This window comes from Triturus cristatus, chromosome 3_1 (genome assembly GCF_964204655.1).
Source record: "Triturus cristatus chromosome 3_1, aTriCri1.1, whole genome shotgun sequence".
Taxonomy (NCBI): Eukaryota; Metazoa; Chordata; class Amphibia; order Caudata; family Salamandridae; genus Triturus; species Triturus cristatus.
Window position 1 is genome coordinate 1,104,503,228 of NC_140583.1, and position 72,089 is coordinate 1,104,575,316.

A 72,089-nucleotide genomic window follows, 5' to 3' on the forward strand; every position below is an offset into this window, starting at 1 on the left:
AGGAACCTCTTAAATTTCTGAGGTATTACCAACCTCCTGGTGGCTCCAGGGGTTGGATCTCTACCCTCAGAATATAGGAGTCCCTCATCCCAATACACTTTATGGGACCCACTAGCACTCCCAGCAGCCTCAGCAGCAGCCTGCTGTCTGAGGGGTTCAAAAGAGGGGCAGCACTGTTGCTCTTTACTCAGATCTTCCCTAGAAGGGCCCCCTGCCCCCAAGAACAAAACCTGATCAGGCTCAAGTCCCTCTGGGGCAGTTCCTTCTTCAGGTTCTGCTTCTCCGCCCTCAAGAGGTGAATCTGTGATCTGAGACAGAGGGGAAGGCACTGCCTTAAACCTACTGCTCCTCTTCTTGGGAAGCACCTGGTCCATGGTTTCAGGATCCAGAGCTGGTTCAGTGTTATGCATTTTGGCCTTTGACCTGGTCACAGCAAATACCTCTGCAGGGATGCCCAACATCTCAGCATGAGTCCATAACTCCACTTCAGACCAGGCTGACGTCTCTAGATCATTGCCCAATAGACATTCTACAGGGAGGTCTGCACTGACTACTACCTTCTTGAGGCCAGATACCCCTCCCCAGGAGAAATTCACAACTGCCAGACTATGGTTGGTCCAGACATTGCTTGCATTGGTCACCTGGTACATTTCGCCCAGGATGATCTGTCCAGGGTCCACAAGATCCTCTGCTACCATGGTGACACTAGCACCTGTGTCCCTAAATGCCAAAGCCTGTTTGCCATTTATTACAGGCTGCTGTTTGTATTTGCCCAGATTACTGGGGCTCACTAGGAAGGACATATCAATGTCTCCGTCACAAATCACCAATGCCTGAGTGGGTACTCTGATTAGGCCAGAGTCCACTTCAGAACCCAGGGTCAACCCTACTACACCCTTATTCTGAGTACCACCTCCACTAGTAGCTGAACTAGGGGGAACAGTTGCCTTAGGGGCAGTAGTGGTGGTGGTTTGGTCTTTGGACTTGTTACAATCAGAAGTCCAGTGCCCTTTCTGTTTACAGAACTTGCACCATGTCTTATTTTGGCCTTTTCCCTTTTTGGATTGTGAATCCCCACCAGATGCAGATTTTGGGGGCCCTTGTGAAGACTTCTGGTCTTTTGACTTATCCCCACCTTTCTCAGAGCCCTTAGAATCCTGCTTCTTGGTGTCATCCCCTTGGTTCTGGATTTTCTGCCTCACCCTTGTTCTGACCCATTTGTCTGCCTTCTTTCCCAATTCTTGGGGAGAGGTCAGATCAGAGTCCACCAGGTATTGATGCAATAACTGGTTCTGGCAAGTATTAAGGATCTGTTCTCTCATCATTAGATTATACAATCCCTTAAAATCAGTAACCCTACTGCCAACCAGCCAACCCTCCAGCGCCTTGGTTGCACAATCTACAAAGTCAGTCTAGTCCTGAGTCTGTGCCTTCTGGGTATCCCTGAACTTCATCCTGTACTGCTCAGTGGTTAAGTCAAACCCATCCATCAATGCACTCTTCAGGACTTCATAGTCATCAGCATCCTCTTCTCTAACAGTGAGGAGATTGTCTCTACCTTTATCTGAAAAGGAGAGCCACAAGTTTGCTGCCCACTTCTTTTGGGGGACCTGTTCTACTCCACAGGCCCTTTCCATAGCAGTTATCAACTTGTGGATATCATTCCCACTCTGGTAGGGAGGAACTACCTTGCTCAGGTTCCTATGGTCTGGAATATATTCTCCACCTCTTGGGACACTGTTGCTGCCACCAGGGGGTTCTAACCCTTCTCTTCTAGAAGCTCTCTGGAGCTCAAAGGCTTCTCTATCTAATGCCAACTGCTTGGTTTTGAGGGCAACTCTTGCTTCCTCATACTGCAGCAGTTTGTACATTCTGTCAGAGGAGGTCTCCCTTCTAGGAAAGTAGGAGCTCCTCTGGTGGACAGATTCTCTGCCAGAGTGATAGAAGTGGTCAGACTCCCTAGAATGGGACCTAGGCCTTTCCTCCACTCTGTCAGTTCTCTTAGGAAGAATTCCTCTTCCCCTTTCGAACCCTTGTGGATCCGGCCCTTCAACCACAGAGTCCTGGTCATCTTGATTTTCATCATCTGACCCAGACACTGTAATTGACCCACCCCCTGATTCAGACCCATTAGCTCCTAGAGCTAATCTAAGATCATCGGCTGTCAGCAGATCTAGCAGGTGTAGTGTGGAGGGACTCTGTCCTAGCTTCAGGTGCCTTGCAGCACACATCGGTACAAAAGGGGGTGGTGATGGACGGAGCATCAGAACCAATCAAACACTCACACCCAGTCAACAGATCTGGGTTTGATCCATCACCGTTCTTTAGCCCACTCTGCCACCCCAGTTCAGACATGGCCATATGCAAATCAGTCTGACCCTGTGCCTCATGGGAACAGTCCAGCCCGAACTGCCAAGCCATGCCTTCCCTGGACCGGAAACAAGCTTCCTAGGACCGGTTTCTGGCATTTCAGCCGTCTTCAGCCAGGCTTGCTTGAATCCAGTGGCAAAGTGAGCAAGGGACTCACGTCTGAGCATACCCTGCCAACTTATGGCGAACAAAGCGGTACAAAAGGGGGTGGTGATGGACGGAGCATCAGAACCAATCAAACACTCACACCCAGTCAACAGATCTGGGTTTGATCCATCACCGTTCTTAAGCCCACTCTGCCATCCCAGTTCAGACATGGCCATATGCAAATCAGTCTGACCCTGTGCCTCATGGGAACAGTCCAGCCCGAACTGCCAAGCCATGCCTTCCCTGGACCGGAAACAAGCTTCCTAGGACCGGTTTCTGGCATTTCAGCCGTCTTCAGCCAGGCTTGCTTGAATCCAGTGGCAAAGTGAGCAAGGGACTCACGTCTGAGCATACCCTGCCAACTTATGGCGAACAAAGCGGTACAAAAGGGGGTGGTGATGGACGGAGCATCAGAACCAATCAAACACTCACACCCAGTCAACAGATCTGGGTTTGATCCATCACCGTTCTTTAGCCCACTCTGCCACCCCAGTTCAGACATGGCCATATGCAAATCAGTCTGACCCTGTGCCTCATGGGACCAGTCCAGCCCGAACTGCCAAGCCATGCCTTCCCTGGACCGGAAACAAGCTTCCTAGGACCGGTTTCTGGCATTTCAGCCGTCTTCAGCCAGGCTTGCTTGAATCCAGTGGCAAAGTGAGCAAGGGACTCACGTCTGAGCATACCCTGCCAACTTATGGCGAACAAAGCGGTACAAAAGGGGGTGATGATGGACGGAGCATCAGAACCAATCAAACACTCACACCCAGTCAACAGACCCGGGTTTGATCCATCACCATTGCAGCACACATGGCTTTCAAGTCAGAGAAAGTCATGTCCTTATACTGAGGCTGGGTGGACCCACTGGTTCCAACCCTTAAGGACATACTAGTGTTGTGCAGTGTTGCACTACCTACACTAGTTTGTGGCCTACTGATACTAGCTTGAGCTGTAGAAAGGGTGTGCTATCCCTTGACACACAGCTCTAAGTTCAGTAGAACTTATTGATACCAAGCTAGACTTTATATGTACCATGAGTATGTATAGTGGTTTTCAGTTAGTAATTCAAATAGAGATTTTCTGGTAAAGCAATGGCAAGCTGGAATCCCACACGCTGCCCACCAATGTGAGAAGTTTGCCTGGTATAGGCTGTTCACTAGCTAAAGTGGACACCTTGCACCAGTACAATTCAACTCTTATGGTAGTAGGTTTAAGACAACCTTTAAAGAAAGCTATCCTAGTGGTAGATGTGGAGAGCAGCCTTCAGGCTAAGTCTTTAGAGGAATGTAAAGCAGCTTGTTTTACCTTATAATCTCTTGAATCACTAAATGAAAGGACACCACACAGGTATATATATCAAATATATATGTATTTATTACTAACAACTCTCTGCCAATCTCTTTATAAGATTAGAAGTCAGGAACATATGCATAAATCCACGTTTCACAATAAATTAAGCACAAATATTGCTGGCGCCCTAGGGGCGTACCAGACCATATACTAAAAAAGAGACTGAGATAACGACTTGCAAGGGGACAAGGCCTAGGGCCTTCAGAAGCGTTCAGACCTCCGCGCTCGTATTGTCATCATTCCTTTGCTCCGGAAGCATTTCTGAACGCTCCCGCCTGTGCATGTTACCTACCATCTCGCTCGTCGCCCGTACAGGCTGGTCCCGTACCCAGTCCCATCATCACCACTAACTCAGTTCCTACTGCTAATATTCAGCATTGTTTCCTCATTAATGCTAGATCCTTAGTTAAAAATAATATAGCCTTTAATGAGTTTGTGGCTAGTGTGAAGCCCTCTTGGGTTTTTGTCACGGAAACCTGGGCTTCTGACTCCTCCGGTCCCCATCTTATTGATGCCATCCCCGAAGGCTATGCTCTCAGTAGACTAGATCGGGAGGGTCGTAGAGGGGGTGGACTAGGGATTGTATATCAGGTTTCCTATTCCTGTCGCACTACCCCTCTTTCCATTCCTTCTGACTCCTTTCAGGCCCTACATTTTGTGATTACTTCTGCTTCCTCTCTTCCCTTTACTGGCATTTTAATCTATAGACCTCCCGGACCTAGAACTGACTTCAGTCAGAAATTGCTCAATATTTTAGAACCCTATTTTGGGTGCGAATTTATGACGATCCTTGGGGACTTCAATTTTCATTTGGAGAATTGGGATTCCAAGGATTCCCTCGCTCTGCTGGACTCCATGTCCGCGTGTGGACTAAATCAATTGGTTAAATTTCCTACTCATCAGGCTGGTCACACCTTGGACGGGGTCTTTTCCAATGACTCCAGAATCTCGACGGGCCTTCCCTTCCCTTTGGTCTGGTCCGATCACCTGGCCGTTCCTCTGGAGTTTTTGTGTCCCCCTGCTATTTCAAAGTCCCTCAGCCATAGTAGAAGAGAACCCAGGTGTAATCTCAGGGCCATTTCAAAGGAGACCCTGGGGCCGCTGATTCCCAAAATTAACTATTCTAATGTGAGAGACGTTAATTGGGAGGCCTCTAATTTTGACTCTTCTCTGAGCAGGGCAATTGACACTCTGGCCCCTATTACCTTGCGCTATTCAGCCAGAAAGAGTCCTTCGGCTCCCTGGTTTTCTGAATCCCTGAGAAGTCTGAGACAGGACTGTAGGAAACAGGAAAGAGCGTGGAGGGCGAGCTGGGACCAATTGGAAAGGGAAAAACACAAACTCGTGCTCAAAAGATATAAGGCTGAAGTTATTAAACAAAAGCAGGAAAACTTCTCTGAAATAACTGCCTCTCTTACGTCCCCTAGAGACCTCTTTCGGACTGTTGATTCCTTGTGTTCTTTGCAAATTCCCAATCCAATTGTCAGTTCCCAGGATCTTTGTGACAGGATTGCCCAGTTCTTTCATTCCAAGATTGCGGATATTTACTCCGCCTTGGAATCACAAAGGGCTTCTTTGCCCCCCCGTGTACTCCGGCCATTCCAGAGGCTGAAATAGAACATCGGACTGCTAATGCCCGCCTGTCCTGTTTTTCTCCATTGAATTTGGCCAATCTGGATAGGCTGCTTAACAAAACAAAATCGGGCTCTCCCCTAGATCCTTGCCCGCTCAGAATCTTTAAGGATTGCAGGGATGTCTTATTGCCCCCTCTTCTTGAGATTATGAATAGGGCTATACGTGAAGGTGTGTACCCGGACGTGTGGAAGAGGGCGGTAGTTAAGCTCCTCCTAAAAAAGCCATCCCTTGATCCTGAAACCTTGAAGAATTTCCGTCCCATCTCGCTGCTTCCGGCACCTGCTAAAATGCTGGAAACACATTTTAACGAACATCTGATGGCCTTTGTAGATGGGCACGGACTTCTTGATCCAGCCCAACATGGTTTTCGCCGGTCCTATAGTACTGAGTCCGCTCTTACTGTGGTGTTAAACAACATCCGTATGGAGGTGGATCAGGGCCATACTACCTTTCTGGTCCTATTGGACCTCACAGCAGCTTTTGACACGCTATCCCCGGTGACTTTGACAGCTCGCCTGAGGGAGTTCGGGGTTGAGGGATCGGCTCTGAGCCTTCTGGCTTCTTTTTTGGACCAGAGAGAACAGAGGGTCAAACTAGGTGAATTCCTATCTCCATCCCGGCCCGTGCAATGTGGGGTCCCTCAGGGGTCGGCTCTTAGCCCTACCCTTTTTAATATCTATGTGGCCCCACTTGCCAAATTAATAAGATCTTATGGGATGGAGGTGGTCTCCTATGCAGATGACACCCAGATCATGGTGTCCCTCTCCCACCCTGACGAATCCTCTGCACTTGGCTTTAGAAGCTGCATGGAGGCAGTTTCTAAATGGATGATCTGTAACTCCCTTAAGTTGAATGGAGGGAAAACTGAGGTTCTTGTTTTTGGTGGTGGGAGTGACCTTTGGTCTGATAAGTGGTGGCCCCCCTCCTTGGGATTGTGTCCCTCTCCTACTCACTCAGCCCGTAACCTGGGGATCCTGATCTATCCCTCACTCTCTATGAACCTACAAGTAAATAGAACAGTGTCGACCTGCTGGGGCATTATCAAAATTTTAAGAAAAATAAAATACTATCTTTCTCCCTCTGCACGCAGACAAGTAGCTCTAGCCCTGGTGTCCTCACGTCTTGACTACTGTAATGCTCTATACGCGGGTATAGACAAGGGTCTGTTGCAGCAACTGCAAACTGTGCAGAATGCGTCTGCCAAATTTGTCACGGACGCCCCTCGGCTTGCCTCTGCTACTGCTGTTAGGAAGAGCTTACACTGGCTTCCTATCTCGGCCAGGGTCACCTTTAAGATCCTTAGTCTGTCCTATGGGACTATGCTAGGGCATGGAGCGAGAGGAATCAAGGATCTCCTAGTTCCCTATCTCCCCGCCAGAAACCTTCGGTCCTCAGATAAAAATTTGTTATCGGTACCTCGTTTCAGGAGAACCAGATGGGGAGGAAGGGCTTTCTCCTATCTGGCGCCCAAGCTCTGGAATGCTCTCCCTTTGGAAATTAGAGCCCAACCATCACTCCCCCTGTTCAGAAAAGCATTAAAGACCTGGCTTTTTGTTATGGCATATCCGTAAGCTGGCCTATGTGCCTTGATCATATTGGTAGGCGCCTTGATGCCTTCGGGCTTAGATTGCGCGATATAAATTGCCTTTCATTCATTCAGAAGCGCAGGGTCCTCACGAAACCACCCAAGGCAGGTAAGTAAAGGACCCACGGGATACGCATGCAGTGCGAGAACACAGCCGCCAATCCCTATTGACTTCAATGGAGCAAGTAGCGATTTGAAATTAAGAGTTTTAGGATACTTCGGGAGAGTTTACAAACAAGTCACTTACGGGGTAAGTAGTTCTAGAGCCAACACCCACAGGGGCACCGTAGTGCTGGAGTTACCTCACCCAGGGAAGCTGGGTGCATAGGTGTCTTTTGGTGTCGGGTCACGGCGTCTTTTTCAATGGGAGCCAAAGAAGACTTGCTGATTGTGAAGACAGGAGAAGTGTCCGGTGGAATCCAAGGCTGGATTCATATGAAGGAAGACCTAAAAGCAGAGGGGACAGTGTTCAAAGTCACTTGGCATTGACCCGGGGCAAGGAAGATGGATGCCCACAGTCGTCGGGTGATTTCAGGTGATCCACGGGTGTCTTGACTCTTCAGCCACGAGGTCCAGGAGGTGTCGACTACAACCAGGAGCTGGATTCAGTGTGTGCCACAAAGTCTGCAGCTTACGGCAGTGTTGGTGACCAGATTGGAGCCAACAAACCTTGGTAACAGCAAGTCTCGTGGAAAGGACAAAAAGTTAGCGGTGCAGACCAGCAAGGTCTGAGGGACTCACCCAGCAAAGGTAAGTCAGGCCAGCCCTGGAGTAACCAGGGGAGCCCTTCGGAACTGTAGTAAAGTCTTCTGGGGACCCACAAGCCAACCGGCAAGGGATCGCGAAGACGCCTCAGGAGGATTCACTCAACAGGGGCCTACGGTCACTCAGTACGGGGTAGGCCTCTGATCTTCGGACGGATTCCTGCTGGAGGCTTGGACCACACGTGGTCCAATGCACATGTTCGCAGAATATCGTGAAGGGGTTGCACTCGAAAATAGTGCACGGTACCCAGGGATTGCGGTTCCTCGTCACTCGTGGGGTCCACTTGCCTCAGCGTCATTGGGGACTTACGATGGCCTTGGAAAAGTCAGGAAATCCTCTTCCTGGGCAACAGGGACTTCGAGCTCCGGCGGGAGTGGTGGAGTTTGCGACCATTGATTACAAGATTTGGTGTCTGCCAAGCAGGGGAGTCACTCCTTGACTCCAAGGGAGATTCTTCCATCTTCCAGAGATAGTGGAACATCGAAGTTTGAGGATTCATCTTCAGAGCGTGGTCCAGGGGTATCCAGTTTGCAATGCCAAGGGTTCCCTAGCTTATACTAGAAGGAAGGGAGGGACTAGCTCTATGACCCCACCTATGGGAGGGTCAGGGGAGTGGGTGGCTACACCCACTTCCCTTTGTCCAGTTTCGCGTCAGAGCAGGGGCAGGTAGCCCCTGAGCCGGTTTGAACTGGTGTATGCACAGAGAAGCCTACTGCTCCCCCAGTGCAGGACTTCAAAGCACTCTAGGAGTGCACCCACCCAGCCCCAATACACTAAACCCTGTCTGGGAGGTGGTCACTCCTCCCTGTGAGAGGATACCTATTGTTGTGCCTCCTCCACTGCGAGTTTCGGTCATCAGCAGGAGGGCAGCCCTGAACCGTGGGTGTGGAATCTCTTCTCGAGAGGCGTCAATTGCAACGCTGCCAGTATATATACCTCACCAATCTTTGACGTTTATCTTCTTGGATATCTACAAGAGAAAGTTCTCATAAAACGCTTTTTTCTGAATAAATTCTGCCCTGATGAAGTTCCTTTAAAGGGAACAAAACGCGTTGGCTGTTGTTTTTACATGTCATATGAAGAAGAATAAAATACTACAGTGAACTTATTCGTTCTGACGTAATTGTGACTTCATACCTGGTGCCACCTCCAATTTTCCCCACTAATTATGATCTAATAATCAGGAGAATAAGCTCAATCTAAGTGTGGCCTTTAATAATTTAGTAACATCAGCTATGCTCAAAATATTGTCTTATTTGATTGGAAGATAATATGCCTACAACAAGTGCTGGAGATAATCACAAGTAGCTTTGGCCGACAGATGGAGTCAAAGTGCATATGGTACTATGAAGAGAGGATGGGGAACAGGAGCCAGACTGGATTACCTACTAACCTATTAACCCATCGTACGGCACGGTCCTAGCCACACTCACAGGGGAACAGGGCTAGACCAGTTCTAGGCATCTGGTCCTCCAGAGGAAAACACCTACAGGAGAAAGAAACACAGTGTCACAAGAAAGAACAGAAGAGGAACAAACTGGGAAAAGGAACAGAAGAATAGCCCAAGACTCTTATAATAAATTGCTGAATTCTTTGAATAAAGAACTTTATGTTTACTCTCCCAGAAAGCCTTTTGGTCAGAACTTTTTGGTTTCCATCCCCATATCACACATGGGGTATTATTGCAATATCGGTCGGAGTTGCCTCCGACCGACACCGTCATGGTCATGGTGCGATCACATACTCCCATTTCTCAATGGCAAGCTCTCATAGAGAAATAGGAGATTGTGTTCATGCCTGCACTGCGTGGCAGGCACCTCAAGGTGCCTGCCACAGAGTGCAGGGATCAATGGGGCACTCGGCCTCCAACCGGAGGCTGCAAGGAGAAGGGGGCCCTACTAAGGGCCCCCAAACTTGCTTTCCGACAGGCTTTCAATGTCGGAAAGTCAGACATGGAAAGCCTGTTGGAACTGAGCATCGTAATCCCGACGGCGGAAACGCCGTCCATTGAGATTACAGGCCGGTCTCTGACTGGCAGACTGACTGATTGAGCCTATCGGAATACAGCCGGAATGATCAGCTAGTTTCAATTCCCACTGCCTAGATTTTAATTAGGCAGTCAGAAGTGAAACCATCGATGAGTGTCGGAAAGCCCCTGACCCGAGGTCTGAAGTTTTTCGACACTCGTGGCAATTGGCCCCCATGGTGTCAGAAGTCGGAAATTTCATTTCAAACAAGATGGAAAACATTGCACACTACCTCGTAGAAGGGCAACAGAAACTTGAATGGGTACTTGAGTGATATATTAAGTATGCTGATACAGAGAGGGGAGTCCTCCAGGATACCCTCAGAATACAAGCTGACCAGTTACATCAGCTGTCTGAAAATCAACTGCAATTAGCCATGAGGATATCTCAAAGGCAAGGACTTGTTCCCAGCGGATCATCTATTTTCTCACAAAAGTTCACACTTGTGGAAGAATTAACTGCCTTTCTCATAAATTTTGATTAAGCTGCTAAAGCGAGTCGCTGGCCCAAAGATAGGTGGAACTATTATCTCTCTCCCTTCTTAGTCATGGAAGCCCAAGCATACTATTAGGCTGCCAAATCCACAGCAGATACTCCCTATCAAGAAGTCAAGAGGGTAATCCAAGAGTGCCTTGGGATAGACAAAGAGAGTTATGAATCAGCTTTTCGGAGGGAGAAAGGAAATTCATGAGCTACACCTAAGTCTCTTTTTCTTAAACTAAACAATGCCGCAAATTAATGGCTGAAACTACATGACAGAACCAAAGAAGAGATCATGAACAAGATATATTTGGAACAATTCATTAAAGTGCTCCCTGTGTCTACACAAAGGTGGTTAAGACAAAATGGTGGATTGCCTCTGAAGAATCCCAAATGGCCAAGTCTTTTTTCTGTGTGCTAAACACCAGGAGTGCTTCTAAACCAGCGAGAAACATAAAACCCCATTCAGCCAGAGTCCTCCTGGACTCCATGGAAAGTGGATCCATATAGAAATGATCTTCCACCCCTTAGGACAACTTCACAAGGTCTAGGAGGAAATACCAGACCTCATTGTTTCAAATGTGAAGAATGGAGACATATAGCCAGATTTTGCAAAATATAAAGAACAGATGAAGAACCAATGAAAGTCAATTGTTTTAATAGGCCAACATATAACATTCAGGAAACTGGACCCAACTATTACCTGAATCCCCCAGTGAACCATAATTGGCTTATAGCATTATTAGATTCAGGGTGTAAATTCTCTGTCACGGGGAACAGTTGGTTGATCCCCATCATATAATTCCTCAAAGGAAAGTTATTATCAATGGACCAGCAGATATATGATATAGCTAAAGTCCTTGTGGTTGGGTCCCAAAGGGACACACATTTCATAGAAGTAGGAGCACTTCCCAATCTACTGGGGTAACTGATAACCCTCAGTATCTCCACCTCCTAAAGGCCAATTTTACAAATTATTAGAGATGGTTAGAACAGGCAACTTTTTCCTATGACGAATTAAAGCCCATAGAGTCTACTAAAAGATAGAAGACCTGGAAGGAAAGGCGAGTGTTAGACTTGTCATCTTTTGGCGTGTTTCCCCTGAGTTTTTGCTGTCTGGCCTTCCGGTTTTGACTCTGTTTTTGCTGGCGTAGTATTTCTGCGCACTTTTCTCACTGCTGATCAGTGGTAAAGTGCAAGTGCTCCCGTGGTAAATTGTGTTATGGATTGGTGTTTCAATGATTGGCCTATTTGATGTATGCGTCAGTCCCTAGTAAAGTGCACTGCGTGTGCCAGGGCCTGTAAATCACATGCTGTTGGTTGGCTGCAGCACTGGATTGTGCCACCCACACAAGCAGCCTGTAAAGTGTGGCTCAGGCCTGCCATTGCAGAGCCTGTGTGCAGTCTGGGACTGCCATGTCGACTTGGCAGGTGCACCCACTTGCCAGGCCCTAAACCTTCTCTTTTCTACATGTTGGTCACCCCTAAGGTAGGCCCAAGGTACCCCTGTGGGCAGGGTGTAGTGTATGTGAAAGGTAGGACATGCCCTGGTGTGTGTGGCATATCCTGATAGTGAATTACAGCCCATTTCATTTTTCACTGTTGCAAGGCTACCTGTTCCCCATAGGACAGAATGGAAAGTATGTTTATAACATCTTATAAACATAACTGGCCCTGGGAACTTGGTAGGAAAATAAAATTTAGTATGCCTGAACTCAGAACCTAAAGATGCATCTTTTAGTGAAGGTGATTTTTACATTCTGTGTTTGAAAATACCACTTTTAGAAAGTAGGTATTTTCTTGCTCAGTCATCCCGTGTGTCTCTGCTGGAATGTGTATTACCTGTCTGGGTTTGGTATGACAAAAGGCTGGGGAGCAGGAGTGGCTCCAGATAGTCTAGGTGGGCCAGGAAAGGGCTGAATAGACCTGGGCTGCGATGGGGGAAGGGGGAGGAGATTTCCTTGCCCCTCAAAGGGCCTGGTCTGACTCTCACAATACCGTCTCCACCTCCTGCCAGGAAATCACACCAGATAAGGCAGAACTGGTTCTGGCTGGGCACAGACACTCTCTGCCTAAGAGATCAAAGGATTTTGGGATATAAGTATTGGGGCCCAGACCCCTGAACTTTAGAACTCTTTTGGATCAAGAAGACTGCTAAGAAGAAGAGCTGGAGAAGCTGTTAGGGGGAACTACCACTTTGCTGTGTTGGTCTGCAGTGGCTTCTTCTGTCTTGCTCAGTGAAAGGACTGGACTGAACTTTCTGCAATCTACTTTTGTGAGTTTCTCCAAGGGATTAAGGTAGAGCTTGCCCCCTGTTCAAGAAGTGTCAAGAACAGCAAAGACTTCAAGCTCTTCTGCCCTCAGCACTGGAGACTGTGTGTTTTGTGCTGCAACAGAAGAAAAGCAACCAGACTACGTCTACGACGCCGCTGCCGACTCCGTTTCCTGAAGGCACCGCAGAGGGCACTGCTGCAATGCCGCACCGTGACCCTGGTCTCACTGACGACGCCGGCTGATGCAGCCACCTGTCGCATCGACGACGCTATCTGACACCGCCACCGAGCCGCTGCTCACTCCGTGACGTGTGGGCGCCGCAACGCTGCACTTCGCACCGCAGCACACAACGCCAGTGCTCCAACAGAGAGGAGATCGGCCTGCAACGCGTGTGACTTCGAGTGCCCCGATGACTCCTGGCCCGACCCCCGGAATCGATGCCTGCGGACGCCGTGTTTTCGGAAGCTCCACGAGAGGTTGCTGATGCCCTGCATTTCTGAAAGGTAGTGTTTGCTTGTCTTCCCGACACCGTAGCTGGCCCACGACGCCGCGGTCAGCCAAAACTGTTTGGGTTTGTTTGTTCATGACGCCATGAGAGCCCCGGATGGAGCTATCAACATCAAGGAACTGTTTTAAAAGCGTATTTTGATCACTGTGGATTTTTAAGTATTGTATTGTGGATATTTATCGTTTTTGGTCTTGTCTTAAGTATATAAAAATATTGGATAGTTTTCTAAACTGGTGTGGTGTCCTTTTGTAGTGCTTACACGGTAATACTGTTGGTTATGTGCAAATGCTTTACACACTGCCTCTAAGATAAGCCTGACTGCTCGTGCCAAGCTACCAAGGGGGTGAGCAGGGGTTATTTTAGGAGTGTAATGCCCTTATCCTGACTAGGAAGAAGGGTCCCTATTTCGACAAAGGTGCAAGCCCTTGCCAACTAGAGATCCTCATTTCTAACAGCGAGTGAAAAAAAATTAAGTGGCCAATAAAGACATTTTTCTTACCACTGAGCCATGGGAACTGGGCAACACTTTTAAGACCACTCAGTCTAATTACAGATCTCTTCAAAATGCTTGGAGGAAGGCCCAAGAGGAAGATTAATGAGCAAATCAGGCATATACCCTCTTTCATCATACAAGAGGGACTACTATATGGAGTGTGTAAACCTGACTCTTTTCAAGAACAGGTCCTTTTTTTGCCATTCCCACCTACTGGCAGTATATTTTGTACTACAAAAAAACCTCAAAAGCCATCACAGAACAGTTTTACTGGTCGGGAATTCATAATCATATCAAAGCCTATTGTCAAACTGTCCAATTTGTCTGAAAAAAGCTCTTACCGATCTCGAGCGCTGCCTTTGGAAAAGATGACCATCTTAAGAACCTCTTTTGAACGGGTTGATTAGATTACCAAAGCCTTGTAGTCGGAGGTCTTCCGTTTCCCTCCCCATATCACAGGTACTGAGCTATGAATCTTTTTCACAATAGAGAGTGAGAGAAAAGCAGGTCTATTGCAATCTCCCAAGTACAATCGTATCACATGTGATACGACTGAGCTATGAATACCACAGCACTTATAGAAGTGAGTAATTGCCTTGAGAAATAGGCTATAACCAAAGAAAATCGATACATTGAAAAGCGACCTGAGCAATTGGCAGTGACTGAGATTAATTCAAGCATTACATCCATCATCTTGTTGTTGCTGTTGATGCATTAAGTGAGATGAATATGCCCAGATCTGGGTCCCGTGCTCTCTAAGCCACTGGAAACAAGCGATACATTACTGATGAGCCCTAATCAGGACAAACCTGGTCTTGGGTTGCTTGTGTTCCAATTCAGGGAGGACCTGCCCTCAGTAATGGTCTGTTCTTTAGGGCAGAGGGATTCAAACCCCCCCCCCCCCCCCACCTTTTGGCCAATGTAAAGGGTGTCTGTTAGGCTGAGCAAAGGTCAGACTGACCAACACTCTATATTTTCATGCCAGGCAGCCTGCAGCTGGATTTGCGCTAAATGCTCAGGCGCCTGGCTGCCGGAGGTGAACTTTGCCAGGTTGAAGATGTTACAGTCCTGTGGGCGTGAACTCTTCAGCCTGGCAAAGCACCTTGAGGCCCCCCTGCCCCATAACGAGGGGAGCGTTACTGATAGCCTCAGGATTGGACGCTTCAGTTTTAAGCCCTGAAGTACCCAGAGCAGAATGTCTATCATCAATGCCTAGTCACAGTGCGGGGTGAGGTCAGCAGTCTCACTGACCCCATACCACTTTGTGACAAGGTGGGGCTGCTGCTTCACTTTAGGAGGCAGCAGTCCCATCCCTTTTGGAACCACTGAGTCTTCCCTCCCTGTGACACTGCATTAGGTAAGGGTTATGTTTTTTAATGTTTGGTGAGTTCATGCATGTGTGTATGTATGAATACATGTATATTTGGGAGTTAGTGCTGTTATTTGGTGTGTGTGCTTGTGAATGGTGGGTGTATGTGTACACACGGGGTGTATGTGAGTGTGCATGTATAGAGGTGTGTGTATGTGTGTGCATGTTGAGAACCTACTTTAATGACCAGCCTCCACTGCCTGTCCTGGCAGTTCAGGCAGGGCTGTTCCTATTACAACAGGACCAAGAGTGATTTGCATTTGGCTGGGTCTAAACGGAGGTGGCATGGTGGTCACAAAATGATAGATTAGGATGCGGCCCTAGCAATTGCCAGTGACAAAGATTATTTCAAATATTCCATCAATCCCCTTGTTGTTGCAGTTGATGTTCTAAGTGTGACCAGTGTGCCCAGACGTGGCCACCGACACCAAGCTTTACCCACAGAGCGTCTGCCTCCCCCCTTCCGATCCAAAGCCTCCAAGATCATCTGCGGCGTACCACAAGGATCATCCCTCAGCCCGACCCTGTTCAACATCTACATGGCCCCGCTCGCCCGCGTCACCAGACTGCAAGACCTCAACATTATCTCCTACGCCGCTGACACACACCTGATCCTCTCCCTCACCAAAGACCCTTGCACCGCCAAAACCAACCTCCACGAAGGAATGAAAGCTGTTGCCGAATGGATGAAATGCAGCCGTCTGAAACTGAACTCGGAAAAGACGGAGGTCCTCATCCTCAGCTCCACCCCCTCAGCCTGGGACGACTCCTGATGGCCGACTGCCCTTGGCGCAGCACCGACACCCACCGACCGTGCACGCAACCTGGGATTCATCCTCGACTCAATGCTCTCCATGACCAAGCAAGTCAACGCCATCTCATCCTCCTGTTTCACACACTGCGCATGCTCCGAAAGATCTACAGGTGGATCCCCACCGACACAAGAAGAACGGTCACCCAGGCCCTCGTCAGCAGCAGGCTGGTCTATGGAAACGCCCTCTACGTGGGAATCCCGGCCAAACTGCTGAAATTACTGCAATGCATACAGAAAGCCTCCGCACGCCTGGTCCTCGACATTCCTCGCCATAGCCACATCACACCCCACCCGAGAGACCTGCACTGGCTTAACGTCAACAAGAGGATCACCTTCAAGCTCCTCACCCACGCACACAAGGCACTCCACAACACCGAACCAACATACCACAACAGACGAACCCCCAGGTCTGCTCCCCCGACCTCGCCCTCACCACCGTCCCCCGCATCTGAAGAACGACCACCGGCGGCAGATCGTTCTCGTACCTCGCCGCCGAGTCCTGGAACGCCCTCCCCATCCTCCTACGGCAGACCGGAGACCTTCTGACCTTCAGGAGGCTACTCAAGACCTGGCTGTTTGAGCAGTAGCAGCACTCCCCCCGCCCACAGCGCCTTGAGACCCTTACGGGTGAGTGGCGCGCTCTATAAATGCCTTGATTGATTGATTGATTGCTGCATCTAGAGTCTTCAATGCAATTGGTGGACTTGCGCTGTTTTAAAACTGTTCTCCACCCCCTGCTTTCAGTCCCCACCCTACTGGACGTGAGTGACCAAGTCTAGACCCTTTGTCTGCACCATACCCCCACAAGTCTTCCTGGCTGCCCATGCGGTATGGAGGTGACTCTCCCCCCTAGTAGATCAGTTCTCATCCACACCTTATTAATCCTGCAAAGTCCCATGTGGCCTTTCTTGTTGTGCTGGCCAGAACAGGGCTGAACACTGCTACTATTTCCTACTGAAGGATTTGTGTTCCATACGACATCCTAGAGTGTTAAATTGTAACAGGAAAGATGACCAAAGGTTTTGAACTATGACTCATTGATCTGACTGAAATTGTGAAACTTCACATGCCTTCTTCTAGCACTCAGAGCTGTATGTACCAATATATGATTGCAAAATAATGGTGGCAATTTGTAAGAACCAACCTACGTACTACTAGGCCAATTCTTAAAAATCCGAATTGTAGTGGGTCAGAATCTGACTAATTTCATGCATATTAATGAGGTAGGTCGCAAATTTGGACTCATTACGAATTGTGGCTGTTAGAACTGGGGGTCTCTGTGATTGCTTTTGGATAAAGCAATCTTTTTTTTAACGCATCTACTTTTTTTTCAAAAAAAGTGGATGTGTTTAAAAAAAAATAAACGTTTCTTTCTTTTTTTAAGGAGTAAGCAGGAGTGCCATGGAACTCTGCTTCCGCCTAAAACGTTTTTTGCAACATTCACACAGGGGAAGGTGTCGGTTGCGATTTGTTTACCCACTACCTTTGTATACTCTGTAAAATATTAATGTTTTATGACTGGATTTCGGTCCAAGCACATTAATACATACCATAGGAATTGGTATTTGGAAGGGACACCCTAAACACGACTGTTTCAAATACAAGTCAAGTCAAGTCAAGTCAAGTCAAAAGATTTATATAGCGCGCTACATACCCAGAGGGTCTCAAGGCGCTTGTAGAAGGGTGGGGAGTTACTTGTCGAATATCCACGTTTTGAGTTGCTTTCTGAATGCTAGGTGGTTCTGAGTAAGGCGAAGGTGAGTGGGAAGTGAGTTCCAGGTTTTAGCAGCTAGGTAGGAGAAGGATCTACCTCCCATGGTGGTTTTGTTGATGCGAGGTACAGTGGCAAGGGCTTGGTTGGAGGATCGTAGCTGGCGGGAGGGGGTGTAGAAGGATAGTCGTGTGTTGAGGCATTCGGGTCCGATTTCGTAGAGTGCTTTGTGTGCGTGGGTTAGGAGCCGGAAAGTGATCCTCTTATTGACGGGGAGCCAGTGGAGGTTTTTCAGGTGATCAGAGATGTGTTCTTTACGCGGGATGTCTAGTATGAGCCTGGCTGAGGCGTTCTGGATGCGTTGTAGTTTTTTCTGGAGTTTTGCGGTGGTGCCGGCGTAGAGGGTGTTTCCGTAGTCCAGTCGGCTCGTGACCAGAGCGTGGGTGACTGTTTTTCTAGTTTCGGTAGGGATCCAGCGAAATGTTTTTTTGAGCATGCGAAGAATGTTGAAGCAAGATGAAGAAACGGCGTTGACTTGTCTGTTCATCGAGAGTGAGGAATCCAGGATGACGCCCAGGTTCCGTGCGTGGTCCGTCGGGATGGGTGCTTTTCCAAGGGCCTCTGGCCACCAAGAGTCGTCCCAGACGGAGGGGGAGGTACCTAAGATGAGGACTTCTGTTTTGTCTGAGTTCAGTTTCAGACGGCTGTGCTTCATCCATTCGGCTACTTCTTTCATTCCTTCGTGTAGGTTGGTTTTGGCCGTGTTAGGGTCTCTGGTGAGTGATAGGATCAGTTGAGTGTCGTCGGCGTAGGAGATGATGTTGAGGTTATGTTGGCGTGCGATGGCCGCGAGGGGGCTCATGTAAACGTTGAAGAGGGTGGGACTGAGTGAGGACCCTTGAGGTACGCCGCAGATGACTTCAGTGGCCTCTGACTTGAATGGTGGAAGGCGGACTCTCTGGGTTCTTCCGGAGAGGAACGAGGTGATCCATTCCAGTGCTTTTCCTTGGATTCCGATGTTTTTGAGGCGCTGTAGAAGGGTGCTATGGCAGACCGTGTCGAAGGCTGCGGAGAGGTCGAGGAGGATGAGGGCGACTGTGTCTCCATTGTCCAGTAGAGTTCGAATGTCATCTGTTGCGGCGATGAGGGCGGTTTCAGTGCTGTGCTTGGCTCGGAAGCCGGATTGTGAGGAGTCGAGGGATTCGTTGGTTTCGAGGAAGGCGGCGAGCTGGTTGTTGACCGCTTTCTCGATGACTTTGGCCGGGAATGGGAGGAGCGAGATGGGGCGGTAGTTTTTGAGTTCGGTGGGGTCAGCTGTGGGTTTCTTCAGAAGGGCGCTGAGTTCGGCATGTTTCCAGCTTTCCGGGAAGGTGCCGGATTTGAGGGAGCAGTTGATGACGTCTCGGAGGTGTGGTGCTATGACGGAGTCTGCTTTGTTAAAGATGTGGTGAGGGCAAGGGTCTGTGGGGGATCCTGAGTGGATAGAGTTCATCAGATGGATGGTGTCTTCAGTGGAGACTGGCTTCCAGTCATTGAGGATGTTCAGGGGGGGTGGGGGTCCTGCAGGGGATTGGGTGGGTTGGTCTTCGGGTTGGTTGTCGAAGCTGTTGTGGATGTCTGCAATTTTGTTGTGGAAGAATGAGGCTAGGGAGTCGCAGAGGGCTTGAGAGGGGGTGATGTCGTTGGAGTTGGCTGAGGGGTTGGTAAATTCCTTGACGATGTTGAATAATTCCTTGCTGTTGTGGGCGTTGTTATCTAGACGGTCCTTGAGGGCTGCTTTCTTGGCATTTCGGATTAGTTGGTGGTGTATGCGGGTGGCGTTTTTGAAGGCGTCCTTGGTGCCGGTGGTTGGGTCTTTTTTCCAGGCCTTCTCGAGGGAGCGACAGAGTTTCTTGGATTTCTTAAGATCATCGTTGAACCAGGAGGCCTTCTTGCTGCCTAGTTTGATTTGTCGTTTTTTCAGTGGTGCTAGGATGTCGGCGCTGTTGGATAACCATTGGGTGAGGTTGGTGGCTGCTTGGTCTGGGTTTGAGGAGTGGGCGGGGGGCCTTTGAAGAAGCGATGAGGAGATCTGGTCGATGGTGATTTTGTTCCAGTTTCTTTGCAGAGTGGGTTGGGGGTGGTTGTTGGATGTGGGCTTGTTGTAGGTGAAGTGAACGCAGCTGTGGTCAGTCCAAAGGAGAGCTGTGGTGTGGCTGAAGGAAACATGCTTGCTGGAGGTGAAGATAGGGTCGAGTGTGTGACCTGCGATGTGGGTGGGGGTAGTGACAAGTTGTTTAAGTCCGAGGTTTGCGAGGTTGTCCAAAAGGGTGGTGGTGTTGCGGTCGTTGTTCTTTTCAAGGTGAAAGTTGAGGTCTCCCAAAAGGATGTAGTCCTCGGAGGGGAGCGCGTGTGGAGTGATGAAGTCCGTGATGTCTTCACTAAATTGTGCACGGTGTCCTGGTGGCCTGTAGAGGAGGGTGCCTCTGAGTGTGGTCTTGGGGTCGATGTGGATCTGGAAGTGAAGGTGTTCAGAGTTGGCGAGATTGACGTCTGAGCTGGTTGAGATGCGGATGGATTTCTTATAGACGATAGCGATGCCTCCTCCTGTGTGGCCGGTACGGTCCTTGCGAATGATCTTATATCCTTCTGGGATGGCAATGGTGATGTCTGGGGCTGAAGAGGCATTCATCCATGTTTCTGTCAGGAAGGCGACGTCCGGAGAGATGGTGTCGAGTAGATTCCAGAGGTCAATGGCGTGCCTGTGGACCGAGCGGGTGTTGAGCAGGATGCATTGTAGGTGGTTGGGATCGGATATCTGTTGTGTGTTCGTAGATGAGGAGTTGTTCTTGGTGCCGTCGAACTTGCAGGAGTAGCAGGAAAAGGGTCCATGGGTGTGTCCAGGAGCCGCTTGGATGCAGTTGGGGGAACGGCCGGGGTTGAGGGCTAGGAGGGTGGTGGCATCGTAAGTAATGCGGGAGGGGTGGGCATTACGAGGACCAGGGGCTCTGGCGCTGGGCGCGGTCCAGGCGCGGACGGGCGTAGACGGGCTTACCTTTGGCGCACCTTCGGCGCGAATGGGGCGCGATCGCTGCGCGTGAACGCTGCGCGCAAAAGTCACTGTCATAAGTGGATAGTTGAAGGGGAGGGGCGAGGCAGGCTCAGCTGGGAGGCGGGAGCGTGATTGGAGGGACGGGCTAGGACGTCACAGGAACCAAATGGCTGCAACAACAACAAACACTTAACGCAGGGAGAGGTTGGGGCGAGCAGTGGGGCGCAATGATCAAAATATATATTTTATGAAATAAATGGCTGACATAGAGTAGCGCTATGAGCACAGCACATTAAGAGTGACAGGCGGCGCTATGAGATTGGGCACAGAGCAAACACAGAGCAGCAATCACAAAGCAGCAAAGCAGCGCTGAGGACAGAGTGAGTCAAATGCACAATGCGGCGCTATGGTAGTCCAGCTGAAGAAAGCAGATATTACAAGCAGCGTGGGAGAAGCGCTACGATACCCAGCAGGAGAACAGAGGGGAGCAACCGGATCTGCACGAGTCAGGACGGTCAGTACCGATTCAGTACGGTTTCCTAAACCCATTTAGTGATTCGGAAAACCTTTTATGAATCAGAGGGGTTGTGAACACTAAATACAGTGGTACATCTGGCTCTAACTTTTCAACTTGAACCCAATTACATGGGTACAAGCATCACCCACCCTCAAGTCATCGCCCAACTGTCTTTCTTCCAAAATTAATTAACTCAATAAATGCACTTCAGGTTCCTTCAACAAAGGGACCTCCCATCACAGGATATCATGATTGTACTGCATTGAGGGTATATTGGACACTGCCTCTTTATGAAATAGACATACTTAGGCAAAGCTCAACTTCTAAATAACTGGTTAAATTTTTACCTCACATACAGATTATGGTGCTGCCATGCAGCAAGAAGAGGCACAGGGAGCAGCTCTTTACACTTCCCTTACCCCCCAAGAGGTAGAGCACAGGCTCTATCAGAATCAGTGCAAGCATCACTGAGACGTAGGACTGGTTCACCAGAGAAAGCAGCAGCGCAGCCTTTCTGGGTACAGTGACACCAGTAGCGCAAGCATACCCAACATCCAGCACTACAAGCACTCTATGTAGTCATCCCGGCTTACCAACTCAGACGCCTCCAGCTAGTCCAGAATCAGGCTGCTAGACTGATCTTTCATCAACCAGGGGCGTAACACAGGCCCCTGCATCCCCCGCAGTGCGGGGGGGGCCAAGCTCCAGAGGGCCCCCACAGCACTGCACTTCAGCCGGGGAGCTCCTGATAGTGTTTGGAGGGGGTCCCTCCATGTACCTTGCAGGGGGGCCCCTCAATTATCGATACGCCTCTGTCATCAACCTAAGTGGCATTGCGTCAGACCACTGATGAAAAGCCTCCATTGGCTCCCAGTGGCTATGCGTGGTTTATTTAAGTTGGGATGCACTATTTTTAAAGCTCTTTACAGCAACAGTCCAGCCTTCATCTCGTCCAAGATTCTACGCTATGCCCCCACTCGTAATCTACAATCTTCCTATCTGAATCTGTTAGTCACTTCCACTTTTAAACGCAAGAAACATGGTGGCTCCCGATTTGCAGTCTTAGCTCCTCAGTTCTGGAACTCGCTCCCCGTGGAGCTGAGGTAGGTCACCTCCTATGCACTTTTCAGAAAACAGCTGAAGACATGGTTGTTTTCCCAGGCATATGACAATTAGGCTTACCCCTCTGCTGCTGCCTTACTTCCACTCTAGCGCCAAGAAACCGTTTGGTGAACGTGCGCTTGATAAGTACTTTATAACATAACATACAAGCGTCCCTTAGGCACTGAACACGTGCAGCACGTGGAATTGCAGTGCAAGCATGGCTCGCGCAGAGAAATTACTCTGCATGGAGAGCAGCACCCAACGGGCGCCCTGCAGACTGGAGATGTACACGCTTGACTCACACAGAAATTGCAGGCCGCAGCAAATCAAACTTCCATTGCAAGCAAAAAAGTTACAGTATAACTAAAAGCTTGACAAGCTGCCATGACACAAAAAAGAAACATCCAGTCCAAACATCTCTCTAGTTTCAGTCTCTCTAACTCAAGCAGCCTGGGAGCAAGCTTTCATACTTCAAGGGCACACCCAGAAGTTGTTCTAAGTTCCCTGAAACACAGAACAGGCAGCAGAGTGCAGGGGTCCCTCAGAGACAGAACAACCTGTGGCTGTGCAACTCCCCGCCTCTCCGCTCCCCAAAACATAGCAGTCAGCCATGCAATCATCATTTCCCCAGAGAGCAGCAGTGCAAGCTTCCCTCACACACAGTGACGGTATCTGAGCAACGATGACAGGAATGTGGGGGTTTAAAGTCTAGTGCACTTGCCCCAATGTGTTCAAGCCTGAAGACATCACTGAGCCAATTGCTCATCACGGATTCTGATTAGGAGTAATATCTGTAGATATCGTAATCACTAGAACCAGGGTGGTAATCTGTTAAAGTGCCAACAATGAACCTGGTCGTGAACTATAAGTTTGAGAGTGTGCGATCACCTTGCCAGGGAAGCTCTGGTAACCAGATGGCAACGAACTTTAAGCCACAAGGAAGAGTGAAACGAAACAAAGCAGGAAAAACGTGAATGATATGCAGCAGCTGTGTACTATCAGAAATCAATTGACACGAAACCAGCTCCATATCGCCGGGCTCTGTAAATAATTACCAGGGCTATGATATGAGTGTTTACATAACCTTGGCTCCAGCCCTGGGGCTGGAGAAGTGTCTGCATAAAGGTGCACATGTGAGGGGGACAATGCACAGAGTGTTCAATTTTGGACTTGCCGCCCTTCCTTCTTTAATGGACAACTTTAAATCCAACAGTCTGTGCACCCAGGGAACTCCGACCTAGCATGTTATTATGACATTGCTTATACTGGCCGTTATGCATAGCTCTGGGCCTGCCACCTTATGCTCTGCTCTTCTATTGAGGGAAATGCTGGTCCATCTTCAACTATTTTGTATTATTTGGTGTACTTAATAGTTTGGCTACATCAAAGCATAAAATCAGTTCATAGAGCCACCTAAAATTGTGTTTTCTGAAGTATTACAGATTGCTTACAACTTTGTAGTCTGAGTTCATTGCGCAGGTTGCATAGCAGCTATTTGGCCCTGCCTTTGAAACACAACGCGTTAATTGAAGTGTCTGCAATTAGGGACAATCTAGTTCTAATAGCCCCTTATTACAAAAAGAGATAAGATTGTTTGTATTGGAGCCATTCTGTTTCCATACTTCTTGGTATATCAGAGCAGATAGAAAGTACCAAACTACACCGGCAGTCAAGGATAGAGCCATAGCTGACACTATGTATGTATTTGAAACAGTCGTGTTTAGGGTGTCCCTTCCAAATACCAATTCCTATGGTATGTATTAATGCGCTTGGACCGAAATCCAGTCATAAAACATTCATATTTTACAGAGTATACAAAGGTAGTGGGTAACCCAATCGCAACTGACACCTTCCCCTGTGTGAATGTTGCAAAAAACGTTTTAAGCGGAAGCAGAGGTCCATGGCACTCCTGCTTACTCCTTAAAAAAAGAAAGAAACGTTTAATTTTTTTAAACATATCCACTTTTATTGAAAAAAAAGTAGCTGCGTTAAAAAAAGATTGCTTTATCCAAAAGCAATCACAGAGACCCCCAGTTCTAACAGCCACGATACGTAATGAGTCTAAATTTGCGACCTACCTCATTAATATGCATGAAATAAGTCAGATTCTGACCCACTACAATTCGGATTTTTAAGAATTGGCCTATTAGTACGTAGGTTGGTTCTTACAAATTGCCACCATTATTTTGCAATCATATATTGGTACATATAGCTCTGAGTGCTAGAAGAAGGCATGTGAAGCTTCACAATTTCAGTCAGATCAATGAGTCATAGCTCAAAACCTTTGGTTATCTTTCCTGTTACAATTTAACACTCTAGGATGTCGTATGGAACACAAATCCTTCAGTAGGAAATAGTAGCAGCGTTCAGCCCTGTTCTGGTCAGCACATACGAGGTAACAAGAAGGGCCACATGGGACTTTGCAGGATTAATAAGGTGTGGCTGATAACTGATCTGCTAGGGGGGAGAGTCACCTCCATACCGCATGGGCAGCCAGGAAGACTTGTGGGGGTACGGTGCAGACAAAGGGTCTAGACTTGGTCACTCACGTCCAGTAGGGTGGGGACTGAAAGCAGGGGGTGGAGAACAGTTTTAAAACAGCGCAAGTCCACCAATTGCATTGAAGTCTCTAGATGCAGCAATCAATCAAGGCATTTATAGAGCGCGCTACTCACCCGTAAGGGTCTCAAGGCGCTGTGGGGGGGGAGTGCTGCTACTGCTCGAACAGCCAGGTATTGAGTAGCCTCCTGAAGGTCAGAAGGTCTTTGGTCTGCCGTAGGAGGATGGGACAGGCGTTCCAGGACTTGGCGGCGAGGTAAGAGAACGATCTCCCGCCGGTGGTCGTTCTTCGGATGCGGGGGAATGTGGTACGGGCGAGGTCAGCGGAGCGGAGCGGAGCTGGCGGTTCGGGGTGTAGAAGGTGAGTCGTCTGTTGAGGTATGTTGGTCCGGTGCTGTGGAGTGCCTTATGTGCGTGGGTGAGGATCATGAAGGTGATCCTCTTGTTGACGGGAAGCCAGTACAGGTCTCTCGGGTGGAGTGTGATGTGGCTATGGCGAGGAATGTCGAGGACCAGGCGTGCAGAGGCTTTCTGTATGCGTTGCAGTCGTTTCAGCAGTTTGGCAAGGATTCCCGCTTAGAGGGCGTTTCCATAGTCCAGCCTGCTGCTGATGAGGGCCTGGGTGACCGTTCTTCTTGTGTCGGTGGGGATCCACCTGTAGATCTTTCGGAGCATGCGCAGGGTATTGAATCAGGAGGATGAGATGGCGTTGACTTGTTTAGTCATGGAGAGCGTTGAGTCAAGGATGAATCCCAGGTTGCGTGCGTGGTCGGTGGGTGTCGGTGCTGCGCCCAGGGCAGACGGCCATCAGGAGGCGTCCCAGGCTGAGGGGTTGGAGCTGAGGATGAGGACCTCCATCTTGTCCGAGTTCAGTTTCAGATGGCTGCATTTCATCCATTCGGTGATGGCTTTCATTCCCTCATGGAGGTTGGTTTTGGCAGAGAAAGGGTCTTTGGTGAGGGAGAGGATCAGCTGTGTGTCATCGGCGTAGGAGATAATGTTGAGGTTGTGCAGTCTGGCGACGGGGGCGAGCAGGGCCATGTAGATGTTGAACAGGGTCGGGCTTAGGGATGTACCTTGGGGGACGCTGTAGATGATCGTCCGCCTCCCACCTTCGAATCGGAAGGTGGGAGGCGGACGCTCTGTCTTCTGTCGGAGAGGAAGGAGGAGGTCCAGTCCAGTGCTTTGCTGCGGATTCCTGCGTCGTGGAGGCTAGTGCGTAGGATGCAGTGGCAGACCATGTCGAAAGCGGCAGGAGGATGAGGGCCGCGTTCTCACCATTGTCCAGCAGGGCCCTGATGTCATCGGTGGCAGCGATGAGGGCTGTTTCGGTGCTGTAGTTGTGTCGGAACCCGGACTGGGATGGGTCCAGGAAGTTGTTCTCCTCGAGGTAGTGGGTCAGCTGTTTGTTGACGGCCTTCTCGATGACCTTTGCTTGGAACGGGAGCAGGGAGATGGGCCGGAAGTTCTTCAGGTCCCTTGGGTCTGCCTTGGGTTTCTTGAGCAAGGCGTTGATTCGGCGTGCTTCCAGCTCTCCGGGAAGGTCGCGGTCTTGAAGAAGGTGTTGATGGTCTTGCGGAGGTGGGGTGCGATGGTGGCGCTGGCTTTGTTGAAGATGTGGTGGGGGCATGGGTCTGACGGGGAGCCGGAGTGGATGGTGCTCATGATTTTGATGGTGTCGTCGTCGTTGATGTTGGTCCATATGAGCAGGGGGTCGCTGTGGGTGGTTGCCGTGGGGTCCGAGGTGACGTTGGTTGCCTCAGTGGACTGGTTGTCGAAGCTGTTGTGGATGTCTGCGATCTTGCAGTGGAAGAAGGAGGCAAGGGAGTTGCACAGGTCTTGCGATGGTGGGATGTCGTTGGTGTTGGAGGTGGGTTGGAGAGCTCCATCACAATGTTGAAGAGCTCTTTGCTGTTGTGTGTGTTGTTGTCGAGGCGGTCCTTGAAGGCGGTCTCTTTGGCGGATCTGATGAGGTGATGATGTTGGAGCAGGGAGTTCTTGTGGGCTGCTTTGTTCTCCGGTGTCTGTTCGTGGCGCCATTTCTTCTCCAATTTTCAGCAATTTTGTTTGGAGGTCTGGAGGTCCATGGTGAACCAGCTGGCGTTCCTGTTGGTGTGTCTGCTGGAGGCATTTTTGACCGGGGCGAGGGTGTTGGCACAGTCGTCGATCCAGTGTCTGAGGTTGTTGGTGGTGGTGTCAGGGTCGTTGGGGTCGGCGGGTGGGCTCCGGACGAGGGTGGTGATTAGCTGGTCTTCGGTGACCTTGCTCCAGCAGCGGCGGGGGATCTGTTGGGTGCGGTGGTGGGTTTCCGGAAGGTGAAGTGGATGCAGTGATGGTCGGTCCAGTGGAGTTCGGAGGTGTGGTTGACGGAGATGTGGGAGCTTGAGGAGAAGATGGGATCCAGTGTGTGGCTGGCGGTGTAGGTGGGCTTTGTCATGAGCTGTCTGAGTCCGAGGTTGGCGAGGTTGTCGATCAGGGTGGTGGAGTTGGTGTCGTTGTTGTTTTCGAGGTGGAATTTCAGGTCTCCTAGGAGGATGTAGTCCGTGGAGGCGAGGGCGTTTATGCTGACGAAGTCGGCAATGGAGTCGCTGAACAGTGGACGTGGTCCGGAGGGTGTGTAGATCAGAGTTTCTCTGAGGTTGGTGTTGGGATCGGTGTGGATCTGGAAGTGCAGGTGTTCGGCGGTGTTGAGGGTGTTGTTAGAGTTGGTAGAGACCTTGAGGGTAGACTTGTGGACGATGGCGATTCCTCATGCAACTCCATTGCTGCGGTCTTTGCGGGTGATCTTGTAGCCGTCCGGGATGGCTACGGCGATTTTGGGTGCCGAGGAGTCATTCAACCAGGTCTCTGTCAGGAGGAGGATGTGTGGAGCAGGTCCCAGAGTTCTACGGCATGTTTTCACACAGAGCGGGTGTTCAGGAGTATGAAACGGAGTTGATTGAGTCCTGTCCTGGTAGGCGGATTGGCAGCTCTGGTGCTGGTGAAGCAGAAGGGTCCTTGGGTGCGCTTTGGGGTGGCCTGGAAGCAGGTGTGTTCTCGTCCGGTGTTGAGTGCATGGAGGGTGCTGGCGTCATAGCGGAGTCGGGCTTCGTGGTGTTGGCATGGGCCAGGGGTTCTGGCGCTGGGCGCGGTTCCCATTCCCATGAAGTGCTCCCAAAGTGTTGTCCATTTTAATACTTTTTAAACTGCTTGGGATTCACACTGTGTGAAGCTAGTGTAGTATATAATACAATTTTGTAAAGTTGCAACTTGTGCAACTTTGCATACTCCTATTTGTGGCACATTGTGTTGCCTTTAAGAATTTTCCATAAGGAGTGGTGAACCATAACCCAATTTAAACACAGTCTTTTATCACTGAGAACCTTATGTTCTAGGAAATTAGTAGCGAAGGAGCCTGGGCGCACCTTCTCAATGCAATCCAATGTCGGATCCACGATGGTTCTTTTTAGCAGCATGAAAGTGTAGAGCGAAGATAAGCTCGTAAGTCACTAGACATACAGAGTAACACAAGTGGTTACAAACTAACCCAAATCGACAACCAGTTGAAGGTTAGTCAGTTTTATTACAAATTCAAAAATACTTGGACATACACAAACCTCAGCATAAGAGTGTAGGAACACAAGGGAAACAAAAGAACGCCAAACCTCCTGTAAAGGTTCACTCGGTGGAGCATGAAAAGAACAAAAAGCTCCATTACGATTATGCATGAGATGAGAAAGCAAAGGTTCAAGTTTCATTGCATCTGCACTTCTTCTAAGTGCAACATTTAATCCTAACTATCCCTAATCTATCTCTAACATGGCATCCCTACATTAAAGCATAAGCAAAGGTCGTTAGGGAGGAAAGGTGTCAGTAGGCAAAGCCTTTCTAAGAAGTCACTTCGCCATAAGATGGGTCTGAGGCATGAAGCCACAAGTAAACAAAAAGAGCACCTCCGCGTGCAGGTGCTCTTTGTCAGGAGATCAATTGGGAATGTGGTAACTGTCCCTCTCTACAACGCATCATATACATAAAGTTGTATTCATCAAATATCCCATAATGTTTTTTGTCTCACAAGCTGGACAATGGGCTCACCCACAAACGTTTCCATGACATTGACTCCCTTCACGACCTTCTCCATGCACACGCCCCTCTGTAACAGCTCGTCCTTGGTCTTCTCCCAAGTGAAAACACCTCCCTTCACCTTATCTCCTCCGACCGAGCTAACTGTAACTCCTTCATTCTGCAACCTTGCCTAATAAAACAATACCCCTAATCTCCTCTGGAACGTTGTTCACCTGCAAGGCAATTGTGAGACAGAAACAATCTGCAAATGTCACATAAGAGTTTGAACATTACTATCAGAAATTAAGATTCTTCAAATGCAGCACAAATCGAGGCCTATTAATTAAGCTAAGTTCATAAATTCACCAAACAACATAGGCTAGCAAATACGTCAGCCAACTATGTTAATACACATTTTTATATTCATCATTAACCTAGGAAATCAATTACTGGTATTAACACATCGTTGAACTGCATTTACTAATTAGACCTAAAACAAGTTACATCGATTACTATGTTAAGTATACATTTTAAGCACAAAGTACCAAGCCCTACATTGGGTTACATTAACTTTCCCAGTAAAATTTTTAGTTGATTCACGTTTTCTTCTAAAATCTCATCCTCTCATAACATTAAATAATATGTGAGTGCATTCTACAGATGATTTCATTGCACTCCTAACAGGTACCCCATGTAGGATATAAATTCTCCACTCTATCAACCCCTGTCTGATGACGTTAATCCATCACAAATCATCCTATCTCATCAGATAAGCCTATCGATGATTATCTAAGAAGGTAATCAACAAGAAGGACCAACCTAGACTGATGTTTTTGCCATTCTTTGTTGTCTAAACTTCTCCATACACCTCAAGTTATTATAATAGCTGTCCTGCAGCCTTTCTAATCTTTGATCCTTCTCTCTCTGATCTCTTTCACTTTGCTTCACTCTATACCACTTGTATCTCCTCACCATTTCAATCAAACCAATGATGCAGATATCAGTAATCAATATAGGCCGCACAATGTATCCGAACAATCCACTTCCTAAGTTTGCAAACCACCATCGGACTGCACCACATCCCTGTCCCTCTTTATCCCAAACACCTTCAGTAGCTAAGTGTCTCAGTTTCTGATGTAAGTCAGCTATGTTACTAATGTACCTCTGAAAATCCTTACTCCTGTCGGGGATGTAAGCACACCACTGTTGGACCTTCAGCATTCGACAGACTCCGCCCTCTTTTGTGAGCATAACGTCTAGAGCAAATCAGTTCTGAATCACCATAACCCCGATCAAAACCATCTTGCCATCTATGAGCAACAGAGATCTAGCAGTGTCAGTAGATAGCTTATCAACTATGGTAAATAGCTTATCAACTATCCTAATCTTGATATCATTCAACACCATTCCTAAACGTGGTATCATAGCTCCAAAAATGTCTCCTATAACTTCTCCAGCGCTTAATACATGTTTCTGTCTAGGATTTGTCTCACCACAGAAAACATTCAAATTTCTCCATATGGCATATTTTTAAAAATCACATTGTAGCGTCCCCTGATAGGGTCCATCCCCCCTAGCTCTGCAAGGGCCCCATGATCCTGGGGTTGTCCTGTGTTCAAGTTATCTTCAAAAATAAGACAGAAAATATTTCTGTGTGATTAGGCGATATTTATTCGTTATCGCCATCTTCAAATTTAGTTCATCATATCGCTTGATTTCGGCAGTGATATGCAAATCTGATCATACTATTGGATACAATCATCAATCCCTTCCTCCATTCCGATGCATTTCGGGCTGAAGAGCCCTTCATCAGGGGATAGTTGAGAATGATGCAAATCTAGCGTGTTCGAGTCACACGAAACAACCCCAGGATCTTGGGGCTCTTGCAGTGCTAGGGGGGATGGACCCTATCAAGGGACGCTACATTGTGATAGAATGCCACACTCTTTGATCAGAGAGTGAAATCCCTTGAGCACGCGACAAATTGAATACAAGGACAATTATAGAAGAAAAGTTGTGCGTGTTCTCCCTTTAACCATTTCGTATATTTTAAAAAATACCACAGCCAGGTAACAAATACCATACCACTTACTAGGCAACCTCAAAAACACCACCTTCCCACACGCAAAATAGACTCCCGGAATCGCATATGCTTTATAATCAGGGAACCATATTTTATGGTATTTATATTTTTGTCATTCCCGTCTTTATGTATCCATATTTCTTTTTTGCAAATTTTATTTGTATTTATCCATATTTATTTTAGGTTTTGTGAAAAAATGAAGCTGAAATATGTATATATTTCTGCATTTATTTAACCAGCTAATGTGCACTCATGCCTGAACGTTTGATAGGTTTCAATGATATATACACAATCAGGGTCGATTCCGATTCCGGCCGCAAAACAAACCGACCGACACGGACCCGTACCGGATACCGACCGACATGGACCAGCGCCGTACGACCCGTGCAGAACCGGCCGCAAAACCGACGTGATATTCACCGACCGACACAAACCCGACCGACCCGTACCCGCGATGTCCGATCCGTGCAGTACGATGCAATGCATGTAAAACCAGATCGACTAGCACAGAGACCAAGCCGCACGACCGACACGCACAGACAACTGGGCCCACAAGCAATAGAGACCTTTGCGAACGACGCGTATGAAACACAGAAGATAGGCAGCGTGAACGAGGCGGAGAAGCCCGCACGAGACAACATCAGCGTCCATATCCGTCAGATGAACGTCTCCTTCATGCCTACAAAACCCAAAGGAAAAAATAAAAAAAAGAACCAAACAACAAATGACAAAGCCAATGAATAACAAATAAAAAAAACCTGAGACAAAGAAACACCCACAACTCCAACTATATAAAGGACTACAATCACTACCATCATCCCTTCCAAACAGGAGACACAGCCAGCAGCAAACACCAGTACACAGAAACCACAGACACACTCACAACCCACCCATCACACAACTCACACACCATCAGCACCTCATCCAAAAGCACACACACATACACCCAGCAAAACCAACACCAACCCACCCTCACTTGCACCCTCACACACACATCCCTCACCACCACCACCCATAACCATGCCCCCAAAGAAGAATCCAAAGTTCACAGATAGTGAGTTAGAAGTGCTGGTAGACGAGATCATCAGAGTAAAGCCACATTTGTTTGGTACATCGGTCCAAAGGACCCCCATGTCACAGAAAACCAAGATGTGGGCGAGGATTGTGGACAAGGTGAATGCTCAAGCACCAGCAAGGCGCACAAAGGGCGATATCCAGAACAGGTGGTATGCCGTGTGCAGGAGGGTCAAGAAACTCATCGAAAAAGATCACGCTCTGAATCAGTGCACCGGCGGTGGCACTCGTGCCATACCAGTCTACTTCAGGACCTGGGAGGAGAAGGTGCGGGACATCCTACCACCAGAGAGCGTCCATGGGCTAACAGACATACCAGACCCTGGTGAGTACACAAACAACATACCCAAGATTGTGTGGCAAGGGGACAGTGAAACCATGCATCGCAAGCAAAGCTACAGTAACCAATAGATAATCAGCCCAAGATGTGTATGCCAGTCAGACAAACACAATACCTGCCATCTCATAGTGACTTGGAACTGTGTCATGACATACACCAACCTACAAACAAATAGAGCAAGGCAGTGGCACAAACCGAAATAAACACTGCCAGACAGTTTGCCACCACAAACACACTACCTCACAGTGCAGCTGACTGACAGGAAGGAATAGTGGGGATGCAGGTGAAGTGAGTGTATCCAAAAGCATGATGGGGCCTGTAGTCACAGATAATGCTCCCCCTCCTGATTGGCCCATCAAGACCTCTCTGAAACATGCCCACATCACAGGGAGTGGAAAATGACTGACAAGATGGCTGACACTGGGTCCTGTTGTGGGGAGCACAAGGCCCTGCTAGAGCATGTGCGCAAATCAGAAGCAGGACACCACTGACTGACATCCTGAAAAGACAACTTGCACGACCTACAATGGAAGCACGTTTCATGGTGGGATGTCTGGCCAGGTGGGAAGGAGGACTGACAGCTCTGACCATACTTACCAGCATGTGGAGACACACACTCCCTCAAATCAAAATGCATTGACCCACACCTCTGTGAAATATCAGCAAAAGATACCCCATACTGGGTGCTGCTGTGTGAAGCACAGAGGATCTCTTTGGACTTGTAGTCAAACAAACAAAAGGATTTCACAGTCAGCCATCTTGCCATTGCCGTCACACCCCCTCACAGGGAAGCAGAGTCAAGAGGGAGGAAGTATGGGCATGCTGGGAAGGGCGGTGTAGCCAAGAGTATGATGGGAGTAGTAAAGTTAGGAGTCCTAACTTTACTACTCCTAAACTGAGGAAAATCCTAACTTTAAGACTTTCGGTCTTCACAGAAGGCATTTAGGAGTCCTAAAGTTAGGACTACTAACTTTACTACTCCTAAACTTAGAAAAATCCTAACTTTAAGACTTTCGGAATTCACAGAAGGCATTTAGGAGTCCTAAAGTTAGGAGTCCTAACTCTACTACTCCTAAACTGATAAAAATCCTAACTTTAAGACTTTCGGTATTCACAGAAGGCATTTAGGAGTCCTAAAGTTAGGACTACTAACTTCTGTGAATACCGAAATGAGTAAGTGCCTTCTGTGAATACCAAAATGGCAGTAAGTTTAGGATTTTGTCTTAAGTTAGTTCTGTGAATCGGGCCCAGAGTGTCTGAGAATTGTAGTCCAGGGGTGTGTGGCACATCACTTGATGTCAATTGACTACTCCCACACTGGTGTTGGATTCTGGGTGTGGGGGGTCAGTGTTGAAAATCCAACAGGCAAATTATCCTGTGAAGGACAGACACAAGACACAGTCAAAAGCACAGCAGAACAGGAGAGAAATGCAAGACACATGCACAAAACATGTCGCAAGAAACCTACACAAAAACAAGTTAGCAGTACTACCCTATTGTGGAGTACACACCACCTGAATGGACACATCACTGCACGCATCCAGTCAAGTGGCACACAGGCACACTCAGACAGCAACAGAGCAGCCACAACACATTCCAGGCTAACTCCATACATTGACATAACAACCCTGGAAACTCACATTCAGGTGAAGAAGTTGTTGATGAGCTGTGAGCGGACGTCACCCTCATCCTCATCATCACTGGCATCTTGGCCCAGGCCGGGATCCTCCACAGGTGCCGGAGGTTGGTCATCGTCCTCGTCATCCTGGATGAGAGTCACCTCCTTCCGCACCGCCATGTTGTGTAGCATGCAGCAGACAAGGATTATTTTGCACACCTTTGCAGGTTCATATGGGAGGGCCCCTCCGGTCTTGTCCAGGCAGCAAAAGCAGCTTTTCAGGAGGCCGAATGTCCGCTGAATCACCCTCCTGCTCCGACCATGTGCCTCATTGTAGCGCATCTCGGCTAGTGTCACAGGGTTCCAGAGGGGTGTCAGCAACCACGGCATGTTGGGGTCTCCGGAGTCACCTACACACATAAAAATGAACAAGTAGCTGAGTTTTGTAGGAGTGCGGAATACAATATTGACAAACACACACAATGAGAAACAGTCAGTACACACCGACAAGCCAGGCATGCTGAGCTGCCATCTGTGACATCAGCGTTGCAATGCGACTACTTATCATTATGTAGGCATTGTGCGCAGAACCAGGGAACCGTGCACACACATGTGTGATAGACATGTCAGCAAGACATACCACCAGAGCATTGATGGAGTGGTAGCGATTCCTGTTCCGGTATGCCTGCTCATGTGCCTGTGGTGGTATCAGGGTCACATGTGTCCCATAAATGGATCCGATGACGTTCGGCATCCTCCCCAGTGTATAAAAGGCATCCATTATTTTAGGGAGTTCAGCTGGGCTCGGTAACTTGATGTACAGGTCTAGGAAATGCAACATCCCCTCCAAGACATCGCGTAGCACCTGACTAAACACAGTTTGCGACATACCACCAGCAGTAGCCACAGTGTACTGGAAGGTACCAGTAGCAAAGAAGTGCAGGGCTGCCATCACCTTTACCTCTGGGGTCAGTGCTGTAGGGTATGTCTGGCCAGGTAGCAGATGTGGTGCCAACTGCTCCGCCAACTCCACAATCAGTGGCCTGGTGAAGCGGTACCGTCGGATGCAGTCACGTTCCTGCATGGTTGCAAGGTCTGTGAACGGTCGATGGACAGCTGGTGCCCTGCAGAACAGAGATGAACAAAGGAAGATTGTTGGTTCATCCACCCATGTGGCCATGACCAGCCTCAATATCATATGATAGATCATGACATTGCACAATGTACTGAGGTGGGTGCTATTGGGCATGGACACATATGTCACCTACATGACCATCAACTCACATCTCAATTCCACATGTCCACATGAGTCCCATGTAGTGCAATGGCCAAACATCTGGCTGTGTCACCCGACCTATGTACTGCTGTGACGTTACCAACACACACCACAGTGACAAGTGAGACCTGATGTCTCCCAGGCATCACAGATCTTTAGCTAACTCAGCGAAGGAAACATACCGCATAGTTCGGCTCCTCACCAAAATCCAGGACCCTCCCCCCCCTCCTGACCCTGAAGGTGTGAGATGCAATCAAATGGCCAACTTCTTCTCCGCAAAAATTGACAAAATACTCACCTCACTCCCCGCATCCTCTGCTTCTCTCCATCCTATTGCATCCCCCCTTCTGCCGGAGGCTCCCTGCCTGCGAGCCTTTGATCAGATCTCCACGGAAGCTTTTTTAGAAACCCTGAAAGCTGTAAAAAGTGGCTCACCAGCGGACCCTGCTCCCATCAGTAAGATGAAACTGGTCGCCCCCACCATTGCCCAACCCTTCACCTATCTAATAAACGCCTCCTTCAGGAGTGGCACCATGCCAGCCAACTGGAAAAAGGCTACGGTCAAAGCCCTCCTAAAGAAACCCCACCTGGACCCTCTAGACCCCTCCAACTTCAGGCCGATTTCACTCCTCCCAGGGATTAGTAAAGTGGCTGAACGAATAGCTAACAAACAGCTATCCTCCTTTTTGGAGTCCAATCACTTGCTACGCGACTCCCAGACTGGCTTTAGACCGGGCCAAGGCACCGACACCGCCTTGCTCGCAGTTGTCGAAGAGGCGAGAGCCATCATAGACGCAGGAGGATCAGTGGCAGTGATCCTCCTCGATCTAAGTGCCGCCTTCGACACGGTGGACCATTCCATCCTGGTCCACCGGCTGAGCCAACTGGGAATCACTGACTCGGCCCTCGCATGGATTAAATCCTTCCTCGAGGGAAGATCATTCCAGGTTTTAGACGGCTTCTCCACGTCCAAACCCCTACCTATGCAGTGTGGGGTCCCTCAGGGCTCCTCCCTTAGCCCCACACTTTTTAATGTCTATATGGCCCCCCTCGAAGACATCATCACTCCCTTCGGTGTCAAGTCAGTGATGTACGCTGACGACACCCAGTTGGTTGTGTCCATTAACCACTCCGACTCTAGCTTAGGAAACCTGGCCAGTTGTCTAGAAGGGATCTCACAATGGATGTCGGACTCTAGACTCAAGCTCAACGGCGACAAATCCGAAATCCTCCTACTGGGCAATCAACACAAATTACCCGTAAACCTTTCCTGGCCAGCCTGCATGGGCACCTACCCTACTCCCAAAACAGAAGTCAAAAGTCTAGGCATCTGGCTTGACCAGAACCTTAACTTCAAAACCCAGGCTAGGAAAACATCAGGGACCTGCTTCGGCCTAATCCGTATGGCCGGTAAGATCCTCCACCTGATCCCTTTCCATTCCAGGAAACTACTGATGCAGGGACTGGTCAACTCAAGACTTGATTATGGTAACATCCTATACTTGGGAGCCCCTGCATCAGTCACTCAAAAACTCCAGGTGGCCCAAAACGCCGCAGCTAGAGTCCTCACGGGAACTAAAGCACGGAATTCGGCGAAACCTGCCCTCAAGAGCCTACATTGGCTCCCAGTAAAAGAGCGCATTACGTTCAAAACGCTCTGCATAGCGCACAAAATTCTGCAAGATAAAGGCCCCCCAATACTCAGATCCTTGATGAAACCTCACAAAGCTAGCCGTCATCTAAGATCTGATTCACTTGTACTGGCATCCAACCCGAGAATAAAAAAGGCAAGATCGGGCGGCCGCAGGTTCGCCTATAACGCGCCTAAACTATGGAACTCCCTCCCATTACCCATGAGGAGTGAGCAGAATTTACTAGCATTCCGAAAAAAATTAAAAACCTGGCTCTTCCCCTAAACATTTTCCTGCACCGACCCCACTGGGAATAAACTAAGTCTTCTTAGCGCTGGGATGCCCAAGGGTAGCTATGCGCTCTATAAATCCACATCCAAATCCAAATCCAAATCCAGAAACCAAGGGTCCCTGTATTGCCACATTGACACTGGTATAGACATAGCGTATCACGTACACACCACAAGGCAAGCGTGAGTCCCACAGTTAGTGGCCACTGTTGTTCCTGCAGGCCCTACATGTACGTGTCTTAGACACACACACACCATCAAGGTTGATGCATATACCACATGGATGTGGAGACTGTCACCCATTGGGCACATTGAATCAGACACATCTGAGACACAACATTCACACAGACTGTGGGTGCACATCAGTATTGTGGCTACAGGTCTCACTGTGACGTACATGCCATCACCCCCAGGACTCAGGGTGTATGTGACATGGCCCAAACATATCCAACATGAAACTGTGTCCGTGACTCATGCCCATTACTGTACAATTGCACATCACAGTGGTAATGTGCACGACACACAAAGGATTCTGCCCCCATGTACATGTGCACAGCCTGGGAGTGGCTGCACAAAAGTGTCACCCAACAAACCAAATGTGCCCCCCCCCCCAAACCCCAGGGAATGCAGCCTTACATGCCATGGGACACTGTTTGGCCAATGCTGCAGTGTGGTAGGTGCGCACAGGTGTCCCTGGCAAGCAATTGTGTGTTGAATCCATCGAATAGTCACACCAATGAGGTCCGACGCGGGTGACAATGCGTACGCATTGCACGGTTCATGACCAAGCCGTGCGTACGCTTTGTCATTGACTGCAATGAGGTCTGACGCGGGTGACAATGCATACGCATTGCCCGGTTCATGACCGAGCCGTGCATACACTTTGTCATTGACTGCAATGAGGTCCGACGCGGGTGACTATCATGCATGTCCGAGACAGGCGTACGCCTTGGCCATTGAATCGTATGGAGACGGGTGTGTGTGTATTTTCAAAATACGCGTTGTACAGTCAGTTGACCAAGCCGGGCGCACCCATTGGCTCTGGACTGTCATGGAGATGGATGCGGATTCAAAACTTGTACGAGTTGTGCACTGGAAATTCAGTTGGATACCTACAACAATGTTGCAATTTCAAGTGTTTCATGAAGGTGAAGATTTGAACGATGCGGAAGGCGTGTACGAGTCGTACATTTCCATGGATTAGCCAGATTCATAGAATGCAACCATGTTGGACCTATCACTTGGGACACATGGCACAGATTCTGCCTCTGCAGCACAGATATAAGGCTGGCTGGCCCCTAGGGACTCACTTGCCTGCACTACATGCTACTGGACCACATCCCTGCTACCACTGCTGCTGTCCTCTTGCTCCTGCTATGGCACGTACTCTGGAAAGGGCCCCAGCCTTCACTGAGGAGGGGAACCAGGCCCTGTTGGACGGGCTCCTTCCACAGTACAGCAAGCTCTATGGGCAACCAGGGGAGCAGGCGAGTGTGCAGTCCACTGCCTTCCTAATTATGCATGTTGTCTGACTAGCAGTAATAGTAGTGTGTACACCAGTGGCAAGCATTCTCACTGACTACTTTCATCACCCAAAGTGTGTAGGTACATGTAATGAACAGGTGTCCTGCTGCTAAAGTGCATTAGTGCAAGCTTAAACTATCCAGGCATTGTTAACATGTCAGACATGCAGGTGATTTGTCCTTCCCCATGGTTGCACTACCTGTGTAACTCATTTCCCTTTGTGATGATGACATGTATATCAAAATGTGTGCAGCACAAATCTGGGGCATGTGTGTTAATGGACTTTTAACTTTGTCATCCTCACAGGTTGATGCCTACCAGAAGCAGAAGATATGGCTGACCATTGCCTGGGCAGTTCGTTTGGTGGGGGTCTACAAGCGCCGGATCCGCAACTGTCAGGAGAGGTGGTAGGACCTTCGGGGCTGGACCCAGAGGATAGCTAGAGTCCAGCTGAAGCTGTCACCTCCACGCAGGAGGGGCGGACACCGGACCCTGACCCCCCATGCTCCGGATTCTGGCAGTGGTCTTCCGTGACCTGGATAGGCAGCTGAAGGCCAGTCAGCAGAAGGAAGGGGGTAAGTCCATGCCTAATCTGTGTACTATGTCTTGTCTGATATGCTAATTGAAAGTCTTTTGGCCTGGTCACACTTCCACATTACGTAGGTCTTGCAGACCAATACTCAGGTCCCTCAATTGTGTGATGCACCCTCCTCATCTGTTCTACAGGTGTGGCCCCTACAGTCTGTTGCTTGTGTCACTAGGACACTGTGTACCTGCAGTCAGCAATGCTTCATCTACTGGACAGCATCTGTTCCCGTGACTCTGTTGTGTGTTTCATGGGTGGTTCAATTGTTTGCCCAATGCCTGAGATCTGACATGTGATCTATGTGTGCCCTTGAGATGTGTTCCAATTGCTGGTCTGACTCGCCACATGTGGCTGGGGTATTCCAAACAAACCCATGCAGCAGGAGACTCCAATTTTGGGGCCTCAGGAGTGTGTATATCAAGCATGTCACACTTGCTTAGCCACCTGACTACTGTCCAGGGCCAAACACTGTTTCATGTAGACCTGGGCAGTCATGCCTCCTCAAGGGCATTTAGAAACACTCTGTAATCCCACTCCTGTGTATTAAATTACAGGTTGTGCTTAGTGACATGTGCCTTCAGGTGTCTGCCTCTGTGTCATTATGGTGTGGCTTGTTGTTGCGTACAACTGGGGTGTCCATGATTCAGAGGGTCAGCAGGACATCTGAGATGTGACTGTGAGAGACAAGACCTGTGTGACATATAGGTGTGTGATTATCTGACAGCGCACAATGGTGTATGCAACTGTGTCCTTCATGCAGCTGGGTTACATGCATGGCAGACTGTGATGTGTTAATGTACAGGGAGTTGTGTTTGCAGAGACTCATATGTCTGATTTGCATGATGTGGGGTCTTCTGGGTCCTGGATATGTTGTTTGTAGGGGATGGGCAAGTGCGCCGGTCATCTGCAGAGTTAGCTTTACCCCTGAGCTAGGATTGTGAGTCAGTACATACTGTTGTTGTCTGGATGCCCTGCCCCTGTGACAGGAGACAGTGTTGACTGACTTTCCAGGCGTCCCAGTGCCATGGCATTTAACTTGCTACTAGTGATCCTGCATTGTGTTCAAGTGTGCACCATGCACCCAATTGTGGCATTGCCCATCAGGACATGAGAACATCATACTGTGTATTGCTGGCATGCATCACAAACATGTGAAATGAGTCTCTGCCCATCCTTTCATCCGGACACCTGTACTGAGTCAGTAGCAAGAGATGTGCTGTGTGTATAGTGACATGCTCCTACATGTTCACTTGCATGTACAACTAATGTGTGGGTGGTGCATGTCGGGCCATTGGGGTATTAGCATCCAACATGCAACAGACATATGTGTGCAAGTCAATGAGGGATATGTGTGCCATGGTTGATGTTGAGAATGACAATTGGCTTATTCTAAACAGTGTTGACACTTTGAACTGTGTTCAGCTGATGATGCCAGGGCTTGCCCTGTGACGTGATGTACTCACTGTGGTGTGTGCAGTCAGTGCAGGTGACTGATGTTGTTATCTTACTTCCTATTCCTATCCAGATACATCCACGGCCACAGGAGCGGACAGCTCCACGAACCAGGAGGAGCCACAGAGCCTGACAGGGACAGAAGGAGAGGTGTCGGGGGGACCCAATGGCACGGAGGGCGAGTGGAGCCACACAGAGGAGTCGTCAGCACCATCACCCCCAGCTGAGGGCCACAGCAGCTCTGAGGATGACTCCCTTGTGGTGGCGGGTGTCAGCAGCCACCAAACCCCAGCTAGTGAGGATGTCCCCGCCACCACCACCACCATCACCACCCTCCCATCGGCTCCCATTCCAGAGGTCCCTGTAGGCTCCCGTGTTCATGAGCATGTCTCCTTTGTGCCAGGCACCACACCCCCTGCCCCTGTGTCCCCTGCTGCCCTGAGTGAGGAGTCTGTGGACTTACTTAGACAGATCCATGTAGGGCAGACGTCGATGCTGAAGGTCCTCCATGAATACACAAGTCTGTTGACGCAACTGGTGTTGTTCATGGAGGGCATTTCATCGGGCATGTCTGCCCTACAGAGGACCAATAAGTCCATGGCCTCCTCCCTGACGGCAGCAGTGTCCCTCCTCCAACACCACCCACGATTCCTAGCAGCCTACCTGTCCCAAGCACACAAACACCTGCACATTCTCACAGAGCCACAGACACGGGCAACACACAAACACCCAAACCAAGGTCTAGACGTGCACACAAGCAAGCGCAGGGGACTGATACCACACTCACAGGGGCTGGTTTGCAGACACACACACAGTCATCCACAACCACTCCGCAGTCCTCCGAAACCTCTCCCTCCCAGCCCCCTTCCCTTGCCTCTGGTATCGCTTTGTTCGCCCTAAGTTGGCAGGGTATGCCCAGACGTGGGTCCCTTGCTCACTTTGCCACTGGATTCAAGATAGCCTGGCTGATGAGGGTTATGAACACGAAACCGGTCCCAGGATGCTTGTTTCCGGTCAAGGGAAGACATGGCTTGGCAGTTCGGGCTGGATGTTCGCATGAGGCACAGGGTCAGACTGATTAGCATATGGCCATGTCTGAACTGGGGTGGTGGAGTGAGCTAAAGAATGATGATGGATTAAACCCAGATCAGTTGACTGGGGGTGAGTGTCTGATTTGCTTAAACGCTCTGTCCACCATCCCCTCTGGTATCGCTTTGTTCGCCCTAAGTTGGCAGGGTATGCCCAGACGTGGGTCCCTTGTTCACATTGCCACAGGATTCAAGATAGCCTGGCTGATGAGGGTTATGAACCCGAAACCGGTCCCAGGATGCTTGTTTCCGGTCCAGGGAAGACATGGCCTGGCAGTTCGGGCTGGACTGTTCCCATGAGGCACAGGGTCAGACTGATTTGCATATGGCCATGTCTGAACTGGGGTGGTGGAGTGAGCTAAAGAAGGATGATGGATTAAACCCAGATCAGTTGACTGGGGGTGAGTGTTTGATTTGCTCAAACGCTCCGTCCATCATCCCCTTTGGTATCCCTTTGTGCGCCCTAAGTTGGAAGGGTATGCCCAGACGTGGGTCCCTTGCTCACTTTGCCACTGGATTCAAGATAGCCTGGCTGATGAAGGTTATGAACCCGAAACCGGTCCCAGGATGCTTGTTTCCGGTCCTGGGAAGACATGGCTTGGCAGTTCGGGCTGGACTGTTCCCATGAGGCACAGGGTCAGATTGATTTCCATATGGCCATGTCTGAACTGGGGTGGTGGAGTGAGCTAAAGAATGATGATTGATTAAACCCAGATCAGTTGACTGGGGGTGAGTGTTTGATTTGCTCAAACGCTCCGTCCATCACCCCCTTTGGTATTGCTTTGTTCGCCCTAAGTTGGCAGGGTATACCCAGACGTGGGTCCCTTGCTCACTTTGCCACTGGATTCAAGATAGCCTGGCTGATGAGCGTTATGCACCCGAAACCGGTCCCTGGATGCTTGTTTCCGGTCCAGGGAAGACATGGCTTGGCATTTCCGGCTGGACTGTTCCCATGAGGCACAGGGTCAGACTGATTTGCATATGGCCATGTCTAAACTGGGGTGGTGGAGTGAGCTAAAGAATGATGATGGATTAAACCCAGATCAGTTGACTGGGGGTGAGTGTTTGATTTGCTCAAACGCTCCGTCCATCATCCCCTTTGGTATCGCTTTGTTCGCCCTAAATTGGCAGGGTATGCCCAGACGTGGGTCCCTTGCTCACTTTGCCATTGGATTCAAGATAGCCTGGCTGATGAGGGTTATGAACCCGAAACCGGTCCCAGGATGCTTATTTCCGGTCCAGGGAAGACATGGCTTGGCAGTTCGGACTGGACTGTTCCCATGAGGCACAGGGTCAGACTGATTTGCATATGGCCATGTCTGAACTGGGGTGGTGGAGTGAGCTAAAGAATTATGATGGATTAAACCCAGATCAGTTGACTGGGGTGAGTGTTTGATTTGCTCAAATGCTCCTTCCATCATCCCCTTTGGTATCACCTGCAACCCCATCTCCACAGAAGCTCCTCCTCTGTGACCTTGGCCTCTGCCCCACCGACCCAGCAGATCCTGATTACAAGGGGAAGAGGAAGTCCCCACACACAGAGGGGAGTGCCCCTCACACTCAGACACCCTCCCCCAGGCGCAGTCAGACTGAGACCCCCACCCACAAGTCCCCCCGGAGCCGGAAGAGCAAGACCCCCCGCCACCACGCAGCTCCAAGGCTAAGTCTCCATCCTCCATCCCCCAGGACACCACTCCAGAGGCTCCCCTGCCACTCCCTGCCCCGGGTTCTCCCACCCACAGATACACCATCCCCAAAATGCTAAGGCTTTTCCCCCCTACCACTTGCTCCTCCACACCTGGTCAGACTTTTAGTGCCACTGATGTGGGGACCGTGTCCCCCCCTGTCCTGCCGACCTCACCTGCACCCCATTCCGCTCCCATGGATGTAGGCACTGCAGTGGAGTCCACGACCAACCCGTCTGACTTATGCACTGCAGTGGGGACCAGATCCACTCCATCTGACCTGCCCACTTGTGTTGTGCCGGCACCCACCCCATCTGACTTGTGTCCCACAGTTGTGACTGCACCCTCCACTTCAGACAGCTTCACTGCAGTTGCAAGTGTCTCGCCTGCATCCACCACCTCTTCACTGCCTCCTTCTGCTGCGCCCCGATCCTGTCCCTGCGGTGCCTGGCCTTCCCCCATGTATGCCCCTCCGAGGGGATGACCCCAGTCCTTAGCAGTGCAGGCAAGCAACGTGTGACAGTTGTCACTCTAGTTCACTCCTTGGCATTTGGACATGGACTGGCCATTGGCCTTTTGTTTGAACGGGTCCTCCATGCACACACAAGTCTGTTGAAGCAACTGGTGTCGTTCAGGGAGACTCACGTACCCAGGCTGTTGTGACCAGAGCCTTCATTGTGTGGTAACTGATGGCTGACTGACCAAGTGTTCTGCTGACATGAGTGAGACGTGCTGTGAATATGTTTGGCACAGCTGGGCTTCCAAAGGAGTTGGGTCCCCTCAAGTAAGTGTGTTGTCCCGTGACATAGCCTGGGCCCATGGTGTGTGTTGTATGAGCATGTGTGTGTGTCCACATCCCTTTTCATACACAGGCAGTGTTCCCTTGATATGTTCCTGTTGTTGATGCTTGCTGAGTGGTACTGTGTTCATCCCACTACTTTGCCATGGGCTACCAGATGTGTGGGTGCATGACACACTACTGTTAATTGGAGTATCATCATTGGGATTTGTCAGTCCTGAGTGGTGATGATGTTGTCAGACACAGATGGGATACAGTCAGGGTTCCCCAAGGCACTTGTTTATTCACAATATCATGTAGTTGTCCCTGGGTGGTACCTTTCAGTGATTGAGACATGTGTATGTGTGTGTGACTGCTCCCACTTGTCAGATTCAGGGCTGCAATGTTGGTAGGTGTCAGCATGTGTGCCTTGTGGTTCTCCTTGGCTTCTGCATTGTCCTGGGACAGTGCCAGGTATTCTGAAGGTTACGTGAGCTTTGACGTCATGGCCATGTACCACATACTGTGCAATATGTCTGTCATTCACCAGGGTTGTAAACTGCCCTTGTGTGATGAGTCTATGCACCTTAGTTCCTCCCAAAATTCCTGAGTTTGTCATGGGTGCATGTGCAATGTCACCTGTCCATGTGGGCTGCACAGATGCACATTGTTGCAGTTCAGGGTGTGTGATGTTGAGGGTGGGCTGATGTAAATGTTTGCTTGGATGGTCCCCTATCTCCCGTTTGTCCATAGATGAGGGGCCATGCTGATTGATTTGTGTAGGAGTAGGTGTGATGTACGTTTGTGGAACAGGACACATGTCTGGGTTTCCCAGTTTGTACGACATCTGCCTTTGTCATCACAGTGGAGGTGTCATGCATGCTTTTGTCACCCCAATGTCTGGTCACTGGGGGTAGTGCTGTTGTGTTTCAGTCTCTTGCTGTGTTAGTTGGTGTTCATTCAAGCTTGTGTCACATGTGTCTGTTGTGCTCCCTCTAATCTCACAATGCCTGGTTGCCCACTAAGGGTGTCCCAATGATGTTTTACTTTTGTATGGCACTGTGTCCACATCTGTGTCACTGTGGTTCAGCCCCCCTCATGTGTTGTGTAGTTGCCTGGGGATACTGAGACACACACACACATGTTGTGTCAGATGTGCAGTGTGCGGTTGCCTGTTTGTGTTTGTGCATCTGCATCAGTGCACTGGTATTGCTGGTGTGGACCTTTGTCTGGATGCTATTTCTGTGATTTTCCCTGCTGTCCCTGTGAGTCATAACACATCATTGTGCACATTCATCCTGGTTGTTAGGTGCCATTGCTGGCATGGAATGTGAGTTTGTGACCTGACACCTACAGTCTCCACAGGCTGTTTTGTCTATTTTCGAGATGTGTGTACTCTTTGTGATGGTCACTTCTGCTCTTGTGTCATTGTACAGTGTATGCATTGTCAGCCCCCATGGGTGGTGCTTGTCTGCACATGGCCGAGAGTGTGTTAGATTTTCACGGTGAGCAGTCTAAATATCGAAACTTTAATTTCGACCTCCAATAATATCGAGTTTAGAATATCGAAGGGACAGAATATCAATGTCAAGAATATCTGTGGACAGAATATCGACCCTAAGGTAAGTAATATCGATTTTATTTATATCGATGTTAGTAATATCGAAATTAGTAATATCAATATGAAATATACTAATATCCATGTCACTAATATCTATATTTATAATATTACTATGTGTTTTATTATGTATTTAATATGTATGTGTTAATTATTTTTTGTTAAGTGTTCTACTGGTTTAAAAATATATGTATGCAATTTTTATATGTTAATAATTGTTTTTTTAAGTTAATTTTGTGTTTTAGTACTGTAGCGGGTTGTGGGTTTATAGGGGAATAGGGTGGGAAGTAATTTAATTATATGAATTTAATTATAAATTTTTGGGAATTATAAATTAATTGTTTTTTTTTTTTTTTTTTTTTTTTTTTTGAAACCGTTTATTACAGGACTCAAAACATTGTACAGGTATGGGCCTACAACCTTCCGGCCGGCCTCTAGCAATAAAAGGAGCATACGGTATACATTTGTAAAACACATAGTGCCGCTGCCGAGCATTTACAGGAGATAACATCGTTGCGTGCCACATTATGCAGACCCCATCATACGGTTCCATTTTAAATTTAAAGCACAGCAAACACAAACAAACCCACAAGGCAATCCTCAATCGAAATATCAACACGTGCTCCCCTAAAGGGGGGAATCTAGCCATCCATAGGAATCTCAAGAGGGGGGGGAGAGATCAGAACTAGGAGTGGGGACACCCGATGCCCAGGTACCGGGGGGATGAGTTGGCTAAGGGGATGGGGCCGGCGATGGATCAGGCAGTAGGGGTGGAGCACAGATTCCCCCGCGGTAGGCGTTCCAGGGGCCCCACACTTTCACCCATGTCGCAGGCTTACCTCTCGCTACATACACCACCTTTTCCCGAAACATGCACCAGTCCACATGCTCCTTCCAGGCCGAGACTGTCGGGGGGCTCTGGGATCCCCACAGCTGGGCAATATCACGCTTGGCAACCATATATCCCAGAGTCACCCACCACGTCTGCGGCACCGAGTAATCGGTAGGCTCCCACACATTCAACAGGCATCTCCTCGCTTCGGGCAACAGCGCCACATGCGTGACCACTCGCAGCACCTCATGCACACCTCGCCAGAACCCCTCCACTTGCGGGCACTCCCAAAGGATATGCAGAAAGGTACCCAGCGCACCACACCCACACTTACACAAACCGTCCTCAGCATAGCCCATACGCAGGAGCTTTGGCCCCGTCATATAGACCCTGTGGAGTATCTTGAGCTGGACGAAACGAAGGCGAGCCGGTATGGCCACCTCTTTCGGGGAGGCCACCGCGGAGATCCAGTCCTCGTCGTCCAGCTCCAGCCCATCAGCTACCCAAGCCTCACGAAGGGCAGTCAGCAAGTCTGAGCGATCGTTGATTAGTTTTTTATAGATCAGTGAGATCGTGCTGTCAGGGACGTGTCCGTCCAGCACTCTATCCTCCAGGGGGGAGCACTCCGGGATGGAGGCAACGTCCGGAAAGACGGAGCCCAGCGCATGCCGGACCTGCAAGTACCGAAAGTACTCGCTGCCCTGCAACTGAAATTCCGTCTGCAGCATCTCGAACGTTTTAAATCCTCCCCTCGTCCAGAGATCCCCCACTCTGCTGATGCCTATTAAATCCCACTTCTCAAAGCCCTTCGAGGTCCACAAGGAGCCCAACCGCTCAGATGCGTATAGTGGTGACGCCCGGGTCAAACGGTCCTTCCACCCCATTGCAGCATTGGCCGCGTGCCACACTCGCACCATGACACGCGTGGGGCCCGTTAGGCGAGCGTCAGGCGCGCTAGAGTAGAGCGCCCGATTATAGTCACCACCTGGAAGTAGCATCCTATCCATTTCAAACGCAGGGTTTAAGGCTGGCCCATATAGGCCCTGATTAATTGCGGCTAGCTGGGAGGCCCAATAATACCGTTTAATATCCGGGAGGGCAATCCCCCCATCATACCAGGGGAGCGTCAGCTTAGCCAGGGCAATACGTGGCCTCCCGTCCCAGAACAGGCGGCGCTGCAAACTCTCCACTTCTCGGAAGTAGCGCGCTGGGACAAGGTCCATCGTGTTCTGTAACGCGTATAGGAAACGCGGCAACGACATCATTTTAAACAATGCCGCCCGGCCGAGCGGCGAAAGTGGCAAACGCCGCCAGCGCGCGACATCCTCTTTCAGACGCTGGAGGGGGGGAAGCAAGTTCCGATCATACCGAGCCTCCGGGTCCAGAGTAATGAAGACACCCAGGTACCTAAATCCCTGCGGGGCGACCTGGATCGGACAGCCCCGCGGGAGGATAGGAGCCTCCCCAGAGAGAACATACACACACGATTTAGCCCAGTTGATGACCAGACCGGAGTTACGACCGAATGAATGCAGAACATCAACTAGTACTATGAGTGATTTACGTGGGGAAGCTAGGTACAAGAGGATGTCATCAGCGTATAAGGATACGCGGTCCTCATACTCGGGGGTCCAGCGGAGACCACGGATGGAAGGCTCCCACCGCAGCCACTCCGCCAGGGGCTCCAAGGCAAGTGCAAAAAGGAGCGGCGATAAGGGGCAGCCCTGTCGAGTGCCTCGGCCCAGCTCAAACGGAGCCGATACTCTTCCGTTCACCACCACCTGCGCCAATGGGCCCGAATATAGCAATTTGACCCAACTGATGAACCCTGGGCCAAATCCAAACTTCGCAAGCATCGCCCAGATATATGGCCATTCAAGCGTGTCAAACGCCATGGTGGCGTCTAAGGACGCCAAAATGGCCGGCTCCCGTATAAACGGGGCACGTGCGAGCACACCGTGCAAACGCCGCAGATTAAGGGCTGTGTTGCGATGAGGAATAAAGCCAGACTGGTCCTGATGAACCAAATCGCCCACCACGCCGACCAGCCGATTGGCCAGTACCTTAGCGAGAATCTTGGGCTCCGCATTCAGCAGCGAAATGGGCCGATAGGATGTAACCCGGTTCCGAGGTCTCCCCTCCTTGTGGATGACCACGATTGTAGCCAGACGCTGGTCCGGCGGGAGGGAGCCCACCGAGTGTGCCGCCAGGAACATAGCCCGGAGATGGGGTGCCAGCGTATCCGGTCGTAACTTATACAACTCGATAGGGAGACCATTCGGACCCATGGCCTTGCCGGAAGCGACCGAGCGTATGGCGAGGGCAATCTCGTCGGAGGTGGGAGCGGCGTCCAATGACACCCTGTCCTCCCCAGAAAGGGAGGGCAGCGCAATATCACTGAGCAGGGCGAGGGAATCCTCTTCCGAGCAGGGAGACACCGGGGAATACACCCCATGGAAATAGTCCGCAAAGCAGGAGACAATTTCTTCTGGCTCAGTCACACACACACCATCCGTTTTCTCAATCAGCGGGACCACACGATTCGCTCTCTCTTTTTTGTCCAACCACGCTATAAGCTTACCAGCCTTATCACCCACATCATACAAACGCCCCTGTTGCTCTCTACTGAGGCCCCTGGCCGCCTCCGTGACGAGGGCCCTGTAGGCCGCCTGCTTGAGTTGGAGGACATGTAATGCAGCATCCGTCACCCCACCTTCTAAATTCCCCTCCAACTCGGCTATTTCAGCCTCCATCCGGGTCACCTCCTCCCGCTCGCGCCTCCGGGCATGGGAAATGAGGGATAGGGCCTCTCCTCGGAGTACTGTCTTGAAGGCCTCCCATAGCGGTATGGCCGAAGGCACAGACCCCACATTCTCATCAAAATATCGCTGAAGGGATTTAATCAATGCAGCGCGAATGGAGGGGTCGCGCAGGTACCAAGGATTGATTGGGACCACCCTACCCTCACCCCTCGGAAAAACATCAAAGTGCAGTAGGAGCGGGGAGTGGTCCGAAATACCCCGTGGCAAATGGCGTACCTCTCCCACCCTCCCAACATAGGCCGCCGGGACAAGGACATAATCTAGTCGTGAGAGACTACCATGGGCTCCCGAGTGGAAGGTATACTGTAGCTGCGCGGGGTGTTTTAAACGCCAGCAGTCCACTAATCCAAATGTATCTAAGAGGCCGGGGAGCTACGCCTGTGCGCGGGGGAGGTCCCTAGGGGGGTGACGATCCAAAGATCCAGATACCACCGCATTGAAATCCCCCCCCCACAACCAAAAGCCCCCCCGGAAGGCCAAGGAGAAGGCGCCCAAGGTCCGCAAAAGTGGTCGACTGCAGCCCCGGTGGGATGTATATTGACACAAAGACAACCACCTTGCCCTCCAGTCTTCCCACCAAGACCGTATATCGTCCCCTATCATCGTGGCGCACCTCATCAATCTCCAACGGGAGCGAGTTCTTCACCATGATGCCCACACCCCGTGAGCCGGACGTAAAGCCCGAGTGAGCCACTAGGCGATAGCCACGCCGATTCATGGCGCAGAAGGAGTTACCAATGAGGTGTGTCTCCTGCAGAAAGACTACATCAGGCGAGATTCGCTTCAAAAATTGCAGGACCACCCCCCGTTTGATCCTGTCCCCCAGTCCATTCACATTCCAGGATAACAAAGTTAGTTCCCTACCCCCCATCATATACAAAAGCCATCATTCGTACCCCGGAGAGCACTTTAAAACCAACACAATAATACGTTTGCCTTGTGGTAAAAACGAACAACACCCCATCCCTACCCACCCACCCCAACAGAACTCCCCCCTCCCTGCACCCCTGCATGAGCCCAAACAGCCCCCCCAATGTGCAGTGTGCCTGTCGCCCCATGTGTAGATAGACTAACTAAGCCCCCTAGAGGAGGAGGGAGAACCCCCAAGAGACCCAACACAACCTCCATAGGAGGGGAACTTACAAAAAACTGACGCAGAGTTAAAAGTGGCAGCATTTTCGTCCAGAGTTAGGCCCATTATGAGACCCTCAGTCCTAATCCAGCGTGCCGTCTCCCCCCGCCGCCCCCCCCCCCGCCCCCCCGATCACGATCCCCGGGCAGAGTATCCAGCCAGTCCCCGGCCGCCTCGGGACGATCAAAGAAATGCGTGCGACCATCCACCTCCACACGCAACTTGGCCGGGAAAAGCATGGCATACTTGAGGTTTAGGTCCCGAAGACGGCGTTTGACACCTAGGAAGCTCAGTCTCTGCTTCTGGACCGCTGGGGTGAAATCAGGATAGAAATTAACCTCCATATTGTCTAGCTTGACCGGTCCATGCAGTCTGGAGGTTTGCAGGATAGCGTCTCTATCCCGAAAATTGAAAATCCGGGCGATGAGAGGTCTCGGAGGGGCTCCGACATTCGGCCGACCCCCGGGAACCCTGTGAGCCCTCTCCACAGCGAAGAATTTGCTCAGCCCCCGTGGCTGGAGATGGGTAGCAATCAGGTCCTCCACAAAAAGATCCGCCGCCGCCTCCTCGCGTCCCTCGGGCACCCCGATAACGCGGATGTTGTTCCTCCGTGCCCGACTCTCGGAGTCCTCCAGGCGTCGATCCATTAGCGCCGTCGCCCGACTAAGCCGGCGCACCTCCGTTTGCAAGGCCGCCACATCTGTCGTTAGGCCCGATGCGGTGTGGGCCAAAGAATCTACTCGGTCATTGGTTTTGGAAAGATCGGCCCTCACCAGGCCAACATCCACAAGGACCGAGTCAATCTTCTGCGCCAGTGTATCAAACCGCTGGCCCACCGAGGCCTTCATCTCGGCAATGGCGCCCATAACATCTCGCAGAGTCAAATCTGCGGGCAGGTCTGGGGCATCAGGAGGACTCTCAGGGGGCTTGCGCGGCCCATCGGGCGATCCCTTCTGGAGGGTATAGCGGTCCATACTGTTGGCCTGATGGACGGCGCCGCGCCGGGTCGATTTGGTCTTTACCCGGTCTCCATCTTGTTTCGTGGCCATGGCCGCCAGTCTCCCCGTCGCACCAGCCACGTCGTGTAGGGCAGGAAAGCAGACACAGGCTCCGGGGGGGCCCCCTCGGGGTAGCGGGGTGGATCACAGCCTGCAGGCAGGCAGGGTCTCCCAGCAAGGCCACACCACACCAACACCAAGGGCTCCGCGACCCAACCTTGCAGAGACAACAAGGTGGTGCGAAAGCGAAAGTGAAAGTGCGGGGCACGCGAGTCGCCAGGCCCTGCCTGCCGCTGTTGTTCACTTTGTCACTGGATCACCCCACTGCGCAAATCCGGGGTCCGGCGAGGGGAAGGCCGCACACTTCAATCGGTGCTCACTCCGGTGTCCGAGGTCCGATTCTGAAGCGGGAAACGGGTGCCACCTCAGCTCAGGTTCACCAACCTAGTCCCCTCATCCAGGGCAGGATAATGTCAGGATATTCGTAGGAGGTCGCGGAGGTCCTCGGGAGCCTCGCACCTACGCGGCCATCTTGGTTGCGCGCTAGGCTCCTCCTCCTATAAATTAATTTTTAATAATGTTAGCGTTTAAATTCTGTAGTGGGTTGTGGGTTTATAGGGGAACAGGGTGGGAAGTAATTTAATTATATGAAATTAATTATAAATTATTAGGAATTATAAAATAATTTAAAATAATTTTTGCGTTTAAATTCGTTAGCGGGTTGTGGGTTTATAGGGGAATAGGGTGGGAAGTAATTTAATTGTAATTAAGTAATTTTTATTTATTTATTGGTATTGATAATTATATTATTGTTAATTAAGTATTCATTGGTAATTAATTATTATTAATTGGTCATTAGTTTTTCTTAATTGATTAATTGATAATTATGTTAACTGTATTATTTTATTATTTGAGTGTTTTGTGTGTTTATAGGGGAATAGTGTTGGAAGTAATTGAAATCTAATTAATTAATTATTAAATGTGTTGTTGGGTATTGATAATTAATTAATTGGAGATGAATTATTAATTGGTAAATATTTTAAATTATAATAATTTGGTTATGAAAAATAATTTATTGTTGATTAATAATCAATTGGTAATTAAATATGTTTAAATATTATTTATTGATATTTCTAATTAATATACTAACAAGTAATTAATAATTGGTAAATAATGTATAATAATTAATAATTTGTGTATAAAAAATATGTAATTGTTTAATATTTTTTAATTGGTAATTAGTGTTTGATAATAATTTTTGGGTCTAAAAAATGTAATTGTTCAATATTTTTTAATTGGTAATTAATATTCATTAATTTATTATTTATTGGTATTTATTAATAATGTATTGCTAATTAATTATTTATTGGTAGTTATGTTTTTAATAAATATCAATTGGTATTTGTAAGTAATTTTAAGTTATTTAATAATTAAATTATTAATTATTTTAAAGAATTATTTTATTTATCAGTATGATATTTTTAACTTCTAAGCTATCCAACACTTGCCCTACTGTTGCACTCTCTGGAGTTAGAATCGTAATTTTTACCCCTACGCTATCCAACACTTTCCCTACTGTTGCACTCTCTGGATTTGGAATAGTAATTTTTACCCCTACGCTATCCAACACTTTCCCTACTGTTGCACTCTCTGGAGTTGGAATAGTAGTTTTTACCCCTACGCTATCCAACACTTTCCTTACTGTTGCACTCTCTGGAGTTGGAATAGTAATTTTTACCCCTACGCTATCCAACACTTTCTCTGCTGTTGCACTGTCTGGAGTTGGAATAGTAATTTTTACCCCTACGCTAGCCAACACTTTCCCTACTGTTGCAGTCTTTGTAGTTGGAATAGTAATTTTTACCCCTACGCTATCCAACACTTTCCTTACTGTTGCACTCTCGGGAGTTGGAATAGTAATTTTTACCACTATGCTATCCAACACTTTCCCTACTGTTGCACTCTCTGGAGTTAGAATAGTAATTTTTACCCCTACGCAATCCAACACTTTCCCTGCTGTTGCACTCTTTGGAGTTGGAATAGTAATTTTTACCCCTACGCTATCCAACACTTTCCCTGCTGTTGCACTCTCTGGAGTTGGAATAGTAATTTTTACCCCTACGCTATCCAACACTTTCCCTACTGTTGCTCTCTCTGGAGTTGGAATAGTAATTTTTACCCCTACGCTATCCAACACTTTCCCTACTGTTGCACTCTCTGGAGTTGGAATAGTAATTTTTCCCCCTCCGCTATCCAACACTTTCCCTACTGTTGCACTCTCTGGAGTTGGAATAGTAATTTTTACCCCTACGCTATCCAACACTTTCCCTACTGTTCCACTCTCTGGAGTGGGAATAGTAATTTTTACCCTTACGCTATCCAACATTTTCCTTTCTGTTGTTTTTTTTGGAGCTGGAGTAGTAGTTTTATTGTCTCTGCTATTTAATATTTTTTTAATTATTTTAGCTAATGTAGTATATAATTAATTTTAACGATATTAAAATTAAATGTAATAGTTTTAATTTTTTATACATAATTATTTAATTTTTATTTATGTTATTGTTTTGTGTGTAATGTTTTTGCAATTGTTAACATTTTTAAATGTATAATTTATTAAAATAATTATTAAAACATTATTGAGTATATATATTATATATTATATGTCTATGTTTAATTAATTTTTTATTAAATGATATTTATTAATTATTAATTTTTAACATTGTGAAATATATTTAATTATGTTTCTTTTATTTATAAGTATTATTATGTTTATTTTACATATTTTTTATAACCAAAAAAACCCCGATATTATTAAAAACGATATTTTTGACATCTATATTTTATTTTCGATATTTTTGTACTTACCATGTTGTAGATAGGATGTCGATATTCTTGACATCGATATTAGTGTTGCGATATTTGTGTAGGTCGAATTTCTGACCTTCAAAATTTTGTCAGAGAACCGATTTTCACAGCACTGTTAGCCTCACCACATCTCTGTGGGTATGGGACACAACCACTACTTGGCCCCAGAAGTGTTTAATGTGTTGGGAGCAGGGATCATACATGCTGTTTGTTATTTGCAGCTTTGACCATGATGACACTTACCTTTTGGTCACAGTGATGAGGGGGGGTTTAGACCCCATCACCACAATGCTCAACATCTGCTGCAGTTTGGAAGCCTGCACTTAACTTTTGTTCTACACAGTGAGGGGGTGTTCTTTTTACATTGACACAGTGCTATAGTGATGCTTGCCTTGTGTAGGGCACACTCATTTGTTGGTCACACATGTGCTGTTAGTTACATTGTATGTTCGAAGTCATAATCACTGTTGTGGGCATTTGTCACAGACTACACGCTGTTGTCATGATGTTAGGGGGGATGTATGTTGCTGACATACCTAATGTTGGAGTATGATGGATGTGTGGCGCATCACCCATCCTATGGCTGGGGGTGGCAGTAGTGATGGGCAACAGGTACCCTATGAGTGGGGGTGGCAGTAGTTATGGGCAACATATGCCCTATGGTTGGGGGTGGCAGTGGTGATGGGCAACATAAGCCCTATGGCTGGTGTGGCAGGGGTGATGGGCACCAGGTCCCCTATGGGTGGGGGTGGCAGGAGTGCTGGGCAACATAAGACCTATGAGTGGGGGTGGCAGTAGTGACGGGCAACATATGCCCTATAATGGGCAACATATGCCCTATGGCTGGGGGTGGCAGTAGTGATGGACAACATATGCCCTATGGCTGGGGGTGGCAGGGGTGATGGGCGCCAGGTCCCCTATGGGTGGGGGTGGCAGGAGTGCTGGGCAACATAAGCCCTATAAGTGGGGGTGGCAGTAGTGATGGGCAACATATACCCTATGGGTGGGGGTGGCAGTAGTGATGGGCACCAGGTCCCCTATGAGTGGGGGTGGCAGTAGTAATGGGCAACATATGCCCTATGGCTGGGGGTGGCAGTAGTGATGGGCAACAGGTCCCCTATGAGTGGGGGTGGCAGTAGAGATGGGCAACATATGCCCTATGGCTGGGGGTGGCAGGGGTGATGGGCAACAGGTTCCCTATGGATGGGGTGGCAGGAGTGCTGGGAAACAGGTCCCCTATGGATGGGGGTGGCAGGGGTGATGGGCAACAGGTCCCCTATGAGTGGGGGTGGCAGGGGTGATGGGCACCAGGTCCCCTATGGATAGGGGTGGCAGGAGTGATGGGCAACAGGTCCCCTATGAGTGGGGGTGGCAGGGGTGATGGTCAACAGGTTCCCTATGGCTGGGGGTGGCAGTAGTGATGGTCAACATATGCCATACGGCTGGGGATGGCAGGGGTGATGGGCACAAGGTCCCCTATGGATGGGGTGGCAGGAGTGCTGGGCAACATAAGCCCTATGGGTGGGGGTGGTAGTGGTGCTGGCCATGCAACCCCTATAGTGGGCTGTTGTTAGTGGCCAGGATGTGGATCCCCTGTGAGTGTGTGCCATTTTGCGGGTACGTGTCGTTTGTTTGTGTGGTAGGTGTCTGACTTACCACCTGCACCGTCGGCGTCGGTTCCTGATCCGGTCATAGATATAGAGTACTGGTATGACCTGAGCAATGGGATTCATGATGTGTTCGTGTCATACATGCTGCTTGTTGCTCTGTCTCGTACCCTCTGCAAGCTGGTCTGTCTCGTAGCCGTGGATTGAGTTGTGGCACGAATCATAGCTGATATGCTTGGTTTCCGGATGCTGTGACGTGCCATACGTGGCGACCCGTATGGCGCGTAGGAAGTATGCATCATACTTGTCAGGGTGGAAACTGCTGTGGATACTGCTTCCGGGCGACTCGGTTCGGCGTTCGGAGTTACGGCTCGGACGGAGAATGGAGCTTGAATCACAGCCTACGTGTCGGTCGTGTTTTTGGCAGTTATGCGCATCGTACTTCATCTACAGGACGGACCGGCTACGGGTACGTGTCGGTCGCACGGTAAGGCTATGGACAGCTCTCGGAGAGCTGTCCGACCCGGATCGGAATCGAAGCCTCAGATGGTAAAATATGCACCTGTGAGAAAATAAGTTAATTTTAGTATCACGGCTGTGCAAATCTACTGCTGTTTAAGGCTCTTTACTAAAATCCTTATTTTTTTAATCCCCTTCCTGTCAATCGGCACAGCTATTGTCCTGGCAGGAATATATGATGATACATCGCATGCCATCACAACGTATGCAATTACAACGCGGTTGTAACAACGCGTAACCTTCACAACGCAAATCTTTACCACACATGCCATTACAACGCAAAGGCATGCGTGGTAAAGCCATACACTTGGTAAAAGTGGTTCAGGTAAGTCATTTTATATATATTTTTAGTTTTTTAAGTGTTTTACCTGAGATCCCAACGTTACCCAGGCAGATTAATGAGAGCACTGGCATTATGACTATTGAATCAATTGATAATATAAGACTGATAACCAACTATTGTCGGCAAGAGAGAGAAGTTCACAAAATTTTATACAAAAATTGGCCAATCATTCAATCTGATATAACGTTGTCTCGAATCTTGCCTAAACTCCTTAGCCTAACATTTAGAAGGGCACCTCATTGAGGGATGCACTGGTAAGGAACAGTCCAGAAGTCATAGCTTTAAATAGTTGGCTTTCAGCAAGATCAGGGTTTTTTAGATGTACTTCATGCCGTGCGTGTAAATTTGGAAAAATTGTTTCGTAATATGTCACAGCTTTTAGTCCAGAACCAGTTAAAATACATGGACATTATACTTGCAGAACAGATTTTGCCATATACTTACTAGAATGTACTTGCCACCTACTTTATGTGGGCAGTACAAAATTACAGGTATTTAACAGAATATTACAACATCTCAGAGCAGTTGTGAATTCTGATCCTAATTATCCTGTGGCACGGCATCTTAAATTTGTTCATAACAACAATCTAAATGATCTTAGTTATTATGTTATCAGTTCAGTACCCAAGAATATCAGAGGGGGCAACCGTGAAAAAAGATTGAGACAAGTAGAATCAGAATTCATTATGTAACTTGATACTAAAATGCCGAATGGACTTAACAACAGTGATGACTTGCACAACTTTTCATAACTAAATAGTTCAGTAACAATCATTCATGGATTTCAGTTTGGCTTTTAGATTGGTTTTTATTCTTCCTCCTCTGGCCGGGTTTTAGTCTGGGTTCCCCTAGATTATATCTGGTTTTGAGTGGAGTATATTGTCGGTTTTAAGGTTTTGAGAGTTTTATCGTGATACTGAAATGTTATTCTTTGTTGTGTAGTATTGTTGTTTTAAACCATTGGCTGCTATATTTATGTTTTTTATATTGTAGCTCAACACCCTATATGTACTGGTAGGGTGATGTTTTATCCGGTGGAATTTTGGTTTTACCAGGTTTTATCTGAGGTTTCCTCGATTTTACTGGGTTTTACGGGACTTTAACTGGCTTTTAACACCAGAATACCAGCTTGACATTAATGAGTGGGGACATTGATCTAAAATCTGGGATTTTTACATTCCATAGTTATATCACTCATATGGTTATTGTTCTGCTATCTCTCTATATATATGTATTTATATATATATATATTTATATGTAAAACATTGGGTGTCGTAACTTTACTATAATTTGTGCATATTTTGCCTTTCTCTCAATAGGTACAAGAAATTGACTAGTCTGGATAATGAGATCAAAAGTACTTACAACTATGAAAAACATAAAGAGATTGAACAATGATATGATCCAAGGGACGTCTGTATTGATGCTGCTATGTATTTGTTTGTATATATTTATGTAATATTTATGCACTTTCACATTAGCACTTTTATGTGCGTATTTTGCACATTGTTATATATCATTTAGTGACTTAAAAGAATTATCTTTATAAGTGTTAACTTTTAATTAAGTTTAAGGCAAAATAAGGATACCCGCATCTCTTTTCTGTACATATGATTTCAATCAGCAAAAACCCTCAAGAAAAAGCACTTGCTATAACTTTTCTCAATTGGTTTTTCTGTTTTAGAATCAATTTCTATTTACATATGTACAGTTGTTTTAGATTGACGCAATGAATTTATGAGCACTAGGCCATTATTCAGGAATAATTTATCTTAACATGATTTGTTCAAATATGATGCATTGTGGTAAAGCTAGTGTTTCCAACAAAGGAAACTGGCCTTTTTCTATGTTAACACTTTTGTCTTTAACTAATTGGTTCCAAAGTATCATGTGCTTTTTTTAAGTTCCACACTATATATACACACTGATAGGTCCAACGAGTCATGTGATCAAGCCTGCCATCAGACGCGTCAGGCTGGGCACTCGCTCCTAATGACTTTGCACTTGCACTTTGATAATCTGCAACAATAAAGAAAATTTTCGTTACCACGATATATATGTATATATATATATATATATATATATATTACCTACTGGCAGTCGCCAGTAGGTAGTTATAGTTAGGACCTATTTTCCATAGGAAATCCGCAACATTCTATTTGGAATACCGTTGGTGTCGATTGATGAATCTTCGCGAAAGTTTCCAAACTTTTGGCCAGCTCCGATCCGCTCCTATCCTGAAAATTTCACGGTGATTCGTCAAGCGGGGACCGAGAAAAAAGGGGGGTCCCAAAACACATTTTCCCCATGCATGTTCCCCTAGGACCTGTTGACGCAGCTACAGCTCGAAGTGCTGAACGGAATTACACCAAATTTGGCAAAGAGATAGTCCTCAGTTCAGACTCGTGCCTTTTGCTTAAATGGTGTAAATCCGTTCAGTAGTTCCTGAGAAAATCAAAAGTAAAATCACATATATATCTGGGCGGAGCCTAACCACACATCTCATGGTGAGATCTGATTGGCTGTCAGCACTTCATCCAAGAAGTGTTGGCAGCCATCTTGGGACCAATATACATGATAGCACCTCATTAAAAAACATTGCAGTTAATAGAAGGTTTTAAGACTTTAGTTACATTATAAATCATTTGTTGATGGTACCATACTCATTTTAGGAATTGTGGTGTGTTCTAAGGTGATTTTACCATGTGAAAAAGCCTTCTGCTGTGATATCATGAATCATGTTTGAGAGAAAACTATTTTCTCATGCTTTTCCCACAGAGGTTTGGAAGGTGATCTATAAGCTAAACTGAGAGCATATTTTCTGTAAATTCACATTATCTTTCTCAGTCATGTGAGAATGAAGTCTGACATTCTCAGTAAAACATGTACATCCAACAAGGGCAGAGACTGTCAGTTGATTCCTCTGTGTTCTACTGCGGCTTCCCAGAGTGTTCTAAAGAACATCTAGAGCGCTAACAGTCCTACTTATGACAAACGTATGGCACACCTGAAGCCATCTTGGTTGGAATAAAGGGGTAACTCTTAAAACATTTAATTTAAAAAGGAACAAAATGAGGGGGTTCATTTTGCCATTAAAAGTATGATTAGTGCTGCAGAAAGAAAAATTAGGGCACATTTTGACTTCTCAAATCCTCTTCTATTTCATAAACAAATTCTGACATGCAGACTGAAACTTGCACTTTGAATACCAGCAGCAGACTTCCCTGGTGAGCAGTAGTTTTACTACAGTGATATAATGAGCAACTAGAGTGCTAACATTCAGAATCTATGGCAAATGTGTGACACATCTGAATGCCTTCTTGATGGAACCAAAATAAAAAACTGAAAGTATTCCCACTGAGGAGACTGCAGTAAATGAGGAAATTAGGAAACTTCATAACAAATAAATCTCCCAAGATGGCCACCAGAGACAAAAGAGCCCAAATGTAGCCCAAATATCACTCAGATGTAGCCCAAGTATAGCCCAATGACAGAATGTCCCAGTGTGTTCTAACGAACAACCAATGTTGCCCGATTGGGCAATTTCCCGCACAATTTGGCGACTTTTTTCCCAGTTGTGCGGGAAAAACCCATGCCTGGCGGGGGGCTACTTTTTGGGTTAGAATTGATAGGGTGTGCGCAATTTCACTGGCCTGGGCGGGCGCCGACCACGAGGAGGTATGCATCATCATGACGGCGTAGGCGATGGTGAACGTGATGTTGTGCAGTCTAGAACGCTAACTTGTTACTCAACGTAGTGCACTCACTCTTATTTTGCACATGCGTGCTGCACCGCTGCACGCGCCACCCAGAGGGGTCACCTAGTTTTGTTGTTAACTTGTGTGTGTGCGGGCACTGTGGGCCAATGTGCGGGTCCCCCAGGGCCGTCAATCCAGTAGCGTGCGAAAACGCTACCAATGACGGCCCTGGGTATAATTTTTTGGCCAGCCCCTGCGGTTCTCTATAATGCTGGGACTGAGTGACATCATGGGATCTTACTTTCGAGTTTCCAACACGGTGACGGGATCTTACTTTCGAGTTTCAGCGCGGCGGCGGCGCTTGGCTCAACGGTGGACGGCTGGACGGGACGCATGAACTCAGCACAGCAGCAGGCCGCCCGGCGGCGCCCGCAGTTGCTGAGTCTGGACTTCGACGCCGGCCGGACCTCAGGTGAGTGAGTCAGAGGTGCAACTAGAGCCAAATTACGGGGGTGGGAAAGTGTGAGAAAAAAGTTTCAGGGGGGGCTGAGTATTTAAGCAATAGACAGAGTGGAGATTGGGTCAGGGAATTATGGGCGGGTGCATTTGTAGGTAGGGTGACCAACCACCGTCCGTAATTTGGACCTCTCCGGGGCAACGTGTAAACCCCAGCGACACTGTCGGAGGCCGTGATTGCCCGTCAGCTGAAGGAGCAGATGGCGGCTCCCGCTCGCTGGAGGGAAAGACAGGCTGTGGGGCAGCCGAGAGAGGGACTGGGTACAGAATCCAGTTAATTCAAAGAAGCTGGTGAAACAAGTTGAAAAGAAGGGGCTAGAGTTCTTTCAGTCTCATCATTTTAGAAAAGTGCAGTTTCAATATTATATTCAAGGAAGCCATGGATGCTGCATTTTTATTTTATGCAACTAACAACCATTAACAAAGCAAATGGTTCTGGCTTGTTGTATGTGTAACGTTACTTGTTATGATATATATCTGGATGCAATGACAGAAGAGGCAAAATACCAGTCCGGCGACACACAATACTAAGCACAGATTTTTAGCTTAGTTGTTTAAAGCAACACCATTAATTACATCAGACCCCCAATTTTTCCATCCCGCTGAAAGCCCTGGAAACACCATGTCACAATAACCTCATGGCCTGGCACTGTGCATCATGCATGACTCATGACTTCCACTTTTTCAGATTGCCTATGTGCAGGTGCATAGTGAACCCTCCCCCACCTCACCCCTTGCTTTAGGAACAGCAAAGGCGAAATTCTGGATGGGCCTCTTCTGTCAGCAACTCTGCAGACAAAGGCTCAGCTCATAATTAGGAGGAAAAGGTGGACGAGTGAGTAAGTGAAGGGATGGGTGGATGCCTGGATGGATTAGTGAAAGGGTGAATGGATGAATGAAAGGGTGAATAGATGGATAATGAGCGAAAGGATGGATGGATGAGTGAAAGGGTGGCTGATCGGTGAGTGAATGAGGGGATTAATGAGTGAATGAATGGATGAGTGATAGGGTCAATGGATGGATTCATGAGTGGATGAGTTGAAGTATGGGTGGATCGAAGAAAGGAAGGATGGCTAAGTGAAAGGGTCAAAGAAGAGAGAAAGGGAGGATGAATGGATGACTGAAAAGGGGACTGGGTGGTAGGGTGAGTAACTGGGTGGATGGATGATTAAGTGAAAGGATGGCTGGATAGGTGAGTGGATAAATGGCTGGATGGATGAGTAGATGGTTGGGTGGAAGAGTGGATGGATGAGTGTACGGATGGATAGGGTGAAAGGATGGATGAATGGATGAGTGAAAGTGTGGATGGAGGGATGGATGAGTGAAATGATGGATGGAAAGATACGTACGTTTTCAAATGGATGAATATGTTTGGATATAGATGGAATTACTTATACACTATTACGCGACCTCCTTTGATGTGTCTGTAAAACGTACCTTTTGTCCCGAAGTTTTGTCCTGAATTTTGACCTCCCGTCCTGAATTTTTGTCCTGAATTTTGACCCTTTGTCCTGAATTTTTACACTCACCGTCCTGAATTTTCACTCATGCCTGTTGGTCACCCTATTTGTAGGAAGTGATGAATATTGATAGATGCCAGGAAGTTGACGTAGGTAAAGAGTGTTTTAACACCCAAACCAAAACTGACCACATCGGTTGTTCGTAGGCCAGCCCAGCTTCGAAAACGGTCGTGCAGGGGCCACCCAACCTCGCACGCACCTGCTGGCAGCACCGCGTGCGTCTGTTTACCACTGTCCTGGCATGGATCTGACACTCCGTGCTTTACCACGTTCCTGATGCCAAGGCGCGCACTGACGCACACAGTTTGCTGCTTGAACTGGAGCTGATTTCGGGGGGGGGGGCTGAATCGTTAAGCAATAGGCAGAGTGGAGCTGCAGGGGCTCTTAGAAGTCACAGTGAGAACTGGTCTTAAAAATTAATTGCATTAAGGCAGGTGCCCAGTTAACACCCTCCCACCATCTGTATATTGAATAGAATGTATATTTGTCGTTAAAATTGTTTCTGATGACAATTTGTGCATAATTGGAGACTTGCTAATTTGGGCTGGTTTTTGGGCTGAAACTGGTCTGATTGGGCTTATTTTGGGCTTATATTTGAGCGGCTTTGGGCTTGGGACGGGTCTAAAAATCTGGCAACACTGCGAACAACTAGAGCGCTAACAGTCTTACTTATGACAAAAGTATGGCACACCTGAAGCCATCTTGATTGGAATAAACTGGTAACACTTTAATTTAAAAAGGAACACAATGAGGGGGTTCATGTTGCCATAGAACTTATGATTAGTGCTGAAGAAAGAAAAATTAGGGCACATTTTGAGTGACTTCTCAAATCCTCTTCTATTTCATTAAAAAATTCTAATATGCAGACTGAAACATGCACTTTTAATACCAGCAGCAGACTTCCGTGGTGAGCAGTAGCTTTACTTCAGTGATCTAATGAGCAACTAGAGTGCTAACATTCAGAATTTATGGCAAATGTGTGACATATCTCAATACCTTCTTGATGGAATCAAAGTAAAACACTGAAAGCATTTCCTACTGAGGAGACTGCAGTAAATGAGGAAATTAGGAAACTTCATAACAAATAAATCTCCGAAGATGGCCACCAGAGACAAAAGAGCCCAAATGCAGCACAAATATCACCCAGATGTAGCCCACATGTAGTCCAATGACAGAAGTGTGCAAAACACTTATTTTTTGTGTATTTGCAGTTTTATATAGTGCAGACTTGTCAGGTATTGGAGTGCTTTACATGAGCATTGGTTACATCACACAAGATCAAATTCATTTTGGTTGTAGACATGGGGAGATTAAGTGATTTGACCAGAATCACAGAATGTTGAGCTGAAGCAGAAACTCCAACCTGGTTTCCCAGTTGCAAAGTCTGCAGCTCTGGAAGTAACACCGCATCCTCTCCCCTAGGTGCAACATTTAATCAAGTTGTCAACTGGGTAAAAAAACATAAAGATTACAAATAATTTAAAAGTTCTTTGTCGCTATTTGAAAACTCAGAAAATATGTCCTCATTTTAGTTTTTTAGAGCACTAACCATAATTTTGATGCAAATAAGACCCTCTCATATATGTAATTTCTAAAGGAAATACTCTAGGTATTACAGTTTTGATTACATCAAGATGACGTCAGGCGTTCCACACTTTTGTAATAAATATAGAATGTTAGCAATCTAGTTGTTCATTGGGATACTGTTGAGAGGCAGAGGCCAGGGGCACGGACTCTGAAAATTGAAGGCAGGTAGGAGAGTGCAGAGGCAACAATTTGACCACACTGGGCAGGCAGGAAGGGCAGTGGCAGCACAACAGACTATGGAGGGCAGTGGAAAGGGGGGCAGGGGCAACAAACCAACAATACAGGACTGGCAAGAGAGGCTGTGGCAATATAATAGACCATTGTGGGCAGAAGGAAGAGGCAGTGGTAGTACAACCATACATGCCAACAGACCCGTTTCAGCCAGGAAACGTCCAATGTTTTTAAGCTCAAATGGGCTTTATTTGATCTGTCTCCTGTCTACAATCTCCTCTTTTTCAATGTAACTCAAAGGGGAAAATCAATACCCCAGTTTTTTTTCAAAATCTCCCTCTTACCAAGTTCAAAATGTTCGCAAGTATGGTACATTGGATCATGGTAGGCAGGAGGAATTGAGGTAGGGACATGGACTCGGATAACAGAGGACAGGAGGGACATGGAGAGGTGCACCAAACTGACCCTACAAGGCAGGCATCAGGGTTTGCAGCAGCACAGTACACCACACAGCGCATGCGGGACGGGAGTGCAGCACAACAATCCATAGAAAGCAATAGGGAGGGGACAGGACCATGCACATGGACAACAGAGAACAGAGGGGAAAGAGGCAATGGTAGCTAGCTGACCATAATGGACAGACAGGAGAGAAAGCTGCAGCATAACAGACCATAAAGGGCAGGAGGGACGGATCAGGGGCATTACAATGGAACAGACAAGCCAGGAGGGAGGGAATAGGGGTCTGCACATGGAAACAGAGGGCTGGGGGCAAGGGGGCAGGGCAGGAGCAGCAAGATGACCATGGAGGTCAGGCAGGATGGGCACTAGAAACAAGACACACCATGGAGAGCAACAATGAGACTATGATGGCATACACACAGACCATGGAGGGTAGGTGGGAGGGGGTCAGGGGCAGCTAGCTGACCACACAGGGAAGGTGGGAGGGGCCATGGCAGCACAGAGACCATGCATGGCAAGCGGGAGGGTTAGTGGCAGCACAATGGCTATGATGGGCAAGAAGGAGGGTGCAGGGGCATGCACAAAGGACCATGGAGGATAGAAGGGAGGGTCAGGATCTGGGCACAGACAAGAGAGTTCAGGGGAAGGGGTCTCACAACAGACTGCGCGGGGCAGGCAGGAGGAGCAGTTGCAGCACAACAGACCAGGGAGGGCAGAAGGGTGTGGCAGTAAATGGACCATGGAGGACAGGAGGAAGGGGATAGGGGCATGGTATGTGGACAGGCAGGGTGGAGGTGGCAGGGACAGGTTACAGTCATCTGACAATGCTAGGCAGGTGGGAGGGGAGTGGCAGCTCAAAAGAACACTCAGAGTAGATAGGAGTGGCAGATCCATGGAACATGGTGGGCAAAAAGGATGGAGCAGGGGCATGCACAAAGACATCGGAGGGCAGGGGGAAGGAGAAGAGGGGCAGCAAGCTAAGCACAGAGGCTAAGCAGGAGGTCAATGATGGGCCATAGAATTGGGCAATGGAGGGCAGGAGGAGTGGACTGGTACATCATGCTAAATGGAGGGCAGTGGCAGCACATCAGACCATGCATGGCAGGAGGGAGGAGGCTAGTCCATGGATTCAGACAACAGAGGATAGGGAGGAGGTGGATGGGGCAGCAAGCTAACTGTTCAGAGAAGGTGGGTATTAGGAACTTTATTGTTTTTAAAATGTGTGTCTGTGCAAACTACTTAAAATATGAACAAGTATGCAGCATAATCTCACTTTTATTCAGGAAGAAGAGGACGTTTGTGACTGTGACTCCGGGCTCACTTGGCAGAAACACCCCCTGACCCTCCACCCCCCATCGCAAAATGTAATGCCCGTGAAAAGGGTAGGTGGACGCAATGTCATATAGAACATAGTCCTGAGAGCACGATTGAAAATGAAAACTAGATATAGTATATGGTATAAACTATGCACCAAAAAGTGTGATATAAGATGAACCTGGGCGTGAAATATAATATGCAATACATTGTGCGCAATGACAGATTCATTGGAGAGTGCGAGATAGCACAGGCACTAGCGCGCGTTATGCGATATGCGCCTTGGAGTGTAATATGCACAGGGCAGTGTTGTGTAACCTAACTAGTCTCTAAAGTTGTAATATAAAATATGTGCTGGGGAGTGTAACGTTGCATATGAACTGTGACAAAGATATGGATCCCAGATTGTAATATGTATGGCATAGTGCTGTGCTTTATAACATAGGCATCGAGGAAGGCATGTTAGATGGGGCAATATAACCAGTGCGAAGGCAAGTGTGGCCTGACACATTCACGGGGTGGTGTTACAGTGCACATTGGCTAGAGAGTCTCATAGCATACGCAATAGCTGGTGGAATACAACACAGAGATGTGAGGCACTCAACGGGCACTGGTGGGTGTAACACAGCATTGGGCTCAGCCAGGAGCACGCTGTGACTCTCAAGTGAGGTTCGTCTCCTTTCCAGAGAGGAAAATAAAAAGTATTACACATCCGGCGGTGGATGTGTATTTTATTAACCGTGAGGGAGGTTTCTTGCATAGTTTGGTTGAATTTTTGTTGAATCCCCTTTGAATGGCTTGGTGTGCGTGTATATTAAATGTGCTCGTCAATAGCTACCCATGTTTGTATAAATAAACGACAAGGGTGTCTACTAGGAGAGTACCCACCGGCGGGGGCACCGGGATTAGGCACGGTAGGGCGTCAGACACGTCAGAGCTTCACTAGCGGTGTAAATACATTCCATGTGGATTCATTCTATGCATAGTCGCCTTTTTTTTTTTTTTTTTTTTTTTTTTTTTTTTTGAAACCGTTTATTGCAATCTCAAATATATACAGGTATGGGCCTACAACCTTCCGGCCGGCCGCTAAAATGACGATGACAAATTGCATACATACAATGAGGCACTGAACTTTACTTAGACACTAAGGCAGGAGGTATCCACAACGCGGGCCATGTGGCTCTGAGCCCACAATACGGTTTCATTTTATACAACACAACAACATAAATAAACACACACCCGCAAGGCAACCCACGATCAAAAGCGGCAGCACGTGCTCCTCAAATGGGGGACCCCAAACCATCCACTGAAAACCCCCAAGCGGGGAAGGGAAACAGATCCGGGACTGGGAGAATACTGTGCTCGGAACTGAGGGAGGGAGTAAACTAGGGGGATGGAGCTGGGGAAGCGGGAGGCAGCAACGGCGGCTCGCAGATATCCCCGCGGTAGGCGTTCCAGGGGCCCCATATCTTCACCCATGCCCCAGGCTTACCCCGCGCCACATACACCACCTTCTCTCGGAACATGCACCAATCCATGTGTTCTTTCCAGGCCGACACCGCCGGGGACCTCTGGGATCCCCACAGCCGCGCAACGTCCCGTTTAGCCACCATATAGCCCAGAGTCACCCATCGCGTCTGCGGAACCGAGTAATCGGTCGGTTCCCACACATTCAGCAAACATCTCCTCGCTTCAGGCAACAGCGCGACATGCGTAACCGCTCGCAGGACCTCATGCACACCACGCCAGAATCGCTCCACCCTCGGGCATTCCCACAAAATGTGCAAAAAGGTCGCTGAAGCACCACACCCACGCCTACACAATCCGTCCTCGGCATAGCCCATACGCAGCAGCCTTGGCCCCGTCATGTACACTCGGTGGAGTATCTTAAGCTGGACGAAACGAAGGTGAGCCGGGATGGCCACCTCCTTCGGAGGGGCCACCGCGGAAATCCAGTCCTCGTCGTCCAACTCCAGCCCATCGGCAACCCAGGCCTCGCGGAGGCCAGTCAGTAAGCCCGAGCGATCATTTATCAATTTCTTGTAAATGAGGGAGATCGTGCTGTCCGGAACATGGCCATCTAGCACTCGATCCTCCAGGGGGGAGGACTCCGGGATGGAGGCCACGTCAGGGAAGACGGAGCCCAGCGCGTGACGGACCTGCAGGTACCGAAAGTATTCACTGCCCCGCAGCTGAAACTCCGCCTGCAGCGTCTCGAATGTTTTAAATCCTCCCCTCGTCCAGAGATCCCCCACTGTACTGATGCCTATAGTGTCCCACTGCTCAAAGCCCTTCGAGGTCCACAGAGAGCCCAACCTCTCAGACGCGTACAGCGGTGACGCCCGGGTCAAACGGTCCTTCCAGCCCATAGCTGCATTAGCCGCGTGCCATACTCGCACCATGACACGCGTGGGTCCCGTCAAGCGGGAATCGGGCACACTAGCGTAGAGCGCTCGATTGTAGTCGCCACCGGGCAGGAGCATCTTGTCCATTTCAAATGCCGGGTTTAGGGCGGGCCCATAGAGGCCCTGATTAATTGCAGCCAACTGGGAGGCCCAGTAATACCGTTTAATATCCGGGAGGGCAATCCCTCCGTCGTACCACGGGAGCGTCAACTTTGCCAAGGCTATACGCGGCCTCCCATCCCAGAACAGGCGGCGCTGTAGACCTTCCACTTCACGGAAGTAGCGCGCCGGGACCAGGTCCATAGTGTTCTGGAGAGCGTACAGGAAGCGCGGCAGTGACATCATCTTGAACAACGCCGCCCGGCCGAGCGGCGAAAGTGGCAAGCGCCGCCAGCGCGCGACGTCCTCCTTCAAGCGCTGGAGGGGGGGAAGCAAATTTCGCTCGTAGCGGGCCACCGGGTCTAGCGTAATGTAGACACCCAAGTATCGAAATCCCTCCGAGGCAATCTGGATCGGACAGCCCCGCGGGAGGACAGGAGCCTCCCCGGAAAGCACATAGACACAGGATTTGGCCCAGTTGATGACAAGGCCTGAATTGCGGCCAAAAGAGCGCAGAACATCGACCAGGACAATCAGTGATTTGCGCGGGGAGGCTAAGTACAAAAGGATGTCGTCTGCATAGAGAGACACGCGGTCCTCATACTCAGGGGTCCAACGGAGACCTCGGATAGAAGGGTGCCACCGCAGCCACTCTGCCAGGGGTTCCAAGGCCAGTGCGAACAGGAGCGGCGACAGGGGGCAACCCTGTCGCGTGCCCTGTCCCAGCACGAATGGGGCCGAGACTCGACCATTCACCACCACCTGCGCAAGTGGGTCCGAGTACAGCAATTTGACCCAGCTGATGAAACCCGGCCCAAAGCCAAACTTCGCCAGCATCGCCCAGATGTACGGCCACTCGAGTGTGTCAAACGCCATAGTGGCGTCCAAAGACGCCAAGATGGCCGGCTCCCGCACGAACGGAACACGCACTAGCACGCCGTGCAGGCGTCGCAGATTAAGAGCCGTATTGCGATGGGGGATAAAGCCGGACTGGTCTTGGTGGACCAGGTCGCCCACCACGCCGACCAGCCGGTTGGCGAGCACCTTGGCGAGGATTTTAGGTTCCGCATTCAGGAGCGAGATAGGCCGATAGGATGTGACCCGATCTCGAGGTCTCCCCTCCTTGTGGATGACCACGATGGTAGCCAGACGCTGGTCCGGCGGGAGGGAGCCCCGCGAGTGGGCCGCAAGGAACATTGTGCGGAGGTGGGGTGCCAGGACATCCGGTCGCAGCTTGTATAACTCGATAGGAATGCCGTTTGGGCCCATGGCCTTGCCGGAAGCGACCGAGCGGATAGCGAGGGCGATTTCGTCCGAGGTGGGGGCGGCATCCAGCGACTCCCTGTCCTCCACAGAAAGGGAGGGGAGCGCGATGTCACGCAGCAGGGCATGGGAGTCCTCCTCCGAGCAGGGAGAAACCGGGGAATATACCTCGCGGAAATAATCCGCGAAGCAAGAAACAATGCCTTCCGGCTCAATGACACGCACGCCATCCGTCCTCTCAAGCAGCGGGACCACACGACTCGCTCTCTCCTTCTTATCCAGCCACGCAATCAACTTGCCCGCCTTATCACCCACATCATACAATCGCCCCTGTTGCTCTCTGCTGAGGCCCCTGGCCGCCTCCGTGACGAGGGCCCTATAGGCCGCCTGCTTAAGGTGCAGAACGTGGAGCGCAGCGTCAGTCACCCCACTCCCCAAAGCACCCTCCAATTCCGTAATTTCGGCCTCCACCCGGGTCACCTCCTCCTGTGCGCGCCTCCGGGCATGGGAAATAAAGGAGAGGGCCTCCCCTCTCAGCACTGTCTTGAAAGCCTCCCACAGGGAGATAGCCGACAGGACTGACCCCACATTCTCCTCGAAATACCGTTGCAAGGATTTAATCAAGTCAGCGCGAATAGTGGGGTCGCGCAGGTACCAAGCGTTGATTGGAGCTACCCTGCCCTCCCCCCTCGGGAAGACATCAAAGTGCAACAGGAGCGGGGAGTGATCTGAAATGCCCCTCGCCAAATGGCGCACCTCCCCCACCCTCCCGGCATAGGCCGCAGGGACAAGGATATGATCAAGCCGCGAAAGGCTACCATGGGCACCCGAATGGAAGGTGTACTGCAGCTGAGTGGGATGCTTTAAACGCCAGCAGTCTACCAATCCCAGTGTGTCCAAAAGGCCCGACAGCCACACCTGTGCCCGGGGGAGGTCCCTAGGGGGATAACGATCCATAGTCCCAGAAACCACCGCGTTGAAGTCCCCCCCAACCACCAGAAGCCCCCCCGGAAGGTCAAGAAGGAGGCGTCCCAGGTCCGCAAAGGTGGTGGACTGTAACCCCGGTGGGACGTACACTGAGACAAAGACGACTACTTTGCCCTCCATTCTCCCCACCAGAACAGTGTAGCGTCCCCTCTCATCATGGCGCACCTCGTCTATTTCTAGCGGGAGCGAGGTCTTGACCATAATGCCCACCCCTCGTGAGCCTGACGTAAAGCCCGAGTGGGCCACCAAACGATAACCACGTCGATTCATGGCACAAAAGGAGTTACCAATAAGGTGTGTCTCCTGCAGAAAGACCACATCAGGCGAAATCCGTTTCAGATACTGCAGGACCACACCCCGCTTAATCCTATCCCCCAGCCCGTTAACGTTCCAGGACAACAAATTCAAGTCCCTACCCCCCATCACATACAGAAGCCATCATTTGTCCCCCCGAGAGCAACTCAAAAACACCAGTACAATAAAGGGTTTGCCTTGCGGTAGAAACGAACCACACCCCACCCCAACCCACCCATCCCAACAGAACTCCCCCCACCCTGCACCCCTGCATGAGCCCGAACAGCCCCCCCAAAGTGCAGTGTGCCTGTCGCCCCATAGAAGAAAACTAACTAGTCCCCCAGAGGAGGAGGGAGATCCCCCAAGAGACCCCGCACGACCTCCACAGGAGGGGAACTTACCCTAACAGTCAATGGTGACAATAACACAGCCCGGAGCAAGGCCTACCATTAGTCCCTTAGTCCTGATCCGGCGGGCCCTCCCCACCAACCGCTCCCCCCCCCGCCCCCCCGGCCCCGATCTCCGGGCAAAGTGTCCAGCCAGTCCCCGGCCGCCTCGGGACGATCAAAAAAGTGCGTGCGGCCATCTACCTCCACCCTCAGCTTAGCTGGAAAAAGCATCGAATATTTGAGATTCAGGTCTCGCAGGCGACGTTTGACACCCAGAAAGCTTAGTCTCTGCTTTTGGACCGCCGGGGTGAAGTCAGGATAGAAATTAATATCCATGTTATCAAGTCTGACTGGCCCTTGGAGCCTAGAAGTCTGCAGGATAGCGTCTCTGTCCCTAAAATTGAAGATCCGGGCGATGAGAGGCCTCGGAGGGGCGCCGATCT